We start from the raw sequence: 72,089 nt of genomic DNA, 5'->3' as shown, positions 1-72,089 counted from the left end.
TTAAATCTTTTAAAGGCAGAGGAGGTGGAGCATTCTTTTGTGATTAACTCATCGTGGTGCACAGACGTGGCAGTTCTGTATCAGTTCTGTTCACCCCAGCTGGAACATCGAGTGGTCAAATGTTGTCCTTATTATCTGCTGAGGGAGTTTTCTGCTATCATCCTGGTAGCTGTGTACATTCCACCTCAGGCCATGTCAGGTAGTCACTGGAGGAGCTGAGCACTGTGATCAGCTGTCACAAAGGTTCAAAGGTTCAAAGGTCAAATTTAATGGCAGAGTAATGTATACAATATACATCCTGAAATGCTTTTCCTACGCAACCATTCACAAAAACAGAGGAGTGCCCCAACGAAAGAACGACAGTTAAACATAAGAATCTCAAAGTCCTGCCCCCTAGCTCCCCTCTCCCGCGCGTAAGCGGCAGCGAGCAACAATCCCCCCTCCCCCCACCAGCAAAAAAAACACAAGCATTGGCACTGCCACTGAGCACTCAAGCGTGAGTAAAGCAATAGAAAAGACACAGACTTGCAGTTACCCCAAAGACTTTGAGTTTCACCTGGCATTCAACATACCACAGGCTCTCTCTCTCCCTAATAAGGGAGAAGGAGATGTCTCCGTTTCACAGCAAGAGGGGAGACATAACAAACAACTCGCTGGTTTACGATGTTAAAAGTCCGTTACGTCTCTTTTTCCTGAGCTCTGTTCCTGAAGATCTCAAAGATCCCAGGTCTTTGGACACCACCGCAGTAGATTTTCTGACTCCCCCAATGACACACAGGTCTCCTGCTGTGACACCGACCCTCGATCCGCCCGTCTCTAGAGGCTCCGAGATCTTAGGCTTCCAAATCCAAGCTGGGCTCTCAGGCTGAACCCTTGGCGTGCCGAACATCGACTGGTCCTGAAACCCCAAGAACGGGTCCCATTCTTGCAAAGAACCGAAGTCAGGGTGTAACTCCAGGTCAGAGACTTCAAAAGAACTCTGAAAGGAGAAAATAAAGATATCAAAGATGGAATAGAGCTGTTTCCAAAAATGCAAGCAAAGGAGTCTCCTTATAGCGCCATCTTAACTTCGCTCTGCCTCCTAGTAGCTGGGACAGCACACCCAGATGCCTTCCTTATCATTGAGGAGGATTTCAACGAGGCCAGCTTGAAAATGAATTCCTGAGGATTGTCCAGTCCATCAACTCAAAGCAATCCTATAAGCACTCCTCCACCCTCTTGGTCCTCACCACTGGTACTGGATTCTTTAGACTCTGACAATATGCTGCAAGTAGAAACACAGCCAGGTGATCGAACTTTCCAATGTGTGGGCATGAATGGCACGGTAAGTGTTCTTGATCAAGTGGTCAAGTGTGTTGGCTCCGCTGTTTCCACAGGTGATATGTTGGTGGTAGCTGTTCAGAGACATCTTCAAGATGGCCAGGTTGAAATCCCCCGCAATGATAGGGAAGTCATCTGGGTGCGCTGTTTTGTGACTGCTGATTACATTGCTCAGTTCCTCCGTGCCTGCCTAATGTTGGCCTGAGGTGGAATGTATGCCTCTACCAGGATGACGGCAGAAAAACTCCCTCAGCAGATTAAATGAACAACATTTCATCATTAGACATTCCAGGTTTGGTGAGCAGGATTGAGACAGAACCATCACATCTGTGCACTATAATGAATTAATCATTAAGCATACTCCACCTCCTCTACCTTTAATAGACTGAGTTGTATTGTGTTTGTGGAGAATGGTTAAGCCATTGGGCTGCAGTGCTGCATTCAAAATGGGAACAGTGAGCCATGTTTCCATGAAGCAAAGTATACTGCAGTCCCTAAAGAGCCTCTGATGCTGCAATCTTTCTCTGAAGTCTTCAATTTTATTTTCCAGAGAGCAGGATAGTCTAGAGTGGAGGTGTAAGGCCTCCTGTGTTTCAGACGTGCCTGTAGACTGGCTCATTTTCCCCACCTCCAGGCAACTGCACTTACGACTCAATTCTGCAGTCCAATTTTGAGTATCAAAGATGTTTTAAACAGCTTAAAACAATGCTGTTTACTGAGGTACCCAAGGCTGTTACTGTGAATTTCAGCCCTAGTAGTCCTAAAACCCTTTTGTAAATGGGGAGACCTGTGCTTCTGGTGGAACTGGCTGAGTCCATTGCTTTCCATTCCTGTGCTTGTAATTTCCATACCAGGCTGTGATACAACTAGTCAAAATGCTTTTCACTGTATCTCAAAGTTTGTCAGATTCTTAAATGACATACCAAATCTCCTTGAAATTCTAAGAAAGTAGAGACTTTGGAGCACCTTCTTCATGCTTGCATTTATATGCTAGGTCCACAACACTTCCTCTGAGATGCCAGTACACAGGAACTTGTGGTTGTTTACCCTTTCCACCACAGACCTTTCAATAAGAAATGGCATGACTTCACCTAACTTTCCATTCCTGAAGTCCACTGCCAGTTCATTGGTTTTGCAGACGCTAAGCATAAGGCTGTTGTTATGACACCATTCAGCCAGCTGACCTATCTCACTCCTGTACACCTCCTTATCACTTTCACGTGACCGGCAACAATGAATATAGAATTGAATTGAGTGAAGCTTTATCAAAAACAATCGAAGATTTATTAAACTCTGCTCAATATATAAAAAAAACAAATGAAAATCTTAACCGGAAGTAAACTGCTATGCAGCCATTAAACAAACCGCCACTCAGTACTAGTTCTTAAAGCGGTAAATGCAAAAACAGTTCTTAAAGTGGTAAGTTCAAACACAGTTCTTAGAATGGTAAATTCAGAAGTCCAAGATATTTATACAGTCAATTAGGAGAGACTTTCCTGAAGTAAAGAATTCCTTGAAGACACAACATCAAACCAATCCCAGCCGGATCCTGCCTTGTTCGCAGGATTCACGACGACGGAAATAGAACGCTTTAAGGGCACTGATCTTTCCCTCTGGATACTAGATACTGCACAGCCTTTTCTGCTGCTTTTAGCAGAGGCTATCTCATGCAGATCACTCTTTCTTGAACGAATTCAATAATGGTCGATCCTTTCAACTGTCAAAAGACTCCTTCAGGTTCCCGTCTTCACTCTCCAATACTACTGAAAAGATACATCAACAAACCTGGCAGAAATTAGTTAAACTGCCGGTCCAGCACTTTCGTACTTTACAATAGAATGTAAAACTCCATTTTAAATCGAAACTGTGTCATAAAGCAAATACGCAGTGGAGCGGAGTAACTGGCTAACGTTCTAACTGGAAAACTAACTGCGTCACCACAGAGGTCTCCTTTTATACCTGTGGTGAACATGTCATCATGTGACCTCACATCAGCGGGAAAATTACATCAGGTGACCTCCAAAAGACCATTATATCATCCTCACAAGACCGTCACAAGATATCCATGAGGTATGTAATAATTACCGTCAGTGATTCTACCAACAACAGAAATGTCATCAGTGAATATGCAGATAACAATTTAAGATTGTTACTTTACAGTGCTGTGAGAGTGCCATCAACAAACGACAGTAAGGCCACTCACTGCCATCTTCTCAAGAATAACCGAATATCGAATATTGAAAGGCAATGATAGAATGGCTGTGGAGAAGATGTTTCCTGCAGTGGGTGAGTCTAGGACTAGAGGGCACAACCTCAGAAAAGAAGGTCCTCCCTTTAGGACAGAGATGAGGAGGAATTTCTTCAGCCAGAGGGTGGTAAGTCTGTGGAATTCATTGCCACAGACTGTTGTGGAGGCCAAGTCATCAGATGTATTTAAAGCAGAGGCTGATAGTAGAACTAATGATAGGTTCTTCATTAGCAAGTGTATCAAAGGTTACAGGGAGAAGGCAAGAGAATGGGGTGGAGAAGGCAGGAGAATGAGGTAGAGAAGGACAATAAATCAGCCATGGTGGAATGGCAGATCAGACCTAATGAGCCAAATGGCCTAATTCTGTTCCTATGTCTTATGTTCCTATGGTCTTATAATGAAAGATGCACAACAGTCCCTCAACCAGCAAAATCCCACGTCCATCTCCATCCTTCAGAGGGCTTCTATTGATGATGAAATAGGTTTTTGGCTCTTGAAAGTCTTTTAATTTAAACCTTACTAATCACAGTATGCATTGTCATGAATTCATCTCATGGGGGTTCATTGAGAATGAGGTTCTTGGTTGCTCTTGGATCTGGAGATGTTCTTCAGAAGTCAAGAATGAGGCATAAACCTGGTAGTTACCATTGCTTTATTCAGTTCTATAAGACAAAGAATGAAGAAAAGCCAAGAGAAAAAAGTGCAGAAGGAAAAAAAAAGTTGTGGTTGTCTTCTAACAAAAAAACTAGCTCAGACTAGCCAGATAACAAACATACCAGTGACCAGAATAACATATGAAATAGCCAGATTCAGTGGTATGACACCTGCTGCAGAGAAACTTCTAGAAAAATCAGAATCAGCTACTCTATAATTACTAAAAATAAATCACTGAACAATTACACATATGTAAGTGATTATATAAAAAAACAAGCAACTGGAAGAAAAGTTAAACTACGAGAAAAATTTAAGAATACACTCGAATCCAACATCGTGAAAGAACATAGAAGTATTTTTGATGGACCTTACATTATTTATTTATTACTTTTTTACTTACATCCTTCACATACATGAGGAGTAAAAATTTTTACGTTACGTCTCCGTCTAAATGTGCAATTGCAATTTATAGTAATTTGTAAAAAAATAGTATATACAACAGCACAATCAATATAGCATAGACATACAATTGTGAATTAATCAGTCTGATGACCTGGTGGAAGAAGCTGTCCCAGAGCCTGTTGGTCCTGGCTTTTATGCTGTGGTACCATTTCCCGGATGGTAGCAGCTGGAACAGTTTATGGTTGGGGTGTCTTGAGTCCCCAATAATCCTCCAGGCCCCTTTTATACACCTGTCTATGTAAATGTCCTGAATAGTGGGAAGTTCACATCTACAGATGTGCTGGGCTGTCCGCACCACTCCCTGCAGAGTCCTGTGATTAAGGGAAGTACAGTTCCCATACCAGGCAGTGATGCAGCCAGTCAGGATGTTCTCAGTTGTGCCCCTGTAGAAAGTTCTCAAGAACTGGGGGCTTATACCAAACTTCTTCAACAGTCTGAGGTGAAAGAGGCACTGTTGTGCTTTTCTACCACACAGTTGGTATGTACAGACCACATGAGATCCTCAGTGATGTGTATGCCAAGGAACATAAAGCTGTTCACCCTCTCAACCTCAGATCCATTGATATCAATACGGGTTAGCCCATCTCCATTCCCGTTGTAGTTCACAACCAGCTCCTTTACTTTTGTGACATTGAGGGAAAGGTTGTTTTCTTGACACCACTGTGTCAGGGTGAAGACTTCTTCTCTTTAGGCTGCCTCGTTATTACTTGAGATAAGGCCAATCAATGTAGTATCGTCAACAAATTTAATTAGCAGGTTGGACCTGTGGGTGGCGACCCTGTCATGGGTATACAGAAAGTAAAGGTGGGGGGCTTAGGATGCAGCCCTGAGGGGCACCTGTGTTGAGGGTCAGAGGGGCAGAGGTGAGGGAGCCCACTCTTACCACCTGCCGGTGATCTGACAGGAAGTCCAGGATCCAGCTGCACAAGGCAGGGTGAAGACCGAGGTCTCTGAGCTTCTTGTCGAGCCTGGAGGGAATTATGGTGTTGAATGCTGAACTGTAGTCCAAGAACAGAATTCTCACATAAGCATCTCCCTTCTCCAGATGGGTAAGAATAGTGTGTAGAGCTGTGGCTATTGCGTCATCTGTTGATCGGTTGTGTCGGCAGGTGAATTGTAGGGGATCCAGTGTGGGTGGTAGCAAGCTGCAGATGTAGTCCTTGACCAGCCTCTCAAAGCATTTACTTATCATTGAGGTGGGTTCAACAGGACGCCAGTCATTCAGACATATTACCTTGGTCTTTTTAGGTACAAGGACAATAGTCAATGTTTTGATGCAGATTGGCACTCTACACTGGGAGAGGGAGAGATTAAAAATGAAGACATGGCTGCCATATTGCCGTAGACCATGAAAATTCAAAATCATTGTCCAGGGCTGTGGAATAAATAAAGAAACAATGATTCCTGGGGAAAAGTCCTGTCACATTATGTAATCCCAGCACTTTAGTTTTTTATCAAACATTAACAACAGAAGCTTAAACAGTGACATAACTTATTTCCTTTCAGTTTAATTTAAGTCAGGCCCAAGCATGAGATATTTAAGAAGGTTGTTCACATTTATTAGCTATGGCATAGAGTTGGAAGGGCAGGGAGGTCATGCTGGAACTGTATACGGCATTAGTTAATTAAGCTGCAGCATGAGTAATGCATCGAGTTCTGGACATCAAGCTACAACAAGGATGTGATAGCACCAGGAAGGGTGTGAAAGAGATTGATGAGAATATTGCTAGGAGTGGAGAATGGGATGAGACAAACTAGACTGGTGTTGTTTTCTTTGAACCAAAGGAAACTGAAACAGGGTGTCACTGGTATGCATAAAATTACCAAAAGCTTGGAGAAGCAAAACATTAAGAACATATTTCCTTTGCTAGAGAGGGTAATAACTGCAGCACAGTGAGTTAAGTTTGTTGGAAGACAATTCAGAAAGATGTTTAGAAATAGTTAACCCACTCAGCACTGGTCAGGTCAGACACTCATTGCCTGAAAAGGTGATAGAGGCAGAAACCTTCACAAGATTTCAAGTATTTGGATGAGTGTTGGAAGAACTAAAACCTGCAAGGCCAAGAGCCAAGAGCTGGGAAATGGATTTAACCTGAAGTCCAGTTCTTGGTGGCATGAGCTCAATGGGGGCAAAAGCTTTTCTTCTGGCAATAAATGTCAATAATTCTTAATTATTTACCTTTTATTTTTATTTAGAGATACAGCATAGTAGTGGCCCTTCCGGCCCAATGATCCTGTGCTAACCAATTACACCAACGTGAGCAATTCACCTACTAGCCCGTATGTCTTTGGAATGTGGGAGGAAACCGGAGCACCTGGAGGAAACCCAAGCAGCCACAGGGATAATGAACAAAACTCCTTGCAGACAATGCAGAATTGAGCCCATACCGTTGGCACCATAATAGAATTGTGCTAACCCCTATGCTATGGTGCTGCCCTCTGCACTCAAATTGTATGTATATGGAGGAACTGTAAAAGGAAAGGAATGTTACAAGTAACTGTCCAGGTCCTCAATATTCCATTCACCAGCCCCTCTATTAGCTGCCAAAGCCAAATAATTGATAGTGATTGACAAATTAAAGCAATAGGTTCGCAAGCATTATTTCTCCCAGGTCAGTTTTATCATCCTCGATGACATTCAGAAGTAAAATCAAACTTCCAAATCTACCTTCACCATATTGTTCATACTCTAGCTGTGGTACAAATCAGTTAGCCTTCAAAAATATCTCCCATGGAGCCTAAAGAAGGAATGCAGAAGTAGCCTATAATGAATCACTCATGTTCATTGAGCAATTGTTAATTTTCTGACTAATTATCAACCGAACAGATTCTCTTTATTGAGTCATCACCTCTAAATGGTGCCCCCAGTTCTTTACAGCAGCTGCAATGTCTCTGCCTCCACGTCTTAAAATTATACGCAGATGCAAAGAATGAGTAAGGCATTCCCAATGAAGTGGGGTGTTTGCGAGGCTTTCATCCCTCAGTTACTGTAAGACTTGCCTCCTTATTCAAACCTCACTACAGAAAATAGGTGGGCAGGCAATTGAAACAAGATGTTTTTATTTTAATTGTAATCTTGGCTTGATACCTTCTGAATTTCAATATCGAACATAGAACAATACAGTACATTACAGGCCCTTCAGCCCACAATGTTGTACTGACTTTTTAACTCTTCCAAGATCAATCTAACCCTTCCCTCATGCGTAGCCTTCCATTTTCCTTGAATCCATGTGCCTATCTAAAAGCCTCTTTAATGTGCCCGAATCTGTCTGCCTCTACCACCATCTCCGGCAGTGCATTCCATACACTTACCACTCTCTGTGTGAAAAACCTACCTCTGACATCTCCCCTAAACTTTCCTCCACTCACCTTAAAAGGTTGTCCTCTCATATTAGTTAGTACCACCCTGGGAGAAAGGCACTGACTATCTATGCCTCTTATTGTCTTATACACCTCTGTCAAGTCACCTCTCATCCTTCTTCACTCCAAAGAGAAAAGCCATAGCTCGGTCAACTGATGGCGAAGAAGATGGCGCCAGCAAACAACGCAACCAAGAGAGACATCCTCCAGATAGTTCATGAAACTACTTCTTTCACTTCTTTTATGTCTTCTTCTTTCAAATATGGTTCTGCTACTGTTGGAGCCCGTGATTTATAGTTTGGTGGTGTGTTTTCGGGCCGATTGAGCAATCTGGCGCTCTGGTGTCTCTGCGGGTGTTCCATGAGGTTTCAAGCAAAGGGTGCGGCCTTGAGGCTAAGAAACCTGGAGGCAGGGCACAAGCCCGTGATCAACTCAATTTCTCGCTGATCTCGCTGATTAAAGCACCGAGGAAGATTGAGATTATCGAGGCGAGAGTGGAGAGTGAGCTGGTGTTCAGCGCTGTGTACCAGTCTCTTGCCGGAGGAGGATCTCTGCATTCGAATGCTCTCTATTTCTCTTCCTCGATGCTGTCAGAGGATGGTGCAGGAGTTTGGGGCTTAGGCAAGGTTTAATCAATGCGGTTTGTGGATTGGACTCTATAGTTCCCGTTATGATGTGTTTCTGGTCGCTCCTTTTATTTTGGGCAGCTTCGAATTGGGGCAGCCTGCAGATAATGAACATTAGCTGTACCGAATATGCCTGTGCTCTTTCGATTTTGTGTTTTATATTCTGTGCTTTTTCACTTGTTTTTTTTGTTGCCATTTGCATGATTCTTTTTTGCGCATGGGGGTTGGGATTGATGTTTTTCTTTGAACAGGTTTTCTTTGTTTTGTGGCTGTCTGTGGGGAAAACAAATCTCAGGGTTGTATACTGCATACAGACTTTGATAATAAATGTACTTTGAATCTTTGAGCCTTTCCTGGTAAAACCTGCTCTCTCTAATCTAGACAGCGTCCTGGTAAATCTCCTCTCCACATTCTTTCTATAAGCATCAAGCTGGAAGGATTTTCCTCCACAAACGCAGGTCAAATCGATTCCTGTCGTTTTGCCTTGATTGATTTAACAAAGATAAATCCTCTATCCAGTACAAAAGCTCTCAAGCATCTGAGATTTAATAATTGTCTCAGCTGAATTAATTAACCACAGTTATTTTAGATTGCTAGGTTAATAATATATTAAAGGAAATAGAATTGCCTGCCAAAATAATAAATAGTCAAAAACTTGTTAGTTATTTTGAAATTTTATTTCCAACATTTTCCATTTTGAAACTGATAGCTCATTAATGACATACAGTTTCATCACCTTCCAACAGCTAGCGCAGTGACCATTTTATGAAAGAAATTTAGGAGAAATAGAACATTACAGTCTTTCCCTGTGTTGTTCTCATTCCGTTTCCATCTACATGTTCTTGCATTTAATATCTGCCTATAAATTAAATGTGCCACAAACATTAGAATCACAAATCCTGCAATATCTATGCAATTATGTATAGAAGCAGCACATTAGTTACTAACAAACTGGAGGACCTCAACAAGTTGGGCAGCATCCATGGAGGGATGGTCAATGTTTCGAGTCAAGACCTTTAATCAGAATCTCGATTTGAAATGCTGTTGACCCTTTGCCTCCCCGGATGCTGTCTGATCCATTAAGTTCTTCCAGCAGTTTGTTTTTGCTCCTGATGACAAAATTTGTTGTCTCTTGTGTCTCCATTAGTTCAATGGTTCAATTTAATATCAGAGAATATTTGCAGTATACAACCTGAAATTCTTACTCTTCGCAGACATCCACAAAACAGAAGAAAACCCCAAAGAATGAATGACTGAAAAACATTAGAACCTCAAAAAGCCCCCACCCCTCCCACAAACAAGCAGCAACAAAGCATCAGCCCTCCCTTATCCTCTTCCCCCCACTTGTTACAGCAGGAAGCACCAGCCCCCACCACCCATCAAGCAAGCAATAGCAAAGCCCCCAAGAAGCCCATGATCTGCAGTCCAACAAAAACTACAGTCCATGACCCAGCACATTGACATGCCACAGGCTCTCTCTCTCATTAATAAGGGGTGAGAGGTGTCACCCTTTCCACAGCGAGAGGAAGACCAACAGATCACTGTTTTGATGTTACAATCTGAAGTGATGCTTATTTGAGCTCACCTGACTCGAGAAACAGCAGACTCTTCCCCCACCACAATCGAATAGAGAGGCTTCTGACAGCCACACACAGTACCTCGATGCTCCGAGCCTCGCGGCATTCCAGTTGGCAACACTGGCAAGGAATCGAGTCATTCACGGGGGCTGCCCGAGGCTGCATGCTGAAGGCCCCAAAGACACATGCCTTCCAGGCCACTCCTGGAGATATCGAAAATGCTAGGCCGTTCGGCGAACTCCAGAAATGGGAATCCCACCGCTGTGTAGAACCACAGTTTGAGTGTAGCTGTAGATCACGGGGTCTGACAGGGCCCCAGCCACTTTGAAAAGGAAGAAAAAAGATGTAGGTGAAGTGAGAGCTCTCTCATGTTATCACCCATCATAGCACAGTTATCTTCCTTGAAGAAGACTCAGCACAGTGTTCAAATATGCAATAAAACTTTGCATCTTTAGATGTTAATACTATGGGCAAGAATCATCCAGGATTTCCCACAGTCAGAAATAAGAAGGGCTATTCTGGAAAACAGAAGATGTTGGGAGATTCTTGAAGATATCAGACCTTGCTTCCTTCCCAGACATTTTAACAACTGCAGAGTAAGAACAAGCCATTTAACTTATTCAAAAGCAGATTTTCTGGTTCTTCATTAAGAGCCTGGAGCATTTCCAAAGCATATTTACACCAAAATAATGAGGCATTGGATACTGACTGCAGTAATTATTGGAATCCCATATCCACCCAACGAGGATTGGTTTGGAAGATGTTGTCAGTGCATTTGTAGGTGGCATAAAATGCAGTTGCTTGCACTTATGCTATGCAAAATAAAGATTTAGAGTGCTCAATAAGCTACCAATCAAAAGCATTACTCTGTCCTGGATCATAATGATCTCCTTGAGGGTTGTTGGAGCTGCACTTATCCAGGCAACTGAAGAATATTCAGTCATCATATTTAAAGTGACCTGCACGATTATTTCCTAAAACATGCATGGAGTTGCAACAATTAGTTTTGTAATACAAAAGTCAAATAACATTTTAAATGTTGCTTATGCAAAACAATTTCTATCCCAAAGACAAATCCAAGTGGAGTTTACTGTCATATGTACAAGTACATGCATGCCCAGCTGCAATATTAATTTTTGTCTTGCAGCAACATCACAGGCACGCATCATCATCATTCGCAAGAAAAAACCTGAATATAAATTATACAGCACACATTTTTTTTTACAAAAAAAACAAAAATAAGTCTATTTTTAGTGCAAGGGGTCAAATGATCAAAGTGTTCCCAAATTGCAGTGATTAGGGTTTTGCTAGTTGTTTCAAGAAACAAATAGTTGAAGGGAAGGAGCTGTTCTTGAACCTGGTGGTGTGGGGCTCCAGACTTCTACACCTCCTGCTCTTCTTCCCCACAGTTCACCTTGAGGTCTGAACATCTTTGATTCAGTGTCGTCAGGAGAACCATGAATACTTTGCCACTTGAAGTTTCTTTCTAATTACTTCACAGGGAATTTCATTGGCCATGCTGGAGTTTTGATAGTGCTTACACTCTGTTGTCCATTTCGAAAATAACAGTAAGCAGCGACTGACCACAAGACAATAAAGGGTTTACAAGATTGTGCAATCATTTGCAGACAAAAGCTTCAGCTAGTCATAGTTAGACTCCAAGTAAAAACTTGTAAGGAATTATCAACGGAGCGGAATAAACACTGATGTTTTGGGCCAGGTGGGGGAGAGGAAGGAATACAACTAGAAGGAGAAACAGTAAGTGAAACCAGGTGAGGGGGAAGGTAGATGGTACTCATCTATCTTCCCCCTCAAATGAATAACCCCTCCCTCACCCACCTACGTTCCCCCTCGCCTGCTTTCACCTATCACCTTCTAGCTTGCACTCCTTCTCTTCCCCCACCTTCTTATTCTGGCTCCCTCCCCCTTCATTTTCATCCTGATGAAGGGTCTCGGCCCAAAACATTGACTCTTCGTTCCTCTCCATTGATGCTGCCTAACCTGTTGAAATCCTCCAGCATTTTGTGTGTGTTACTCTGCATTTCCAGCATCTGTGTTTATAATAAATTATCAAGTGAGTTTTATTTTCATAAACCATCAATTTTTATCTGCACAGCTTTAATTAATATTACTTTTGTTTGAATGAAATGGATACCGAACACTGAATGGAAAGCACCTATTAAAAGTAATCACTTAACAACAACTCATCTTATAATTCTTTTTATGGTTTAGAGCAGTTTGGAAATGCGGTTGGAGAAAATTGGTGTTTATTTCAGTGCTTGAGCTGACGATGATTCCCTGAATAAATACATCACTACCATTGAGTATTGACATTATCCATAATGGCTTTTGTCTACTCATCTTCAGCCTGCGGGAACTTGGAAGGTAATTATTGCAGGCAATCAATGAAAAGCTTCACTACTGAAGCTACTAATTTCCTCAACAGACTTTTCACAGAGCTTTTATCACAAGCAGCACATCCTCCAGTCGTTTTCGAATGGATGACGTTATCTGAATTCCTGAAATTCTCCACCCAGTCCATTATGGGAATACCTTCAACAGACGGACTGCAGCAGGTTATGAACTTGCCTCACCACACCACTTCTCAAGGGCAGTTAGAGGCAAGCAATAAATGCTGGCTTTGTCAATATAAACAGAATGCTAAGTGTATTACTAATTATAATCCCTTTCATAAATATAGCCCACAAAATGTTAATATCTCTACCAGGGATAATAACTTTGAATATTCACATTTCTACCATGCCTGTTATTTTTATAGAGTCTTAGATCACCACAGCATAGAAACAGGTCCTTTTGGCCCATCTAGTCCATGCCGACATGATCTTCTGCATAGTCCCATCTACCTGCACCCAGACCATATCCATCTAAACCCATCCCATTCATGTACTTATCCAAACATCTCTTAATTGAAGGTGGGAGACTCCATGATGGTAATGACTCAATGTTTAGCCTCTTTTATGTACAAAATCATCATTGGCTTACATTTCTCTGTTTCCTCTTAGGTCCCCAGTTCAACTCAACCCAGCCCTGTTCCCATACTCACTTTCTATTCACCTGGACCTTGGTTTCTGTCCTCCCTGTTTACTTACCTGGTTGCCTGGAAAATGTATTATCATACTTTATAGCAGCACAGAGAAAGTGAATTTTTAAAATGCTTAGGTAATAATAGAAATAACATACAATAATCCAAAAAAATTGCTAATCCAGCTCCAACAAAATCCTGTGTCAGATTTTTGAAGTTTCATTGCAGGTAATTTATAACTATGTAAAGATCACTAATTAGTCAGGGCAAGGAGAAAAGTATTTTTGTCATATGATCTTTCCTTCCCCTCTAATGCCATTTCCTGAAGACAGGGCCTGTGTGCCCTATCATGCAAGCACTTTTCCTTCAACTCAGCTAAAAGGAAATTTTTCACTTGTGAGACAAGACAGTGAGCACTGACCAGTTTATTAAACAGCAGATTCTTGATCACAGCTAAAGCCTGTACACGTGGGCTTTCAAGTGACTATTTATGAACAGCCATTAAGGGTAGAATCATTGAAGGCTCTTTATTCTATTCCCGGCCTGGATTCAATTGTCGATCGATTCAGCGCACAACCGGGATTAAACTTGACATTTTCCTGAAACATATGGCTTGGTAACAAAGCAAATATAACTATGATTCATCCACTTAGAGAACTGCAGATCTGATTTATCAGAAACAAAGTTCTTGGTTCTTGTTTTTTCAATATGATTTGAAACAGAGCTTGATTTCTTCTATGTGCAGTCAATATTTAATTTACAAATCTTTGCTTCTGACGCATGTAAGGCTTAAGATTTATGAAGGAAAAGGAAAACTTTTGGCCTGAAATACTTGTGTTCTTCAAATTAAAAACAAAATTATTGTCTGGAATGGTAAATAGATGAAACTCTGGGACTTGTTATGGACTCAGTGAGCATTCTTGGCACCTATTCCACCATGTTACATTTTCATCTGTTCATTCAGTGAATGGAATTGTGCAAAGGTCTATACCTTAAAGGCTAGTGCCATAAATTATGTACAAGAATTATTCCTCACATTAATCTTTGGCTTCTTAATAAGATATGTCAGGCCAAGTCTCTCATGGCATGCCATCTGGTATCGGTACAGCTTAGTCCATAGTAGATTTCTGATGAAGGGTCATTGATCTGAAATATTAACTGTTTCACTCCAGCTCTGTCACAGCACTTCATCCTCTAGCATTTCAACCCATAGGATGCAGGACAGATTGCAAATGTTTCAGGGTCATCTATTGTATTGGGCACTCCCAGTGTGGCCTCATTTACATCAGTCAGACTGCTTCATCAAGCACCTTTGTTCTGGTTGCCACAAAAGGCAAGATGTCCCGGCAGCTACTCATTTCAATCCAACTTCCCATTCCCATTCTGACATATCCATGGCTTCCTCTATTGCCACAATGAGGCCACACTAGGGCTGGGTGAGTGTCTGGGTAGTCTCCAACCTGACAGCACGAACATCAATTTATCTAACCACCAGTAGTTACATTCTCTTCCCCACTTCTCTCTTTTTCTGTTCCCGATTCGAGCTACTCTTTTATGCCTTCTCTTCTCCTTACGTGCCCATCATCTCCCTTTGGTTCCCCCTCCTCCTTCCCTTTATTCCATGGTTTACTGTCCTTTTCTACAAGATTCCTTCTTCTTTGCCCCCTTACCTCTTCCACCTTTCACTTTCTAGCTTCTTACTTCATCCCCTCACCCCCACCCACCCACGTTACCCCGCCCTCTTATTTACCACCTGCCAACTTGTATTTCTTACCCCTCCCGTCCTTCCTAAGGTGGCTTCTTCCCCCTTCTTTGCCAGTTCTGATGAAGGGTCTCAGACCAAAACGTCAACAGTTTATTCTCTATCATAGATCTAACTAATTTGCTGGGATCCTCAAGCATTTTGAGTGTGTTGCTCAGTATTGATTGCAATACAGCCTTCCTTGCTCATGTCAGAACAGGGCAGTGTTTACCCATCTGTAATATGGGTAATATTTCTTTCTCCACAGATGATGTCTAATCTACTGAGTATCATTTAGTTTTATTTCAGATTTTCAGCAAATGTTGTGTTCTGCATTTCACAATTCCACCACTTGTTTTCCCTTAGGCACCCAAACACTCTTAATACACAGCACAGCTACGATTAACAAACATTCACCTGCCTCCATCAATTGATACTAATATCATATTGTCATTTGGACAATGTTGGTCTCCACCCTAAAACAGGTATTCCTTTGTTCCCTCCTCCTTTCTGCAACTTAGAACAGAATTGATTTCTTACTTGACAACTAGCAGGACTGAAAACAAGACCTGTCAAAGGACAAACCAGCTCCCTGTGAGCCTAATGGCCATCCTTGCCTGGAAAGAAGCTGATTGTCATCAGGTTACTCTGTCAAAGGATCACCCATGATGCCAAGTAACTCAATTCACCTCTGTCACAACCACGGACTCAGCCGTGGGGTCTGCACGCCCTTACAGGCGGGCTGTGGAACAGGTTCTGCAATCATGCTCATGACTATGCACATTCCAGCCAATAAGTGTTCATTCTGGTGGTATTTAACTCCTTTCCTCTCATTTCAGTCTTGTTGAATCTTGACAATAAGCACAGCATCGTCAACACTCCCCACTTACCTTTGTCCTCGTTCTGGGGAAGGAAGACTACCATTTAGACTGAAGCTGTAAAGGGGAAGCATTAATTTAGTATTAAGTTACTGCTTCTGAACCAAAATGTCAGCATTAGCTTTCAGTTTGAGAGTTTTAGTCAACATCCTTGTTGACCTAGCATTTATTGCTTTTTCATTCTTTAATTCTGCACAGTTCTTATTAAAAGTCAGTGAACTGTTCATCTACTCCAATGTCCCTGCACTTGGACCATAACCGCACATTCCAGTCAGCAAGATTTGATCACAAAGAAAATTGACCCAGCAGAGAGCAAACAGCTGACCATGGCCCTGACACTCTTTAGTCAGAAAAGAGAGAAGTTACAGTCAGTGGAGGCTGCATTGGCAGAGGTGACTCACGCAGTGGGACAGCTACTTTCAGACTGGCAAACCCAGTCCAAGCAGGAAGAGCAGGTGCCAGCTCACAGTGTGACATTTCAGCTTCTCACCACAGACAGCTGGAATCAGTTGATGTCACTTACTGCTCACACGGCCACACTCCAGCAGCTTACTACCTACTGACAGTCAGAATCAGGTGACAGCCATTGCCGCTCTCCCTACTGCACTTCAGCAGCCTGCAGCCATGTCAGTCCCACTCCCAACATCTCCCCCATCCTCCTCTTTAACAGTCTCATCAGCCTCGGCCACTCATGCCAATGTCTGGATCAGAACCAAATATTCCTCCACCTGTCAGATACTCTGGTGACCCCAAGGGCTGCAGGAATTTTATTACCCAATGTGAGCTGACTTTCCAAGCCTAGCCAGATTGGCTCGGTGATGATGCGCATAAACTGGTGTACGTGTTGAATCTCTTAGACGGACCCTGCCACTTAGTCTTTTCAATGGTCTACGAGAACAAGATTCTCGTGCAGCCCAGTCCTTCCGACAATTCGTGGTTGAGTTCAAGAGAGTGTTTGATCTTCTAGTATGGGGTCACGAGGCAGCCCACCGACTCCTAGACCTGCACCAAAGGAAAGGGACAGTGAGGGACTATGCAGTAAAGTTCCGCATGCTTGCAGTTGAGATGGGGTGGAATGAGAGATCCCTCATCATTGCTTTCCACCGTGGGCTGAGTGGAGGGGTTCGACATGAAATCGCACTGCGTGAGAAGCAAGACAGCCTGGATGGCCTGATAAATATGGCCATTTGAATTGATAACCATGCAACTGAGTGGCATGGAGAACGAATGCCTCAAGTCTATTGCCTATTAGATCACCGTCAGTCTTCACCCCGTCCCTCGCCACCCACTACCCAGTCCATGGAGGAGCCTATGCAGGTGGTGCGCATGCACCTATCACAGGAGGAATGAGACTGATGCAGAACAGATTTCTACCTTTACTATGGCAATCCAGGACACTTCTGGGCATCATGTTCTATGCCCAGTGAAAGGAGGTAAAAAGAGATACCCATCAGCAGGAAGAGGAATTCTGATGGGTTGATTCTTCCTGCAACTATCTATCTTCGCCTAATCACGTAATGCTCCCAGCTTCCTCGCCATGGGGGAGGGGGGTCCCAGATCCATGAGCTTCAGGCATTTATTGACTCTGGGGCAACCGGGAATCACATGGATATATCCGGATCAAAGATGGAAAGTTCCGACTCAGCAATTGAGAATATTTCAGTGTTGAGGCTCTGGATGCTCAGCCTCTGGGCACAGGCGAAATTCACCTTTCTACAGAACTCCTCCAACTTGTGTTAGAAGGCAACAACAGGGAACAGCTCAATGCCTTCTGGCTTGTTAATTTGCCTGATCTGCCGCTGGTACTTGTCCTTCCTGGCTATCTCGATACAACCTGTGGATCGATTCATCGCAAGAGTGGGAACCAGCTTGTCTGTCCACCTATCTGTGTCAAGCTCAAGCCCTGTCAGCAAATCCCCTCCTGAGCAAGCTGCTAGCGCGGACCTGTCTCGTGTCCTGGCTGAATATGCTGACCTTCCTGAGATTTTCAGTAAGAAGGCCACATCCCTGTCTCCACACCTGCCATATGATTGTACCATTGACCTCTTACCCAGCACTAGCCCTCCCCGGGGCAGGCCCTCTTCCCTCTCTTGTCCTGAAATGGTGGCCGTGGAAGAATATATCAGAGGAATTGGCCTTAGGACTTATCTATCTGTCAACCTCAGCAGCAGGGGCAGGCTTCTTTTTTATGAGCAAGAAGGATGGTAATCTCCATCCCTGCATTGATTATCAGCCCCTCAACAACATCATGGTGAAGAACCGTTACCTTCTTCCCCTGCTTGCCTCTGCATTTGAACATCTCCAGGGTACAACCATATTTTCCAAGGTAGATCTGTGCAATGCTTACAACCTGGCTCAGGAGAAGGGGACAAGCGGAAGACAGCATTCAACACCTTCACTGGCCACTATGAGTATCTCGTGATGCATTTTAGTCTGGCCAACGCCCCTGCTGTTTTTCAGGCCCTGGTCAATTATGTGCTCCGGGACGTGCTGAATCAGATTGTTTTTGTGTACTTGGATGACATTCTTATCTATTCCCACTATCACCAGGAACACATCCAGTATGTCCAAAGGTTCTTAGGTGCCTCCTCAAGAACAACCTTTATGCGAAGCTGAATGAGTGTGAGCTCCACAAAGAGCAGGCGTTATTCTTTGGCTGTAGCCTCACCCCTTCCAGTGTTTGAAATGACCTATGTAAAGTTCAGGCAGTCACAGAGTGAGACAAACCATCTACGTCAAGCAGGTGAGGCACTTCAGGGGTTTGCAAACTTTTATCACCACTTCATCAGGAACTTCAGTTCCATTGCAGTCCCTATAAATGCACTCATCTCTGCAGGATTCCTATAGGCAAGTGAAGCAGACCAAGCATTCTTAGAACTTAATTGATACTTCACCACTACCCCAGTACTGCGACATCCAGAAACATCCCTTCCATTCGTTGCTGAGATTGATGCATCGGATGTTGTCACTGGAGCTGTACTCTCCTTGTGCTCTTCAGTAGATAATCAGCTTTCACCTTTGTGTTTTTCTTTCCCTGCCAAGTGTAATTACAATGTCAGGAACCAAGAACTTCTGGCTGTCAAGGGGGCCCTGAAAACATGGCGACACTGGCTGGAGGGGGCAGAGCACCCCTTTCTGGTATGGATAAATTACAAGAACCTCTTCTACGTTTGGGATATCAAGAGGCTCAACTCCCGTCAAGCCCATTGAACCCTCTTCTTCACCCGGTTTAATTTCACCTTCACCTACCATCTCAGCAGCAAGAATAGTAAGGCCGATGTTCTCACCCACCAGTTTGACATCTCTGAGGACATCGACAATCCAGAGACAATCCTTCCTCGCTCGTGCAATGCTGCTCCAGTGACTTGAGGAATAGAGGCAGAGGTGAGGGCTGCCCAACAGTTGGATCCAGGTCCAGATGGGGGACCTCTCAACCAACTGTTTGCACCCAGAGTTGGTCATCCAGAAATTCAATAGACCCTAGAATTTATAAAGAGATGATATTGATGGCCGTCTATGTCCCAGGATGTCCAGAACCTTTTCTCTGCCTGTCCCACTGTGGCCAGAACAAGACTTCATGTCAGCGTACTGCTGGTCTGCTCTGCTCACTGCCTGTGACTCACCATCCCCGGTCCCACCTCTCGTTGGATTTCATCACTGGTTTGCTCCAATCTGATGGAAACACTACCATTCTGGTAGTTGTGAACCTGTTCTCCAAGGCTGTCCACTTCATTGCTCTCCCCAAGCATCCGTCGGCTCGTGAGAATGCCACCCTCATGGTTCAAAATGTGTTCAGCCTACATCCCTCAGAACATGCTATCTGAAAAAGGACCACGTTCTATTTTTGGAAGGCTTTCTGTTCTCTTTAGGGAGCCACAGGCAGCCTCTCATCAGATTTTCTTCCCCCAATCCAACAGCCAGACTGAGAGGCTGAATCAGGAGCTGGAGACAACCCTGAGCTGCCTTGTCTCTTCCAACCCCATGACCTGGAGCTCCCAACTGGTTTGAGCAGAGACTGCCCACAGTAACCTCCAGTCGCCCTCCACTGGCATATCCCCCTTTGAATGCCAGTAGGGATACCAGCCATCACTCTTTCCTGACTGAGAGGTTAATGTGGTAGTTCCTGCTGCTGAACAACTAGTCCAATGCCACAAGTGCACGTGGAGACCAGCCAGGGCTTCTCTGCTGCATACTCAAAAACAATATGCCCGACAGGCTGATCAATTCCTCCTCTCAATCCAGGGGAGAAAGTCTGGTTCGTGTTTAGAAATCTTCCTTTGAAAGTTGAGAGCTGCAAGTTGGCCCAGCACTACATGGGACCATTTGTAGTGGAGAAGGCTATCAACAGATTCTCATATAGACTCTGCCTACCATCATCAATGAAGGTTCACCCAGTGCTCCATGTTTCCCAGCTTAAGCCAATGGCTACCTCCTGCCTTGCTCCAGTCACCCTGCTTCCCCTCCTCCCTGCTTGGTGGATGCGCCTCTGGTCTATGCTGTATGGCACCTCCTGCCATTTAACAGGGTGCAAGGCAGGGTCCAATATCTCATGGATTCAGTGGGGTATGGCCCTGAGGAACGTTCTTGGGTTCTGGCCCACGAAGCCCGGACAAATCTCTCATCTAGGACCACCAGTGGGCACAAACCTCTGGTGCCTTGGAGCTGCGCCAAGGGAGGGGTCCCTGTCACAGCCACAAACTCAGCCATCTGAGCACCCTCCCAGGTGGGCTGTGTAACGGGGTCAGCAATCATGCTCGTGAGTATGCATGCTCAAACCAACTGTTGTCTCATTGTGATTGTATTTAACTCCCTTCCTCTTGTCTCAGTCTTGTCAAATCTTGACCGTAAGCACAGCAACATCAATGCTCCCTGTTTACCTTTGTCCTTGTTCCAGGAAAGAAGACTGCCATTTAGATTGATGCTGTAAAGGAGCGGTATTTATCTAGTATAAAGTTATTGCATCCGAACCACAATGTCAGTGTTAGCTTTCAGTCTGAGAGTTTTAGGTCACTATCCTGTTGGCCAAATGTTTATTGTTTCATTTTCCCTTTAATTTGACACAGTTCTTATTAAAGTCAATAAACTGTTCATCCGGTTTAGTACCTCTCGCTGTACTTGGGCCATAATCATACATTCCTCAGACAGACTGGAGAAGGGCTGTAGGATCTAACATGCCCAACTGTGCAGCAGCTTCTGAACTGACTTGACATTTTAAAATTAATCATAATCCAACTAACTGTGCTCCCCATGGCCAAGTTTCATGAATTAGAATCTTTTCACCCTGTGTAAAAACTTGTGTATCCCTAAAAAGTTGAGCTGAAATCCCAAGAAGTCATGCTCAGCTTTGCTCTGACTGGACTGAGTCCTTTGTGTGTTGCATAACAGCACTGTTCAATGGATTCAAACACAACAATAGCATTTACTTTGAAGGTAGCTTTGCACAGCTGTGTAAAATACTGATCTTTTTTATAATTCTCCCACAACTTCTGTACAGGTTGCTGAGAACAATAGGAGTACAATGGTTACACACAAGGTTCCCATGACCTAAGGCTTTTTATTGTAGTTACCTGAAGTGCTATGGACACAAGCCAAAATCTAGCAAGTAATCTTGAAAGTTTGTAAAAGGTAGTTCCATATTTCCTTATAAACATTCTGCCCATTGGTTTTATGCCAGCTATGAGCAATCACATTACCTTACATGTAAAAAATTGTAGGACAATTGTAAAGGAAAGATGGCACGTAGTGTAGCATTTTGCATAGCACCATTTCAGTGCCAGCAACGCAGGTTCAGTCCACCACTGTCTATAAGGAGTTTGTACATTCTCCTCATGACAGCATTGGTTTCCTTTGGGTGCTCCGGTTTCCTCCCACATTCCAAAGACATACGGATTAGCGGGTTAATTGGTCACATGGGTGTAATTGGGCAGGGTAGACTCATTGAGTCAGGGTAGACTCAGGGTAGGATGTGCTTGTTACAGTGCTGTATCTCTAAATAGAGTCATAAAACACTACAGCACAGAAACATGCCCTTCAGCCCATCTACTCCATGCCGAACTATTATTCTGCCTAGTTCTACTTACCTGCACCTGGACCATAGCTCTCCAAACCTCTCCCATTTTTCTCTCCAAATTTCTCTTAAATGTTGAAATCAAACCCACATCCATCACTTCTGCTGGCAGCTCGTTCCACACTCTCACCACCCGCCGAGAGAAGAGGTTTCCCCTCAGGTTTCCCTTAAACATTTCACCTTTCACCCTTAACCCAATTAGTTCTAGTCTCACCCAAGCTCAGTTGAAAAAGCCTACTTGCATTGACCCTATCTATGACCCTCATAATTTTGTACACCTCTATCAAATCTCTTCTCATTTTTCTGCAGTTTACGGAGTACATTTCTAAGCTATTCAACCTTCTCTTATAACTCAGGTCCTCAAGTCTTGGGAACATCCTTCTAAATTTTCTCTGCACTCTTTCAATTTTATTGATCTCTTTCCTGCATGTAGGTGACCAGAACTGCATACAATACTCCAAATTAAGCCTCATCAATGTCTTATACAATTTCAACATATCACCCATCTCCTGTACTCAGTGCTTTGATTTATGAAGACTGATGTGTCAAAAGCTCACTTTACGACTATATCAAAGCAAATGGCTTGCCACCGTTTTTCTCAGGAATAACTAAGGATGGACAATTGTTAGTAATTATTAGCCATAGTAAAGATAAAGTTAATGAGAACCAAGAGGGGAGATTTTTTCCATACCCGGAGTCATATTTAGTAAAAAGGAAAATGTCAATGGTTTACAATAATCTTAAACCATTCATCACTGACCTAGAGCCATCACTGCAGGACATCCCCAAGTGAATCCTTCACCAATAATGTTCTCTACTCACTGTCAACCAGAAAGTTAACTGGATCAGTCACATAATACTCTGGCTAAAAGCATACCTCAGACACTTTCTGGCTCCCCAAAGTTATTCCACTATTTACAAGACAAGGGTCAGGAGTGTGATACAGCTACAAAACCATTAAAAATCCAGCACCATCCAGGACCACCAGTCTAGTTAATTTATACTAAATTAGTAAATTGGTATACTCTAGGCCTTTACTCTCTTCAACTAGCTAGCCATAGTTTCAGAGCAGAGCATGTACAAAGAGCACTGAGTTACTTTTCACTGCGGCCATTGGGAAGGAGGTACAATAGCCTTAGGTCTCACACCACCAGGTTCAGAAACGATTATTACCCTTCAACCATCAGGCTCCTGAACCAAAATGGATAACTTCACTCACTTCAAACCTGAAATGATCACTGAACACAAGCTATGGATTCTACAACTCGTGTTCTCAATATTATTTATCTACTAATTTATTAATTATTATTATTTGTTTTATTTTGCATTTGCACAATTTGTCTTCTTTTGCACATTGGTTGTTTGATGGTTGCTGTGTGTAGTTTTTTGTTAAGGAAGAAGAAGAAGAATGGCCCTTAACTCGGCAGTGGAGTTATTGGGGCACCGTCATGACAGTGTTTCCGTAGCAAGCTATTCTTTTTTTATGAGGCCGAGTTGTTAGCTCGACGCTCAACCCGACTTGGATTCGAACTCGGGAACCTTCACTCTGGAGTCCGGCGCTGATATTATTGTGCCACCAAGCAGGAGTTTTTCATTGGCTCTATTGTATTTCTTTGTTCTACTGTGAATGTCTGCAAGAAAATGAATCTCAGGGTAGTATTTGGTGACATATTTGTTCTTTGATAATAATTTACTTTTAATTTTGAAGTTACTTGCCAAGCCTTCTTCAATAATATTGCCACCTCTAGAAGAAGAAGCACCAGAAGTTTATAGTAGTATTACCCCCTCCAATATCCCCTACAAGTCACACATCATTCCAACCTGGAGACATATCACTCATCCTTCAAAATACCGCAACTCCATGAAAAACAACATCATTATGGCTCCATCACCAATGGAATGGGAAGGCAGCTCTTAGCTACTTTCTCAGGGATAATGAAATATGGCTACATCTCACAAGAAAATTTGTTTATGTTGCTGCATGTATGTTTTTCTCTCACAGACTGAATACATTTTAAAATTTTGATAGAACTGCAAAAATCATTCTCTGTGAAGCTTTGTGTCCTAATTTATACACATGCTGTATGTTTCAAGGTAAAAAGTAAACAATTGCTTTACTTTATGTTCAGAGTAAAGAATTATGGTATATTTAATTTTTGATATATGAAGTTATATCACATCGAATTGCTGCTTTAACACGAACACCGTTCACATCCAGCTATTGCAAAGCTGGAAACTGAGTAGGAAAATATGCTCTCAGAGTCATTAGTGGAATACATGATTGATTTGTGTGGTTAGTGACACTGAACCAATGTGATTCTCCGAGGCCATACTCCACAAACTGCTTCCAGGAAAGAAAATTGTGGGAATGATATACCTTGTCTCAGTACATAATAAAGTTGATTCAAAATTTTTGGAGAAGCCTGTCAACTTATGCTTGACTGATCATGTTCTATTAAGTAATTAAATTCTAGTACATAGTTGTTTATTCATATTGTTGCACCATCAATTTCCCTCAATAAAATATCTCTAAACCTAAATATAGGTTGCTGATTGCATAACTAGTTGGCAGTCTCTATAACCATAGCCACTGTTCTGCTGAAGAGGCAGCAAACTGCAATACTGTAACTGGCTCTCAAATTCCAAGCAATGCAGGGATTGAAGCCAGATGAGTTTACCAGCAAATACATCCCAAAATGAGTGAGACAAAGGCAGTTGGTTCAGAAACAATGCAAAGGCAGGGTGGGGTTTGTCAATTTACTCAGTCACTTTCAGCAATTGGCAAATGATTTGTTTTCGTTCTGTTCTGTGTCATAGGTATGTTTGTAAAGAGATATTAGCCATGTGGATTGTCTTTAGGTAGGTTATGACCCTATTTTGAGAATTCAGCTCAAATACTGCAGGATGTGCTGCAGAAATTAGTTTATATAAGCTTATATAATGCATAATTTCACATGTAATCAAGATCTGATATGAGACTACCAGCTCTATAATTATCTCCCAAACCTGTCAAGCCAGATATTTAATATCAGTGAAAATGAAAATACGTTAAAGACATTCTATTGAAAATGTTTTTTTCTGCAGAAAATCAACATATTTCCAATTTAAGAGTTCTATTTTCTGTTTAGAAATGATAATTAATTGACTAGTGTACCATGTATAAAAGTTTAATTTAATTCCCTTATAGAAATAATTGCAGAAACGTGGTAATAGAGCCATGTTATTGTTTCATTTGCCGAGTAATCATTAATAGGGTATTGTTGATCACATAATTTAGTATTTTCACATACTTAGTTATCAATGTAGCCTTGTTCTTCTTTTGCTTTGCAAAATTTATCAAATAAAATAATTCTATCCAAATAGTCAATACTTAAGTCGCAAAAAGATTTCCAATCTTCTCAATTCGAGTCAGAAGCTTAAAATCTAGCTTTAATAAAATTCATTATGCTGTATAAAGGCACATGCAATTAACTTTCTCTTTTCGTCAGATGAAAAAGGTTACTCATTTGATTGACAGCAAAACTCCCATCAATTTGTTCTCTGGCACTGGCGATCAGGCGAATACGTCATCGCTGCCAGGAACTCAGATGATTTCGCAGTTGAGGTGATTACAGAAACCTTTCGTTCCTCCCTCCGTTCGAGTTCCTTTTCAAAAGCGCGAGTGTATGCGTCTTCCTGCAACTTGTTGAGGGAGGGAGCAGGCACAAAGGAACAGCCGCGGGGGCGGGTCCAATGCTCGGCACCTCTCAACCAACCTTGGTCCCGCCTCTTCCCTTCGCCGATTGGTTATCATTCTACGTCATACTTCGTGGGAGGATGCAGATACTTGCTCTCAAGCGGTCGGTTCGACTGTCAATCAAGGCGAGCAGGCTAGGTTGTGAGTGAAGTTTGTAAAGGGGGGAGGGAAACTGCGTCAAAAATATTCATTGAAACCTGTGATTCAACGGTTTTCCAGGAATTTTTTGGAGACGAAAAGGATCAATTGTGTGACAAAATATTAGCTGGTCGGCGAGTGGACCGAGGCAAAGATGTTTCAGCCCTAGTGCGAGGTGTCAGAAAGTTGGGATTGACAGGCTGGAAACTTTTGTTGCTCTTGTCGGGAGCTACCGGTAGGTGCTGGTACAGGCCTGAGACCTGATGTTCCCTTATCACCACTAAAGGTGGTTCTGGAAGGGGTATGAGGTGATAATTGCATGAGAAATATAAATTATTTTCTGAGGATTTATTTATATTTTGATACTTGGAATTTGACATACAGAAAACTCTAACACCCCCTCCCCAATCGCAATTAATCATGTTCAAATCAGCTATTTTATGTACAAACGATAGACTACTGGTTTCTGAAAATCGCTGCACTTTGATTATGGATAACACTAACTGAAATGTTTTCATTCGGCCATCGGTTACAGGAAGAGTAATGGCTATTTTTATGTGAAAGGAAGTTCGTTTATGCGAGCTGCAGTTTATCATTTATAGCTTAGTTCTGTTGGACTAACTTTTTGGTGAATAATAGCTTTTTTAAAAAATACAAATGTATCATAATACAGAGGAGCGCAATTAAATGTAAATTCTGTTTGTCTCCAGGAAGTAGCTTCTGATGCTTGGAGCAGGTTGTGGAGGGCTAATCTGGAATTTGTTGGAGGCCTTATGCATTCTAAATCAACACAATTGTATTCCTGTTCAGTAGATTACTTGCCTTCACTATATTATGTAAAATATTTTTAGATTTGCAAATCCAATTTGGGCTATTTTTTGAATTATTTTAGATATGAAAAGAAACCCCAGAGGTAGTTTACTTCCGTGATGAAGGTCGGCTATCTTAACTGCATAGTAAATGCTGCAGAATTTCAGAGAATCCAGTGTGTTGTGAAAGTGCATGTTTGATCTTCAGTTTATTGGTCTGTTTTTAATCTATTACATATAAATATTTCAGTAATGTTTGTGTGTGTTAAAAGTTATACAGAAAGGATGGAACTGTTTTGGCATTTGTGCGCTTTCATGATAGAAACAGCTGCTTCAACAAGTGTTGGCATTTTAATGTAGAAATAACCTATTTTGATCGTGTGATCTGGAGATTTAACTGGAAGTAATCAAAGATGAATTAGTTTTGTAACTTCATGGTTAAACAAATCTACGATTTTACTAACCTTAACCCTTGGTTGTGTTTTCCATACTGTTTTTATTTATGTACGGTGCCATCTAACCAAAGAGTGTTATACACAGCTGACTGAAAATGGCTTCTCACAAAATAACTCAGTTATTAAAGTTAGGAAATGTTAATTATTTGAATATCAAGCAAAATTCTACTGTGTTTCATGTGCATCTGAGAAATTTATTAGCATTATAATCCCTCAATGATTTTGATCAAAAAAAAGCAGTACTTTGCCTGTGTCCATCTTGCAGAATAACTGATGAAACACTTGCTGCAGTTCGTTAAAGGGATTTTGTGCATAAATGAGCTGGTTTAAAAAAATCCTTACTACTTAATGCTTTGAAAATGACACTTTTTTGTCAGTTTTTTTTGCTTTTCAGTTGATTTAGATGTCTTTGGAATTTCCAAGATCTTTAGTGATTTCCCCTTAATCTAAGCCATTACATTTCCCACCTCCCTCTCTTCCCCCTGCCAATCAATTTTCATTCCTGTTATCTGATTCCCTGTTAATCATTTTGTTTTTCAGTATTAGAGTACCGAAAAGATATCCTGTCTCTCGAGAAAGCCGTGGAGAGAAGATCATTTTGATTAGTCATTTGAGGAGATCAAGTGAAGTAACATTTCTTTAAATCAGTGAGTAATTTTTCTCCATCTCCATTTCACATGGGGTTGGTTCTGTTCTTAAAAATGATTATTACATGTGGGCCCAAACTATTACAATGATGCACCCTCCACCACCACGTTTCTGTTGTTAACTTTTGTATTAAATCTATTGCTAATAGATGAACAGGTTTGTATGGTATTCTCATGCTAATTAATCTCAGAGCAGCAAACTCAGTTTGGAAGAAGTATCACATGTCAGTCAGAGGAAGTGCAATTCAGAATTTGACATTTCAAACAAGCTATCTGGGCAATGCAAGTTGAATATAATTTCATTTAGTCCACAGTTGAAGGTGAATATTGTAAAATGATTTTGAAACTAAAACAAAAAAACATGAAGTGTAGTATTTTGCTTCAGTTTACAAGAATGAGGAAGGATATTCTGATTTTAGCAGTCGTTTGCTGGTAGTGCCACAAGTTCACTTTCTCGTGAGCAGGAATACCACAGCATTCCCCGTTCATCAAATTGCAAAAAGTCCTGGGAATTTGAGTATATTACATGTTTCTTCATAACACTTTAGCTAAAGTGAGATGCATTGCCCAAAATGATTTTAAAAATCTGCAGCTAGTTCATTAAAGATAGTGTATCAAATGGTATTTGTTGATTTCATATTGAACTTGTAAAATAAGGTGGTTATGGCTCTAGAATAGACATTTTGCTGCTTCAATTTTACCATCAAAACTCAAGAAATCAGCAGATGTTGAAAATTTGAAATTAAAATGAAATGTTCTGGAAATACTCAGCAGATCATGCAGCATGTGTGAGGAGACAAACAGAGCTGGCAGAAATAGTGATGCTGGCTGAAGGAAGGTGTGAAGGCTGGTGAATTTCAGCTCCATTATTTAGATGAGACAACTAGAAAAGTAGTGGGGGTACAACACTAGAATGATGAAATATGAAACATTGCAGTTGCTGGAAATCTGAAATATGTGAATGCTAAGCAGATTGGTAGTATGGTGGAGAGGAGACAAAAATTGTGACATATACAGGCAGTAAGCCTTTCATCAGAACAAGCCATTCTGCTCCCAACTGTTATAGCTCACTGGACTTAATCTCAACAATTTTAACAGCCCTTCAGCATTTGTCACTTGTTCTGTTCTCTTCCCTATCACAGACTGCTCTATTTATGAAATGTTAAACTTACTCGATTTCTAACTATTTTCTTGGTTTTGATGAAAGATCTTTGACCATGGTTTTCAGTCGGGCGCCGGGCGCTCAGAGAGATTTGGCGGGGGGGCGGGCACTTGGCCAGGGAACTTGGTCGAGTGGACGGCAACTTGGGCCGGCTCCCCCACTGGACTTAGTCTGGTGAGGAGGGTGTGAGAACACCCAGCAGGACTTAAAAAAAACAACAACTAGACCTGACAAAGGGTGGATGAGCTCCTTGTGAGCCAACGGCCGTCTTCTGTGGAAGAGATTAAAGCCTCACCATGTACCTTCGAATCGTATGCTATGCCCCTAGTTAAAAGAGACATGATGAACTTGGGTGCTGCACCGTGTGCCTGGGCCTGCCCAAGGCCTAAGGAAGGGCCAAGCTCGAAGAAGCGGCCGTGGCTGGAGGCCGACACGGCCTCGGGCTGGAGTTCGGCGGGGGCGGCGGCGGGTGGTGCCAAGGTGGCCAGTGAGAACAAACTGGAGGAGAAGCTGTACTCGGTGCTGTCGCAAGATTGAAGAAGATGGAGGTGCATAGCCGCCAACCCCGGATTCGGGACGGCACCCGCTGACTGACTGACTTTGGCCAGAAGCATTATCTCCCGTTTCCATCCTTTCAGATGTTGCCTGGCCTGCTGAGTGTTTTTAATTTGCTTTCCTTGTGCTCTTATGTCATGTATCATTCATCATTTCCACACCCTGTAATTATACTTGATTTAAAGTCCTATTTTTAAGCCATAGAATTTGAATTGGTAAACACTTTAATCCTGCTGAAATTAAGGTCTTGTATTCACTTAAGTTGCTTCACTTGTATTCACTTGTATTTGCTTCAGTTTTAAATAATTTTTGGAAAGGTAGCGTTTGCTGCAGGTACCTTTTAAGGGGAGTGGTGTGGGGACGAGTTCATACGATCATATTCGGATCTTATAAACTAGTAAGTAACTAATCAGTTCCCTTGGATACGCTAGTGGCATGATCAAGTTTTGTGAATGTTAATGGCATCTTGTATTGGGGTGTGGTGTGGGTGCAGGTGAGTGAAGGAGGGAAACAAATGTGGTAACTAGAGTCATTCCGTGCTTTGAAATGTAAATGGACAATACAGTTTAACATTCCCTCAGTTCTAATCAACAAGCTCGAAAACCTAGGTTTCTGCAACTGGATCCTTAACTTCCTCATCGGGAGACCACAGTCACTACGGATTGGAAATAACATCTCGCTGACAATCAACACGTGCATAACCCACTCCTCTACTCTCTCTACACCCGTGGCTGTGTGGCTAGGTACTGCTTAAACACCATCTATAAATTTGCTGAAGCCACAACTGTATTGGGCAGAATTTCAGATGGTGATGAGGAGGTGTACAGGAGTGAGACAGATTAGCTGGTTGAGTGATGTTGCAGCAATAACCTTGCCTTCAACATCATTCAGACTAAGGAATTGATTGTAGACTTCAGGAAGGGGAAGTCAAAGGAAAACACACCAGTCCTTATCAAGGGATCAGCACTGGAAGGGGTGAGTAGTTTCAAGTTCCTGGGTGTCAACATCATATTGGGCCCAACATATTGATGGAATTAGAAAGAAGCACAACAGAGGCTATATTTTATTTGGAGTTTGAGGAGACTTGGTATGACTCCAAAGACTCTTGCAAATTTCTACAGATATACTGCAGAGATCATTCCTTATTGGTTGTATCACTGTCTGGTATGGAGAGGCCTCTGCAGAGGATTGGAAAAAGCTGTAGAAAGTTGTAAACTCAACCAGCTCTATCATGGACACTAGCCTCCACAGCATCAAGGACACCTTCAATAGGCGATTCCTCAAAAAGACGGCATCCATCATTAAGGACCCCTGCCACCCAGGACATGTCCTCTTTTCATTACTACAATTAACAAGGAGGTACAAGAGCTTGAAGAGACAAACTCACTGCTTCAGGAACAGCTTCTTTCCCTGTGCCATCAGATTTCTGAATGGACAATGAGCACTACCTCAATTTTTTTTGCTCTCTTTTTGCACTACTTATTTAATTTAATATATATATATATATATATATATATATAATATTTTAGTTATATTATGTCTTGCAATGTACCGTTGCTGCAAAACAACAAATTTCACGATGCTCACCAGTGATATTAAACTTGATTCTGAGTTTTGCATTGTCATTACTCTTGTGGAATGAAAAGATTTCATAATCATTTAAAAATAAACAGCACGTAATTTAACTTCATCCTTTTGAGGTTTTTAATCACACTACTTAACTAGAGTAATATTGAGCAAAAGGTTGATAGCAGCAGAGATTTGTTTTAAAGAATTGTGTTATTTTATGCTGTATTGGGCAGAATTTCAGATGGTGATGAGGAGGTGTACAGGAGTGAGACAGATTAGCTGGTTGAGTGATGTTGCAGCAGCAACCTTGTCTTGAACATCATTCAGACTAAGGAATTGATTGTAGACTTCAGGAAGGGGAAGTCAAAGGAAAACACACCAGTCCTTATCAAGGGATCAGATTAGATAGCTTCTCTGCAGAAAGACAAATAAGATTGATCCTAAATTTCTCTTTTTCTTTTCACTCAGCCACTGATCCAAAAATAATTAGAATATAGCACTTCTTGAAGTAGGTTATAAGGTTGGCACAACATCGTGTGTATTGGTCTATGTTCAAAAACAATTCTATGAGTTCTAAAAATGACTTGTTCAGCTATTAAACATCTTGCTCCATGAAGTGATTTTTGCGTCTAAATCCCCGACTCAGAATCAAGGATAATTTGTACTCTAGTTTTGTGGATTCTGAGGTGGCTAACTAGGCCAATGTGGAAATCACATTCTCTTCCACAAATGGGGCAGAAGATGCCGTCAAGTGAGTGGCTTGTGAGGTAATGTTCCTTCCACTGTTCAGGGGCTTTACCCAGATTATAGCACGAATTGCAGATATTAAGGAGATCCATTAGACATCAACACGAGGTTCTGCAGATTTTGAAAATCTTGAGTATCACAGAAATGCTAGAGGAACTCAACAAATCAGGCAGCATCTATGGAGGGGAATAAACAGTTGGAACTGGAAGGAAGGGGAAGGGGACAGAAACCAGAATAAGAAAGTGGCATAATTACAAAATCTGCAACTCCAAAAATCAGTGCACAAAAAATAGCCTTACCATCAACCAACTCACTGGCAATGTCATTAAAACTAGCACAGTAACAAACCCAGTTGCAATTAAAATTATTTGGAGATCGTGTTACTGATCCAATTATACATCATATTATAAACCTTACCTTCTATACCACTGGATTGTTCAGTTTTTGATCTTTCTATCTTGTGATTACTGACTGCTTAAACTTAATTCTACACCCTTTAGAGAATAAGAGAAAAGTAGGATTGATTTCAATGTATTTTGTAAATCTGGTGCTTTATTTTACCTAGTTATTCTGTAGTCTATTGATATATGGGGGGAAAGGTCTTGTGCTTTATGTATCTGGTCATGGAAATGGGGGGGGGTGAAGAGTGAACTGTTTAGATATTCACCATTGTATTGGGCATAGAATTAATTGCAAGAGATTAGAGTTGAACTTTCAAATTGAGTGGCCCACATGACCCTTTGGTAGAGAGTCAAGTATGAAAGAATATGGTTACACACAATACAAGTTTCGTTATGACAATCAAAAACTATAGGTGCTGGAAATATGAAAAAAGCAAAACACTTAAAGCATTCAGCATTTCAGGCAGCATCTGTGGTAAATGTTAATGTTTCAGGTTGAAGACTATTTGTGAAAACTGGAAAAGACAGAAAAAAGTGTGTTAAATTGCAGAGAGGGTGGTGATAAGATCTCATTAGATCAACCAGTAAACTTGGAGAACCTTTCTAAATGTATACCAGTAAAGCATTAATTATATTCTTAAAGATGTGATTACAGAGGAGAATTAAATTGCCGATTATTAACACAACGCTGCCTGTTTAGGTGTATAGCATTGATTGCAATTTGCAACTATATTTGCACATATTTGGCTGTTGATGCTAAATATGAACTTTGCCCTATTTGCAGTTTTTCTAAATGTGGAAATGATTCTATTGACACCTGTTTTTTTTTGTACTGTTTTATTAAAATTAAAATAAAATACAATAGCTAAGTCATTTGTTTTGCCTTCCATGGCACTGAAAGATTGAGTTTTTCCCCCCTTGAAATTCAAATGTCTTCCTGAAGTAATTTGGAGAAAGTTAAGTAGGAAAAGAGGGTGAGTTTTGAAAGTTTCACTTTATTCTCAGTGGATTTCCTTTAATACCCCATAAAATTTGTACTTGGATTAATGTAAGGTAGCAAATAGATGGTTCTTCATGGCCTCTTCAGGAGCACCATTATAAGCTCTTGGAGATTAAAACTACTGCCATTTGCATGGTGTCTGTCAAGGCATAGAGTTGTGCAGCTTGTAAGCAGGTCCTTTGATCTAATTTGTCTAAACTGATCAAGATGCCTTACTGAGCTAATCCCGTATGTCTTCATTTGGCTCTTGCCCCTCCAAACTTTCCTTGTCCATGTTCTCACAGACCAGAATATTGAGTTAACGAGTTTAATAATTTGAAGCTGGAGGGGTGAAGAGAATGTGTATTGAAACTGATTTCATGTTTCCTGATGTTGTTAAGAAGGTGGATGTGAATGCGAAATTGAAGGGGGCTGAAGAAAAGTTGTTGAGGAGCACCAGTAATAAAGAAGCAATTTCTGGTGATTTCCCACCGCCGGTAGATGACTTTATGGATGAGAATGGAACCAAAGTATTCCTGAACAGTTAGAGTAGGGGTCCCCAACCTGGGGTCCACAAACCTCTCAGTTAATGGTAAGCTTCCATGGCATAAAAAAGGTTGGGAACCCCTGAACTTAGAAGTTTTAGAGGATGGGGTGGTTATTGTGTCAAGCTGCAGATGACCCAAAAGGCAAGGAAAGTGAAAACAGTTTTGTCATTGTGATTTTGAGAAGGATGCTTTTGGTACTGTGATGGTGTTAACCAGAATGGTTTGAACAAAGTTGATTAACTTTTTAAATTTTTTTTAAGGATAAAATAATTATGGCCAAGTCAAATTTTCTTATGAAAGATAATTTTTCTAGACATAGCAGCAGGTTTGTTTTCACTGCTGTTGTGGAATAACTGTGTATACTGGTGCTCTGCTAAAGGGCATTGATCCATTTTAGCACTCTTACCCTGGGGGAAAATACTTCTTTTATATAGTTTATTTTTAACAAAACAAACATAATTAAAACCTATCAGCTTTATGCTGTTGTTTGCAAATGCAGTGCATAAACTTATTTTCATTACTTTTTTTTTCACCTTCACCTTTAAATGTGTGTGAAATGAATGACTATGGGTCAGAAGATAAAGAAAAGGGTTTGGATAGAATTTCTAGTTCTGGCAAGCCCAGAGATAGATAAAAAAGGAAACCAAGCAAAGAATGAGGCCCTATCAAGCCAAAGGCCATTGATTTCTTTTGGTATATAGAATGTCTTGGATTATCTGCACAGATTTCTAAATTTGTGTTTAAGGAAGTGCTCCCAGTTCCCAAATAATTATTACATGTGACTTGTTTTCTTGTGGGGGGGGCGCGTGTGTGTGTGTGTTCAAAGGTTTTACCATAGCCTAGGGCATCTCAGGTTGAAGCATCCAAAGCCCCTTTGACGATTGTCTGTATCTAGTACCTTTTTGGAATGCAAAGTATAATGTAGGCCGTGAAATTATGAAATATAAAGAACATTTTGGAAATAACTGAGTTGTGCATGTTCTGTGGAGAAGCATATCTTTTGAGTTGATGACCTTAATCACTCTTAAACACTTCATTCAACAAAATCTACAAATATGAAGCTGATTCTCTCCACTTACCTTCGTATATTTATATGCTTCCTTCATTGGTGTGGGTCTTGTTACATTTAATTTTCTATTTCATTATATCAAAATGCAATCTAGTCCTGACGAAGGGTCTCGGCCTGAAACGTCAACTGCACCTCTTCCTACAGATGCTGCTTGGCCTGCTGCGTTCACCAGCAACTTTGATGTGTGTTGCTGACATTTTTAGTACTCATTTCGTAAACACCATAGCAAATTCATACCTCCTACCTCTGTCTTCAGTTCAATTGCTTCCTTTTTTTTGTCCTAACCCTGTTTTCCTCTCCTCACCTGCACTCCTAAAGTTTAATGTCTAAACTTGCATTCCTCTCTGTAATTACAGAAGTAAAACAAAATATGTTGATCACTGTTGGCAATGTCTAGTCCCGCGGTAAATAAAGGAAAATCTTTGCATCTGTGTTTTTGCTAATGTTGAATTGTTAAATGGATGAAAGTTTTCAAATTTATACATTTTCACCCTATTATATTTGTCTTTTTTTCTGTGAAATTCTGTTCTCTCTCACATAGTTTGCATTTGTAAGTACTGATTTCTTGTAGAGTTACAGCTTAGTTTGTTTTTATTTCTCCATTTAGTTCAACTGATTGCATAGTGTCAGCAAAAGTAATGTATAGAAACGCTCCAAGAGTTGTTGCACAATGTTGCCTTTGGGTTGCTTGTGTGTCTCATCTTCTGAGATTAAAAATAGGGAAATAACTTAGAAATGTGTTGCCACAATGCCAGTTGGAGTAGGCCGACTGCTTTTTGTCTGCTTTCATGTGAACCATGGACATCTATTCTCTTTCAATTTGACAATCATGTTTGTAGATTGCCAGCTTGGTTATGGGTTTGTTTTTAAAGTAGTAAAATCAGCCCAAATTTTTTTTTTCTCTCTTTCCCCCACTCCCTTCCATTTCTCCATACATCAGATGCTGGCGTATTGATTAAGATCTGTGAAAATTCTCTGAATGTGCTTGCTTAAGGCTTAACTGTCATGGATCTGGGTTGGTAGTGTAACTAATTCTGATGCAGTTCATGGGAAGGTGGCTAGAAACTGCAAGCCTTAAGGCTTGTCTGTCCTTGCACACACAAAAAAACACTTGTTGATCAGCAGATAACAGGAGTGGCAAAGGAACCAGCACTTCAGTCTTATGTCTGTACCTTTGCTGGAGGCACCAATTTATGTTTTTCAATTTCAATCAATTTGTCTTTGATCAATTGTTCCAGCTGTGCTTGCGTTTAAAATTGTCACTGACAATTGGTCACTTTCTCTGTAGACTCTAAATCCAATCTTGTTCATGCATAATATGAAATAGTTTTGAGTAGAATTTTCAGATGTGAATTTTCATTTCTTAACTTGTGCTTCAGCACAAGTGAAAATAACAATGATAACATTGTAAGTTTGTCTGCATATGTTAATTTTGGTAAATGCTTTTATCTTGTAGAAATTAAAATTTAAGGTGTGAAATACTGTTTTAAAAAGATGTGTTGGTGATTTTGGGGAAAGGGAGTAAGAGTACATGAATAACTGGTTGTGATGTGTACAGTAGTCTGTTAACTCAGGATAAGTAACTTGGAAGTCCTAGCAAGGAATAAAATTGAATTAGTATTTCTGAATTGGAGGCAAACATTAAGAAAAGTAATAAAGATTGAGATTCCAGTGAACAAAATGGGTATTTGGATTGCCCCTCTATAAGAGGAAGAAATTTGTCTCATCAATTTCCACTCTGTAACTGTTTTGTGATGCTCTGGTTTGTGGTGGAACCAGAAACTAGTAATTGACAGCGTCATGACCTATCACCTGCCTCCTTGTGAAATTTAAAAGTTGCTAGTATTCCCAATATTGCCTTATTAAAATGCAGGACGAGTGCACATTCTTAATTCAGACAAAAAATAATTGCATTGTTTGTTTTTACTCTATCCCATGTTCAACAGCTTTCAAGAAACCTCCTATGAGGGATGATTATGAATAAAGCACAGAGGTTGTGTTGTTGGAAACTATCCATGCTGGAATATTGAACTGTTAATGTACTGAATTTGGGATTTGATCATTTGGGGTACAGTGCAGAAATGGTGTAGTTACTGGAAATGCATAAATCAGAAAATGCAAAGGGCACAAATGGGTTTAATCCATATCAAGTATTATTTGGAAATTTGAAACTTAATTATGTTGAACTTCTGTGTAGTTAAAAATTTCTTCCCCTGTTTTGGACTCTATAATACTTCGGTTGTATCACATATAGTTTCATTATGCATTAGAGCATTTTGTTTATGGCTTTTATTGCAAGATGCATTGTATTTTGATGTTTGGTGACCTTGCACTTGGTCTGCTTATATAGTATGTCTTATGTGAATGTTAAATAGTTCTTCAAAAGTTTGTATGGTTTTAGAATTTCCCTTTTATTAAAAAAAAAGTCCCACTTCAAATAGTGCAATGGTATTGCTGCTTTTAGACTGTAGGTATCTTTGTCATTGGTGAATCAGAGCTGAGTAATTTTAAGGTTTTCTTCCTTTAATTCACAGAAAGTGAAGTAGGTATTGCCCTCACTGAATTACTCTTGACTTAGTTTTGTATGTCAAAATTGAAACTGAAGGTCACATCAAATTGCTCATAACAAATGAGAAAGATTGGTATTTCAATTTTGGGATTTAAAGTTGAGTTAACTGATAGAAGCCTGGCAAATTACCTTTTTAAAATGTTGTGTAATTTAATTTGGGATCTAATATATACAAGGAATCAACAAATCTCTTAATGGCACATGATGCATGAATTTGTTTGAGTTCACAATTAAAAATAAAGTGATGCAATCAGTGTGGATTGGGGCAATGTCATTGATGTCTGTTTCATGGTTGCATGTTTTCTATTGCTTTGTTGCTTTGTGGAGCAGCAGTGCAGGACATAAAATTACTCAAGTACATAAATAATGCAAAAGAGGAGTAACAAGGGTGTTCAGAAATCTGATGGCAAAGGAGAGCGTAAAATGTTGAGTGTGGTCTTCAGACTCCAATACCCGTCAATGATAGTAATGCGAAGAGGGTATGTCCCAGATGGTGAAAGTCCTTAAAGATGAATGCTGCCACCTTGAGGCGCCACCTTTTTAAGATGTCCTTGATGGAGCTGGCTGAGTCTACAATTATCTGTAGCCTCCTTCAATCCTCCACATTGGGGACTTCATACTAGGCTTTGATACAACTGGTCAGAATGCTCTTCATCGTACATCTGTAGAAGTTTGCTAGAGTCTTTGGTAACATACCAAATCTCCTCATGAAGTAGACCTGCTGGATGCCTCCTTTGTGATTGCATTAGTGTGTTGGACCTAGGATAGATCTTGATGTTGCTCAGAACTTGAAGCTGCTCACCCTTACTGCCACTGACACCTCAATTAGGGCTTGTGGGTGTTCTCCCAACTTCCCCTTTCTGAAGTCTATAATTAATTCTTTGGTCTTGCTGATGTTGTTGTGACACTACTCAACCAGCTGATCTATCTCACTCCTGTATTCCTCCTCGTTGTCAACTGGGATTCTACTAACAACAGTGGTGTCATTGACAAATGTGTTGGGTGCAGTTTGAGCTGTGCCTAACCACACAATTGTGTGTCGAGAGAGTAAAGTAGTGGGCTAAGCACACATCCTTGAGGTGCACCTGTGTCGATTACCATTGGAGGAGATGATAACAATCTATACTTGAAGTCGAGGATCTAGATGCATAGGGAGGTAAAGAGACCTAGGTTTTGAAGTTTACTAATTAGTACTGAGAGGATAATGTTTTTTTTTACCTGTAATCGATGAGTAGTAGCCTGGCATATATATTGCTTTTGTCCATGATCCCTGTAAATGGGTCAATATTCTGACTTGGCCTGTATCCCTTCTGTAGATCAAATTCTGGACAGTTCATATTGGGTATCATTGACAGTAACATTACGGTTAGCTTACTGTATTAGCATCCAGAGGCCTGGGCTATTGATAAAGGATGTATTTGAATCTCTCAAAATCAGTAAAACAAATTAAATTCAAGTAATTTAAATTCAGAATAGTTTTTTAAAGAAAGAAGCTGGTATAATGGTGATCATGAACTTACTATATTGTTTTTAAAACAGCCAGATTCACTAATTTCTTTTGAAGGAAATACACCATTTAACTAGTCTGGCTATTTGATGGATCTGGGGACACAAATCAACTCCATATTGCCTTCCAAGGTGGTTTGGTAAGCAGCTAAATTCAAAGGGTCAGTTAAAGATGGGCAGTAAGATCTGGCTTTGCTAATAACATCTGCATTCCACAAATGAATTTCTAACATTGCAAATTTCCAGGAATACTTTAATTTGACCCTAGTACATACACATTATGTATCTTTTTGTTGCATGACTATGAATTATGTGATTTTTAATGTCACCCACTGGGAAAACACAACCTGCTGTTGGTTTCATTAGCATTCTTTCTGCATTAGTGGGGGTTTTCCCCAGAACCCTACATCTTGGGTAGTAAATTATTTTAAAATGTTCACATTGCTGATTTGGGAATTTCGATTGTCTTTGGGTGTAGGTATTTTTCAAAGGACTTTAAGAAACTTATTTGCCTACTCAGAATGATGTAAATATCATGGAAAATAGCTGTAAACATACGTTAGCTGGGGAATTTACCTTTCTAACAGGAAGTTGCAGTCAATTCTGACCTATTAAGCTGTTTTGTTTTCATATGAAATTTTATAAGCATTTGTACAGCATAATAAGAACATTTCGAAAAAGCTTGTGTTTCACTGGGCAGTGTTTTATTTTAGTTTTTCATGTCAAAGTTTTACTTTGTGCTGTTTTTAGTTGGCATTTGAAACGGACATTATTTAGTTACTTGATTATCAGTTTCATCTTAGTTTAGACATGAAGTCTGCTCTCCATCCCCAACAACCAGGGGCAGAAAAGAAACGCTTTGATATCGATTTCTCAGAAGCTATGCTAGTGCCCTGCATCTGAATCTTTGCAGTCTAAATGAATTTCTGACAATGAGAATTGTGTTAAGTTACCTTATACTTTCCTGTTTTAAGGTTGTAGTTCAACTCTTCATTGGAGTCTCCTGTCCTTTGGCTAATGCTGCACGAGTTCTTTTGCATGTGTTTCTTTAAATGTATTTATCTATTTAGAGATCAGCGTTAAGCAGTCCTTTCCGGCCCAAATGAGCCACGCCACCCATGTACCCACCAATTTTAACACTAGCCTAATCACAGGGCAATTTACACTGACCAATTAACTTACTAAGCAGTACGTATTTGTACTGTGGGACAAACATTTTGCTGTAAATTTGATTTCTTCTATAGAGTCATAGAGCATTACAGCATGGATACAGGTCCTTCAGCTCAGAGTCCATGCTGACCACGATGACCAACCAGCTAGTCCCAATTTTCTGCATTTTGCCTATATCCCTCTAAGCCCTGCCTTCCCTCTCCAAGTACCTATTCAAATTATACTATTATACCTGTCTCATTCCATATTCTCACCACCCTCTATATGGGAAGAAGCTTTCCCTTTAGGTCCCTTTAAATTCTTGCCCTTTTCACCCTAAATATCTGCCCCCTACCTGAGGGAATAGGAGATTACACAGTTTTAAAATAAGGATTCATACTTGTGCATCTTGATGTATAAAAAAAATTCTCTGTTATGGATCTGACGACTGCCCTTGGTTTTGGTTTTAATTAGTTGACACATCACTGTACTTTGTGATTCACGGGTTATTTTCCTGTGGCTTTGCAAGATCAAAAGTTTTCAGACTTATTTCCTATTTATAAATAGAATGAATCTGGGTCTAGTACTATTTAACTTTTGTCACGTCATTTTGGGTATACCTTTTTATTCAGGACCAATTTTCGAATGACTACTTTAAAACCTTCTGAAGAAACTATGGAATAGTGTAGCACCATTGTGAGGATTTTTTTGTGTGGTTATGCTAGACTTCTGTCTGTGGTTTAGTAATTGCATGGGTACATTTTGTTTAGTTGTTAGCAGTTTTTCTTTCATTGTCACTAGTGCTGGAAATGAGTGAAAACGTAGGAAGTTAAATATTTAAAACAAGATGGAGAGGGTGAACTTTTTGTAGGTAATTTTTTTTATGAAGAATTGCAATTCTATAAGGTCTTCTGCAGTCTCAGGATATGCAAAAGTGTTTACAGAAAATGCATTACTTTTCAAAGTGATACTGTTGTAGGGAACAGTTCAGTCATTTTGGATGCAGTAAGTTTGTACAAGTCAGAAGAATTTTACTGAATGGAAAAATATTGGCCAAGATTAAGTGCCACATAATCATTTGTATCCATTTGAGTATATGGAGGGAACTTGAATTTAGCAAGCCTTCTGAAAATTGCCACCTCTGACATCAGTGATCCCTTAGTGAAACCAAGATATTTTTGCTTAACTTTAGAATGGCACTAAAATCCAAAACATTCTACTTTCTCAATGGCCCTTAATAGTGAGAACACTTTTCTTAAAACAAAGGTGTAAAACTAGTCTAAATGAAAAGCACAACACCAGACAGAACAAAATGCAAACAAAAAATTTGTCCTTTGAATAACTTGGGTTTCATTTTGAAATTGTAAATGGTAGGGTTTACTCTCACTACAAGAATCTGACAGAACTTAGTATTCTTGACAAATCAAAAATGTATATATTTTTGCATGTTGAAGCATACAAGACTTGTCTATTTCTACTATTAGCAATTGAAACCATTTGTGTATCTTAGAATTTTGGAAAAACTAGTGAATTATCAAATATTCTGTAGGGAATACCACACGGTATTTGAAAATTGCTGGTTTCTTTCTCAGTTACAGCATTATATTTGTTCTTTGCCTTTGAAACAGACTAGGTTGTTATCATCTCCTGCATTTTGAAAAATAAATTGTAAAGAATTATTTGTTCACTTAAAAGCTTATTTCCTGTAACCATATTGCAGAATTATTTAGTAATTTTCTGTAATGACAAAAAGCAACAAGTCATTGAACTCCACAATTACACTATCGTATCAATTTCTGACATATTTAAATCTTGATATTGAAATAACTGGAAACTAATTGTGATTAAATTATCATAAGCTTACTGCCAAAGCTCTACAGTGGACACAGTCTGACTGGCTCTCCATTCTGCTTTGGAGCATCTGAACAATAGCGAAGCGTGTCATGATGCCATTTATTATAGCTCAGCATTCAATACCATCATCCCCTCAGTATTAATTATGAATCTTCTAAACCTGGGCCTCTGTACCACCTTCTTCAGCTGGGTTGTTGACTTGCTAATCAGGAGACCAGTCAGTATGGATCTAAATGATAACATTTCCTCGCTGACAATCAACAAAGGCACATCTCAAGGATGTGTACTTGACCTACTGTCACTCTGCATCCATGACTGTGGCTAAGCTCAAATGCCACCTCTAAATTTGTGAGTGACACAATTGTCATTACTTAAATCTCCAGATGGCAATGAGGAGGCGTACAAGAGTGAGATAGATCAGCTGGCTGAGTTGTGTTACAACAACTTTGCACTCAGTGTTAGCAAGACCAAGAGAGGTCAGGGACTTCAGGAAGGGGAAGTTGGGAGAACATGCACCAATCCTCATTGAGGGTCAGTGACAGAAAGGATGTGCAGCGTCAAGTTGTTTGAGGAGATTTGGTATGTCACCAAAGACTCTTGCAAGTTTTTTATAGATGGAGAGCAAAATACTTGGTTGCATCACATTCTAATATGGAGGCTTCATTGCATAGGATAGTAAGAGGCTGCAGAAGATTGTGGACTCAACCAGCTCCATTATGGGCACAACCCTCTCCACCATTGAGGACATTTTTGAGGTGGCGCCTTAAGGCAGCATCCGTTATTAAGTAACCTTGACACCCGGGACATGCCCTCCTCATTTTTGCCATCAGGATGGATGTTCAGGAGCCTGAAGACACACAATCAGTGATTTTAGGAACAGCTTCTTCCCTTTTGCCATCAAATTTCTAGAAGGTCCATGAATCCATGAAAACTACTAATTTTTTCCTTTTCACTATTTAGCTTTGTAATTTAGATTGTTTACAACTTTGTACTGCTGCTACAAAAGAACACATTTCACATCATATGTCAGTGATAGATTTAATTCTGCTAAAGTAGTAGGAATTTTATTTGGAATACACACAACCTTTTGTGTATGAAGATGGGAAACCATCAGTTAAGTTTAACATTTCCTTAAAATGACAGTTGTTTGGAAATATACACAATATACATAGTGCCTACAGTTCTGTTTGAAGGCTTGCATCATTTCCAGGATGTTCAGTGTTTCTGCAATTCCATGTCATGGATTTTGTAAATTAAAATATATCTATGGGTTTGCAAAACTGGCTGAAGGAGATGATTGCACTATTCTAGGAAAATTGAAAATACGGGCATTAAGACGCCTTAAGCCTTAAAAGAGGTATTTCTTTGAACTGCAACTTGCATTCTGAATGTTCTGAGAGAAATGTACTTTAGGGACAGGACTTGCTGAATTTATGGGAAAACTTGTTAACTTGCCACTTGTCACCTTTTCTAACTTCTTGCGTTTATTTCAGCTTTCTATAATACCTTCATACAATGGCACAGTGGAATCAATTACAACAGTTGGATACCAGGTATCTGGAGCAACTGCACCAACTTTATAGTGACAGCTTTCCTATGGAGCTGAGGCAGTTTCTGGCAGCCTGGATTGAAACTCAGGATTGGTATGTATGACAACTGTTGAGGACTGTTAAGGGTTGAGGTTATCAAACCAAATGCGTTAAAAATATTTTAAAGATAAACACAGATCAATTGACTCTGCTGCCAATTCTTTGGTCTAGGGCCTGCTGCCTTTTGCAAGTATGCTTTTTGCCGTGATTACACACTGAGTGATTGAATATCTATTGTTATTTAAAGATTAATGTTTTTAATACTCCACTGCGGCTTCCATTAGCAAGCTTGTGTCCTGGTGCAATCACAACAACTTGGAGCTGAATGCCCTCAAAACTGCGCAGATTGCAAATTGACCTCAGGAGAAATGTCTCTTCTCAATCCTCTCATCAACAACAACTATAAAGTTAGCATGTTTCAACATTCTGATTCCTGGGCATCGTTATTTTGCATGATCTCATTGGGAGAACCATATCTCTTTCATTTAAAAGAAGGCTTGGCAGAGGATGTACTTCTTGTGGCAGTTGGTAAAATTCCATCTTCCCCAGCACATACTGGTGCAATTCTACACTGCCATCATTCAGAGCATCCTCACATCAGCCATTACTGTCTGGTTTGGTGCAACATCCTCTCACAGTGTGTGAAAACGACAGTGACCTGACAGGACAGCAGGTCATTAGCTGCAGTCTTCCATCACTGCAGAACTTGTATGTGAGCAGGACAAATCATTACGGACACTACCCACCCAGTGAACTGCCTTTTCCAAAAGCTCCCTTCTGGAAAGGAGTATTAAAACAAAAACTTCACACCATCTAAAAGCTTCTCCACTCAAGCAGTTTTTCTGATCAACTATGCTAGTTAGCCCTCCTCCACCCCCCCCCCCACCCCAGCACCTCTACCTATTACCTCAGGCACTGCATTGTAAACACTTTAAACCTCTTTTTATAATGCTGTTTACATTGTGAATACATGCTAGTATTTATGTATTTATGCACATTTTATTCCATGTCTACACTAACTTCTAAATTGTTTATATATAATTCTTTAGCAAATTCCTAATAGATGTAAATGTGTATATAGCAAATAAAGTTGATCTTTGATTTATCATTTATGCTACTAAAATGCAATCTGGGATTTTTTTTTAAATCTCTTATTCTACGTGCTTAATCATTGTGGAACTTGTTTAGAAACTCAATTTGTGTGTGCATGGTTTGGGGGGGGGTGGGGTGTAGGCTGGAACAGGGGAAGACCAAAATACTGCACAAACCAGGAGCAGTTCTGTGGAAAATCACAGGCAACACCTTTGTATCATCAAAAGCATGTGAATGTTATAGAAAGTCAAATATCTGGAAAACTCCTTTTCATGCAGTTTTGAAATTTTGCAGTATACTTTGATTTTCTTTTGCACATCTCTCAATAAATTTGTCTTGATTTTAGTTTTAGATTTCTCTGAATTTGTTTTAATTTATTTTGGTTGCTGTTATCCAGAATATTAATTTTATAATGAAGATGCCAATGTGGTGATGACGAGTTAATTTTGCCATTGAAATAACTGTTTAACATTCTAGGGCATATGCTGCCAGTAAGGAATCACATGCTACACTGGTATTCCACAATCTGTTGGGTGAGATTGACCAACAGTACAGCAGATTTTTGCAAGAATCCAATGTTTTGTATCAGCATAATCTGCGGAAGATCAAGCAGTACCTCCAGGTATTTATCTACTGTTGGTGAATGAATATGTAATTAAAGATGAGTGTGGATAGTTTCAATATAATAATAGCTGATATTCTTTGCAGTGAATAACTGATGCTGATTAGGCCTGTACTTTATGGCCTGAATAACACAGCCCATATTTAATTCCCTTAAGCATATGTTGAGCTTCAACAATGAATCCCTGCAAAGACTTGGTTAAAACTTAACAAGCTTTTTTTCCTTTAAATGTAACATAGAATGATGCCATTTGCAAGCTTCGTTGATACTTGCCTTGAATGGCTTCTATTTATGATTAATGTTATACTTTTCCAGTGTAGTAGAAGTTTGTAGAGGAAATGAAGTGTATTTGAGACAGTGATGCTAACTTTTGGTAATTAAGATTTCCAAGGTTCCTGCTTAGCATATCCAGTTGCTTTAACACTTTCATGGGGTTACACTAGTAAATTGTCAAGGTTGAAGTGGAAAGAATCTAGTAAGAGGTTCCTGATGCTGCCGTAGTTAGTCATCTGGAAATTTGTCACTTAACTTGCTTTATCTGTCTTTAAGTTTTCATTGGATATTCATTGTGACCATCAGTTTTTAAAAATCACTTTAATAAACCACCAAAACGAAGTTTTTGATTGCTTCATTTTTTTCAATAGTTCCATTTAATACCAGAGAATGTATGCAATATGCAATCTGCAATTCTTGCTCTTTGCAAACATCCATGAAAACCGAAGGTTTCCCCAAAGAATGAGGGGCAATAAAAGTCAGAACCCTAAAGCCTCACAAGAACTGTCTTGCCTTGTGGAAAATAACACTGGACAGCAAATTTTTTCGCAAATGTTGCTTCCTCTGAAATATTTTTTGTTTATGATAGCCTGCTTGAAGCTGAACACAAATTTAATTTCAGACTACTTGTATCAATAGGAATTTGGAGAAATGAAGTTAAGTTTTATTGAATATAATGTGTTTAATTGCATAATGGTGCTGATGCTTTGCTAACTAAGCTAAATATGTTTTGTTAATGATTTTTGTTTGTACTCCGTGTCTGAGGCTTCTTGCTTCAGTGTCGAACAATAATCACCCAAGCAGGGTTTCCAGTTGCCCTGATACCTTTTCTCCATGACCGCAATGTCCTGGTGAAACCTTTCACCATGCTCATCACTGGCAATGCCAAGACTTGCAGGGAAGAAGTCTAAATGGGAACACAGAAAATGAAGCTTTACTGACATGTTGCACCTCATGGTTTTGTATGCTTGAAGCATGTTGTCAACCAGCTGCACGTAGCTTGGTACTCTGTAGTTGCCAAGAAAATCTTCAACAACGTCCTTGAATGTCCTTCTCTGGTCTTCGAATTGCCTATGATGACCTGTTTAACTTGTGGACCAACAAAATTGCCTTCCGAAATCTTGGCATCAGTTATTCTGGGAAACGTCTGTCTCAAATATCGAAAACCCACATGGAGGTTTTTGTGCCTGGTGACAGCAGATTCCATCCTTGCAGTCTTGAACCCAGTAATTCTGCTTTTGCTTTTGACAAACACAAGTCTCTGACCAGATCATTTAACTCAGTTTGAGTTATCAGATGAGGCTCCCTCAACAGAAATGGTTCAAAATCTGTATCAGTGTTGTTTTTCCATTCCTGGCTTGTACATGGTGGCATCTTCGTCTGCCTCCTCGAGGCTTCACGTCTCTCTTGGCTTCAGCACTGGAAGACTATCGTCATGCAGCAGAGGTCTCATGGCTGAAGGAAGATTGGAGTATTCAATGGATTTCTTGTTTTTAGCAGAGAAACCAGGCACGCTAGTCAGATAGAAGTAGCAGTCTGTCGCATGATCCTTTTGCACTTGCCATATCATCAGAACAGCAAACGACACTGCTTTCCAAGTACCTTTGAGCCAAGCTCTAAGATTGACAGCGCGTGTTGCACAACAAATGTGAGCAGCCCAGGTTTTGTCTTGGTCGCCAAATTTACATGCAAGTAGAGCTTTAAGGTTTTCTTAATAAGGGTCATGCTCCGTCTTTGAGATTTAAGCGTATACTCACCACAAATATACCAGAAAGCATCGCGGCTGTCGCAACATTGGCAAAACATCTTGCTGTGACAAATACTCCTGAAAATACAATACTTTATTATAATAGATATGCACAATATGCTATGCGCGTAGAGCATGCTCATCAACATGATCGCAAACTGATATACGTGTAAATGCAATGTATAGAATGGTGTGGTTGTGATGCTTTTATAGCCTCTCTGAAACTTATCCTGCCATGCAGAATCCACCCTGACTAAGTCTGCCCAGGCATGCCTGGACAAGTAGAAAACTTTTCAGCTTACATTGTGGGCAACATTTTAATTGACAGAATTATGAATTGAAATAACAAATATCGGCGATTTTAAAAAAACATCGGTGCATGATAGGGAAATTTCATGGTGATTTTCATGATCAGTAGCCCACATTCCATAAGACGCACCCAAAAGTATTCAGGATGCAAAATCTTTGTTGTCCAGTGTAATTTGCTAATAATTATTCCCTTTTTTTCCAGAATCGGTATTTGGAGAGGCCAATGGAAATTGCGCGAATCATAGCAAGATGTCTATGGGAAGAAGCTCGTCTCCTTCAAGTCGCTGCATCTGTCTCGCAGGTAAACTGTCTAAATAAAGTTGTTGAAATATTTTGCCCTCAAATAGTAATATAAATGTATTCTTTAGCAGCAGCATTCACATTTTATACAATGTACTTCCGTGTTCAACTGAAACTGGGAGAAAGAATGAAACAATATACTGGTGATAGAGAATTTTATAGTTAGCAGGATGTGCTCTGTTATTTGCAGCTCAGAAGTGGGATTCTTGAAGGCTGTTTGCATGTCTGGTGTCATATCCAGAGTCTCCTTTGGGGCTGAAGGGAATCTTGGAGTAGGAGGAAAAAGAGCAGTTTATTGTGGTCTGTGACAGAACCTCCAATGTAGATAGGATGAAAGCAAAGGAGAAATTTTTTTTTAAATGCACGAGTTAACTACATTAAAATTATTTCAAGAGTTTATACTGTTTATAGCAAATAAATAATCCTGTTTCTAAAGTACAAAACCCAAGAGGCTTATCCATAGCTACTGAAAAGCTAAAGAAAAGCACAAGTTAAGTTTTGTTTGTGAAAGCAAATCAGTAAGCCAAAGGATTGAGAAAATCTAGGATATGATCAAAGGAGGACCAAGGAATTCATAGGGAAAGTAAAGTAGAATATGAGACTATTCTAGCCAGAGCAAAGATGTAAAAACAGACAGTAAAAGCTTCTATAGATGGAAAGAGAAGCAAAAGTTAATGTGGGTCCCTTAAGAGAAGGAGAAAGTGCATTAAGAAAAAGGAGGAGAAATTAAACACATTTTCTATCTTCATTAAAGAAACTGCAGAAACCTTCCTGGAAATAGTTAAGAACAACAGGTCGCGATTGAGCAAAGAACAGAAGTTAATTAGCATTATTATGACAATAGTATTGGAAAAGAGAAAATAAATTCTTCAATATTATATATAATTCCTAGTGTCTGATTATCTTGATCCCAAGGCTTTGAAAGAGATAAAATTTGAGGAGACTGATTATCATCCTCCAAGCCTTCATAAATTTGCTGCAGTGCCACAGATTGGAAATTAGCAAATGTATCACTGTGACATTTTAAAAAGAAAAATATGTGGGCGAGGGAAAAAATGTGGAACCGTAGCCCAGTTTGCCTGATGTCAGAAGAAGAGATCACATAGTCTTTTATTGTGGAAGTCATTACAGGGCATTTGGAAGATAGTAATAGGATGTAGCAGTGATTAATGAATGGTAAATCTTTTTGGTAAATCGGTCGATTTTTGGGATTATAATGAACATTACATAGGGGAGCCAATGGGCCTGGTGAGTTGAACTTTCAATTTTTAATAAGGTGCAACTTTGGAAGTTATTCAATTAGAATACATGGGATTGGGGAAAATATAAATGACTTGGATGAGGAAGCAGAAGGATGAGTTAGTAAGTTTTCAGATGACACTAAGATTGGTGGTGTTGTGGATAGCGTGGAAGTTTTTCATAGGTTACATGGGATATAATCAGGATGCAGAGCTGGACAGAGAGTGGTAGATGGAATTTAATCTGGAAAAGGATGATGTGATGCACTTGGAAAAGTGCAGGATTCTTGTGGTGTGGAGGAACAGAGAGGGATCATGGAGTTGAAGTCTATAGATCCTTCAAAGTTGCCGTGTGACAGGATGGTTAAGAAGGTGTATGGTGTGAGGATCAACAGCCACAAGGTAATGTTGCAGCTCTCCAAAACTCTGGTTTGACCATACTTGGAGTGGTGCTGTAGTGAAAGATCAGCCATGTGGTCATTTTGAATGGCAGAATGAGCTTCTATTTGTTTTTTCCAGAAATGTGTCCTGAAGGGTGCAAGTAAAATATATTCACAGCTATTTAAGAGTGACTGGCTTTATCAGAACTTGACATAATTGTTATTGGAGGAAAAGCAGGATTCTGTCTATTCACCCCTATTGTTTTTCTCAATTGTCTTAAAGAACTAACAACCTTAATTACGCTTGGTCTTGTTATTTCGCATTTATTCCGGGATTCAATTGTGCATTCTACATATTCCACACATTTACCTTTTCATTGCTTTGAAAATGTATGCATTTTGTTTCTAAAGCAACCTGGACAGTCACCACATCACAGTTCTGTAGTAACTGAGAAGCAGCAAATCCTTGAACATAATCTGCAGGATGTAAGGAAAAGAGTGCAGGTGAGTCCATTTGAATTTTCAAAACAATACAAATTGTATCTTAGCATTTATTTGAACTGGCTACATGGAAGTAAATTAATTTCTTTCCTCTGAATATTATTGCTTATAAATATTCTAGTTAAAAAGGGTCTGACAAAGATGGTTGGTCATGTAGAAATGTATCAGATTATGGTATAATAGGTTGGAGTTTGGTGTAGAAATTCTTATTTAGACATTTGTACTTGGCATTTGGCAAAAATATTATAAATAAATTTCTTCATTGAAGATTTTTACTAAACTATTTATGTAGATTAAAATCAGTTTTGTAAACCTGAATAATTGCTGTGATCGCTTGGGACTGCCAAGCAGTACAGGGTGATTGGCAATGCAAAATTGTCGAGTGTATGGCTAGACAGGTGTACCTGAGAATCCTCAGCTAATGTCAAATTTAGAATTTGGGTTTACTGTTAAGCCACTCAAGTTGCTTTGTTGTTGCTCAGTATGTTTACATTCTGTTTAACATGCTGAAATTCATGTTCCCAAGCCTTATTTACTTCAACCACCTGATACTCAGTGGTTCTTAAGTGTATTTTATCTTGAAGCTTTATAGCATAAATTTAATTCGAATGGTTTCAAAAACATGTAGCTTGAAGTTATTTTTGCTTTAAGTGAAATTTGCAAATTCAAGATTGAATTGTTTAATGTAATTTCCTGTACACAAGTGCAAAGGAAAATGAAATAATTGTTACTATGGGTCCAATGCAGCACAAAAAAAAACAAGATAAAGAACACAATAATAATAATTATAAAAGAAAGCACAATAAGTATAAATAAGATAGCTTGTGTACATTGATTGTATATCCATAAAGTGATGCCAGGCTGTACATGAGGTGACTGACATGAAATAATAAAGTAGTGGTTGAGTTAGTGGGTAGACATGTTGAGCAGCTTGGAGAAAGTAACTGTTTTCGAGTCTGGTGGCCCTGGTATCGATGCTACGTAACCTTCTTGATGGGAGTCCATGAGCAGGGTGGGTGTGGGATCCTTCAAGATGTTACTGGTCCTCTTCTGGCACCTTTCTATATATATGTCCTTGATGGCGGGTAGGCTGGTACCTGTGGTGCGTTGGGCAGTTCTGGCTATCCATTGCAGTGCAGTTTCTGTACTAAGCAGTGGTGCAGCCTGTGGGGATGCTCTCTACTGTGCATCTGTACAATGACGTAAGTATGGATGTGCATAGTCCTGCTTTCTTCAGCCTCCTCAGAATGTAGAGTTGCTGATGAGCTTTCTTCACTGTGTAGGATGTGTTCTGAGACCATAAGAGGTTGTGTGATCTGCACTCTCAGGAGTTTGAAACTGCTTGCAGTTTCTACTACTGTGCCACTGATGTAAGGGTGGGGTGTGAGTGGTGCGAGTTCTCCTGAAGTCAATAACTGTCTTTGTTTTGTTGACATTGAGGAACAGGTTATTTGCCTGGTACCAGGCCCTGAGCTCTTTCATCTCTTCTGTGTAGACCATCACATTGTTGGGGGCAAGCCCCACCACTGTCATGTCATCGGTAAGCTTGACAATGTGATTACTCGGGTGTTTGGCCATGCAGTCGTGTGAGTGGAGTGTACAGCAGTGAGCTCAGCACACAGCCCTTGGGGGTGGGGGCGGGGGTTCACCCATTGTTGATGATAATGAGGAGGGAGGAGTAGTTGAGCATCCTGACTGTAAATGATCATATCACAGAAACAATAATTTTCAATTGTTCTTCAGGATCTTGAACACAAAATTAAAGTTTTGGAAAACCTACAGGATGATTTTGATTTCAACTACAAGACCTTAAAGAGCCAAGGAGGTGAGTTGTACTATATGCTATTTTGAAAAGATCTATGATAGCAAAGTAACTTTTCAAGGCATTATAAATTGAAAATAGTTAATTTAACCATCACATGTTTTTTTCAAGTAAAAGAAACTTATTCTAAATGTTAACAGATGTGCAAGATTTAAATGGGAATTCACAAGCGGCGACAAGACAGAAGATGGCACAGTTGGAACAGATGTTGACTGCTTTAGATCAAATGAGAAGGGTAAGGTTTTTTTAAAAAAAAATTGTTTGCCTGTTGTTCAAAATTTAAAATGATTATTCTTACCATAAACCTTTACTTTTAAACAGCAAATAGTCACTGACTTAGCTGCCCTGCTGTCTACTGTGGAGTTTGTGCAGAAGACATTAATGGATGAGGAACTGGCTGACTGGAAAAGGCGGCAACAAGTAGCATGTATAGGAGGTCCCCCCAACATCTGCCTTGACCGTCTTGAGAACTGGTATAAAATCATATAGTAACTGAAAGATTATTCTTTTCTTATACAATAGAATGAGAGTAGAGACAGCATGGATTTATGAAACTGGAATTGTTTAGCTAATCTGTTGCAATTCTTCAAGGATGCAGATGTGTATTTGGATTTCTGAAAAGCTTTCACTAAGTTATCACATTGGAAGCTGACAAGTAAATTTCAGGGCATGGAAAGGGTGCACATTCTACTGGACTTAATTAACAAATAGAACAATAGGAATAAACAAGTCTTTCTGGGGTTGGCAGGCTGTAACTCGTATTAGTTAAAAGACAGTTTAGTTAATGGTGCCGTATTTTCTGGAACAGTTGGTTGTATTAATATGCAATTAGCTTTCACTGATTTTTTGGGAGATTACCAGCCTGTATTAAACAAATTTTGAATGCAAAGTAGTATTTTCTCATTTACGTAGTTGTTGTCTTTATATCACTGCCTTGGTAAAAGTTTCAGATCAGCCTTCAGCCAAGCCCAATAAAATTCTAGGAAACTGCAATATAAATTCAGGAGCAGCTATCAAGCAAGGAGCTAAATTAATGTTTTGGGTCAATAACCTTTCAACACACATATTTTGTGACTTTCTGAATACTTACAGCCTTCTGTTATTTCGGACTTCTAGCATCTACAGGATTTTGCTCTGGCACAGTATAAATCTTATTTGAAATTTTTAAAAAAACCATGGCAGGAGAATCTAAGATGCAGATCAAATGTCTATTTGGCATAATGTTTTTTGTTTCTCAATGTATCAGGATTACATCTTTGGCCGAGTCTCAGCTTCAGACAAGACAACAGATTAAAAAACTGGAAGAACTGCAGCAAAAAGTTTCGTACAAAGGTGATCCTATTGTTCACCACAGACCTGTGCTGGAAGAGAGGATTGTTGAATTATTTAGGAGCTTAATTAAAAGGTACTTTGAGTTTTGTGCATGTTGATCCTTTGCATTTATACAAACCTTTGATCTGGTAACCGTTGCTCTACCATTATTCTGTGTTATTTTGTGCGTGCAATCTAGTTCATTTATTTGTACGTACAACTTACAAGGAATGACATTTTTTCACAGAAAATAATGAAGTAATTTTCCACAATGGAACTTGATAAAATAGAACTACACAAGCTCCATTTAATTTTTGTGTCTTTGTGCCTCTTGTGCAGCTTTGCAACATCCAAATGCAAATTGAGAGGACAATTTGGTGACAATAGTACATCTGCATTTTTTTTTATCAGGCCATTTGTTGTAGTTAGATGATCGTTATAACGCATACGATTGAGTTACTGCTCCCATTTCTTTACCTGCAGCCTTTACTGCCAAGTGTTTTGCCTTTTTTTGTATTTGGCGCAAAATTATCTATTTCAAAACATATGTGTTATCGGGTTACCTTGAAATAAATGTAAACTCAGGTTATGAAGTACGTGCCACATATCAATACAGCAAACTTGTATTTGCAGTTTTTAACATGTATTAGTCAATTGCAGTCACCCAATAGTGCACTTGTCCATTTTCAGATTAGCAGTGATTAACCAACATAAGCCAAGTTTTTAATTTAAGTAAGTCGTACTGTGGTAACAGATACTATCAGATATAGTTAATTCATAACATTTATAGAGCTTCTGATTTATCTAATGTGTCTGTTCGTTCTTAGTGCTTTTGTTGTGGAGAGACAGCCTTGCATGCCAATGCATCCAGATCGTCCCTTAGTGATCAAGACAGGTGTGCAATTCACGACTAAAGTGAGGTAAGTAGCAGAGCTGTCCTGGTAATGCACCACTACAATAAAATAGGATTATATTGGCAAAATACTCACCTGAATTATTGGTTACCTATTCTGCTATTGTGGCTGGTTGCTAATTGATTAGCTTACATAAATTTTTAGAGTTGATATTTAGAGTAATCATTAGTAGGATTTGTACTGTAAATATTTCTTTTTTAAAACTGCCAATGCCACTAAATATCATGGAATATTCAAAAGTTTTGCTTAATTTCCTCTGTGCAATTAAATGTATCTGTAGCAATCTCATGTTCTGGAATTTGAGATTTAAGCAAATTGCAGTGTATCTTTTTAAATGACAAGAGACTGAAAGGTGTTTTTGTGTTCAGAAGGACCTGGGTGTCCTTGTGCACTGGAAGTTAACGCCCAGGTTTAGTAAGTGATTAGGGGGACCAAATGTGTGTTGGTGTTTATTGCATGAGGTTTTAGTTCGACTGCAGGGGTAGAAATGTCTTGCTCTATTTGTATAAAGGTCTGGTGAGACTGCTTCAAAAATATTGTGTACACTGAGTGCTCAACCATGAGACATGAGTATAGGACTGAAGTTGTTGCACTTGACTGCTCAGCATACATAACAAGATAAATAAGTTTTAGTGCAGATCAAAATTGATTGGTACAGTGTCATGGGCATCATGGTGATATGGGTAAAAGAGAGCCAGAGCAGGGAGCATCTTATTGAAAAGACAAACAGGTGGGCAGAGGGGGAGTTGTGGCTCTGTTTATTAAAAAACTAAGTTGATAACAACTCATTATGGATCAGAACATGTATAATGAGCCAGCCAAGACTCTGGGGGTTGTATACAGGCCTCCAAGTTTAATGGCTCTGAGCCTGTACTTTGAGCTCAGAAGAATTGGGGGGGGGGGGAATCTCAATGACTCTATCCAGGCAATTAAGTATTCATTACGTTTCAATGTCAAGATGTTGTTTCCATTAGTAGGAGAATCTAGGACATGAGAGCTCAACCTCACAAAGGTACATCCCTTTAGAACTGAGATGAGGAATTTCTTCAGATGGAGTGATGTATTTGTTGCCATGGAGAGCTATTGAGGCCAAGTCACTGGGTGTATTTAAGGCAGTGATTGATAGATTCCTGGTAGGTATGGGGTTTTAGGGTTATGGGGTGAAGGTTTTAGAATGGAATTGAGGTTCAAGTGACGGGTTATCTGTTAGGGGTTTTGGCTGAGATTTGGGAATCAGAGGGAGAAGGGGCTAAAGGATGAAGGCAAGGATTTAAATTGATGTAGGTCTTCTAGTGTCCCGGAAATGCCATATGACTGGTGCCGAGGACAAAATATGTTCCCTGGCAGTGCTGCAAAGCAAGCTTTATTTTTAATGATGGCACAATTATTTGCTGCCCTAATAAAGACATCATGTAAGTGTGTGGTGGAATGAATGTGATATAGGAAAGCCAGAAATGGCTTAATTTATGGGAAAACTTCTCTCCCCCCCCCGCCCCCCGCCAAGTTGTTGGATGCTTGTGTGGGGGACACTTTTTTTAAGTAGAATTGCCAGGCACCATTGTGCTTGCTCAGTCTTCCTGCAGTTCTGGAGCACTGAATGCTGAATGATTGGGTTCAAAATGCAAAGCAGGAATCTGAATTTGCAATTCTGTTTTGGCCAGTAAAATGCAATTATCAATTCGTATTACACGCTGATTTGAGTTTCAGTCCCATCTAGCTGTATGCAAATATAGAGTACCACTTGCCCTAGCAGCAAACTGACCCACAATCAGCCAAGGTGCATTTGTGATTGTACTGAGAACTTCTGAGGCTGTCTGTTAGGAGCATGCAGCCTTGTGTAAGCAAGAAGAGAGTATCACCTCACAAACCATCCTGCCACCTGTTGCATCAGCCACCTCCTTCCCCATCTGTGGAAGAGTCTGTGGTTCTCATTGTGACCTTCGTTAATTATCTCAGAACCCACAAAACCGGAATGGAAGCATGTCACCCTCAATCCCGAAGGAGAAGTTTTCATCAATTGATGTAAACCCCTAGAAAGTGAAGTGCTCCCTTTAAATAGATTTCACATATGTGCCTTGTGTTCATGTCAGATTGTCACACTCAACTATGTGTCTGTAAACAGTTAAATCACTTTAATGAAATGACAATTACAGCATGAATATTGAATCATCTTGCAAGTAGACTGAGCAACCTTAATTTGGTACTAAACTGAGGTAATTTCCCTCAAGATCTTGTAGCATTGAGTAGCTTCCTGCTGCTAATTATTTGCAGCATTATTTGTCTTAAAGATTTCCTGCATTTAAAGCACAATGTATTTTTCATATGTGTAATATAGTAATGACATTTGCACTTCAGTCTGCCATTCCTTTTGCATTGTAACTAATATATGCTTTCCATTCGCAGGTTGCTGGTTAAATTTCCTGAATTAAATTATCAGCTAAAGATAAAGGTTGCCATTGACAAGTGAGTGCAAATTATTGACTAAACCGTTACATATGTTTTATTTTGCTGGGAATACTTGCTGTATTTTCTAACAAATGTGCCTTTCCATTATACAAATGTAATTCCTTTCACTCTGTTTCCAATTCGTGTACATAACTTTTTTAAACAAGTAAATGATAATATGCTTTGTCCATGTGTTTATAATGATGCATATGTTTTAAGTAACATCCTTTTTCCATTCTGTATGTTTGAGTGTCCCTTCTCCTCCACTCTGTTTCACTTTTATGTATGTTATTCTGTCATGTTTTTAGTCTTGTTTATCAAGAGACAATGAAATATTAGACCTTATTACCCAATAGTACCTAAAAATGACTGTTGATCCTGCCGGTAGTATAGGATTAGTGTATTGATGTAATTTGAAAATGTTCTCCCATACGATATAATGTATTTGCAATTGTATTGAGACTATAGATAGAACCTCCTGCAGTCAGTACATGAAGACACCATTGGCACCAATAAATCGGCAGAGTTTATTGTTTAAGATAGTAGAGGTGATCCAGATTTTTTTAACAGTTGAATGGCAGTAGAATTATCAGGGCTGGAAAGCAAAGGGGAGCGAATTGTAGTTCACTTTCACAGAGCCTTGGTGTATCTAGAATGCTGTTTTGTGTTCTGGAAAAAGCACTTGTGTGAAAATCAAGAAAATGCAAATTGTAAGGATATACGAGAAGTTACATAAGTGTGGCTGGTTTGCCCCATTCTTTTATGGGGTGGGGAGAGAAAAGAAAAAAAATACCTTCACCTAATTAAAATTGCAGAAGGAAAATCCTTTTAGCTTCAGTTAATTTCCTCTGAATTTCTAGCACTACAGACCTTAACAAGATTTGTACTAATGTTTTCTGTCACTCTTGTTTCAGGGATTCTGGAGATGGTTCTGCACTGAGGGGGTGAGTTTTTGTTTTACCTTTTTCAGCTCTTCTCTTTATACTGGAAGATATATTGACAATTTTTTGTTTGTACACCATTCTCTATATTCTCTATCAAACTGTAACTTTACTCCTTATAATTTAGAAACATAGAAAACTTGCAGCGCAATACAGGCCCTTCAGCCCACAAAACTGTGCCAAACATGTCCTTACCTTAGAAATTACTAGGGTTACCCATAGCTCTCTATTTTTCTAAGCTCCATGTACCTATCCAGGAGTCTCTTAAAAGACCCTATCATTTTCACCTCCACCAGCACCGCTGGCAGCCCACTGCACGTACTCACCACTCTCTGCATAAAAAAACTTACCCCTGACATCTCCTCAGTACCTACTTCCAAGCACCATTTTAATAGTATGTCATAGAACTAGAAACTTACAACAATACTTAACATTGTAAGTTAAATAGACAGCCTACCATGCACACCTGGCCATGGAAGGGGTGTGCAGGATAGGCCACCTATATTATTCAGGCTAAAAATATAAACCATTGTTTATGCACAGGAAAATTAGATTCAATCACTTCAATATTTTAGAAGACTCCTTTGTACAATGAATATTGTTCTTGCTTTGCCATTTGCTTATGATATAATTAAACTGAAGATGTATGCAAGGTAATTACTCTATAACTCTGAATCTTTAAAATATCGTCTGATAGCCAAATGTGAATCTGCTCAAGGTCAACGCTATTCCAGCCTCTGCATTACAAAAGTTGTACTAAAATTTATTCTTGGGATGTGGGTTATGGTCAGAGAGCTGCTCTCAATACCCATCTCTAATGTGCAAGAACTGTATAGCTTAGTGGGCTACTTTAGAATGAGAGATCTCAAATTGTTATCATGCAATGAGCTTTCTGTTTCATAATATGGTTAGTTAGGTTTTCAGTCGGTTGAATCCAAATGCACTTCTGAGGGTGCAGAAATCTTATTTTGAAGCCCTACTAAGTAAGTTCTGTTTAAAATTATTACTTCTATTACTTTAGCAAAAAGAAGTGAAAATAAGGTATAGAAATTGTAGACTACAATTTTAAGTTTTTAGAAAAACTTTAGGCAAATGTGTATTAAGCATTTATTTCCAGATCCAGTATGAATCATGTATTCATCTATGAATTTTGTTTGGTGTATAGATGAATTGCGGATTAATAGTACATGTTTATTTTCATTTCCAACATCTTAAATGCTTGGAAAAATCCTGAATTTTAATGCAGAATTTGTGTGTTTGTAATCTAGTAAAACCGAGCACCATTGGAAATTTGGTAGTGCAGGTTGGTGGATCTTCCAGTCAATTGGATGTTGCCTCTAAACCAAAATATTGATTTCATTTTCTCCCCTGCCCCCCCCCCCATTGTTACAAAGTAGCACAACACATTTTCTGGAGAAACTGGGGCGTTTAAAAGGAATGGAATATATGCAGGCATTCTGGACCCCAGTGCCAACTGCAAAGTTACCCACATTCTTGACCGTCAGAGTTGTGGACCCCCAGCTCTAGCCCTCTTCACTCTGGGCTCCCAGCTCACATTCTGAACTAATTGGACCAGCAGGATTTCTGAACAATCAGCTGTTGGTTTAGTAAAACTTGTGTTTGGAAGTTTTAGTAAACTTTCAAGTCATAAAGATGCTGCATAAATTGATTTTAATTCCCTGTCTGGTCTACAACTACAAATTCAAGTACAATATGGATTACCATCTCAGCTGTATCACAACCATAACTAATTGATAATTGTTTGTTAAATTCTGGATTAACTGAAGAAGCCTGAACAAGTAATTTGTTAGAGAATTGAAATTAGTTGTAAGGAATGTCCTAGTAGATTACCAGCTTGAACGGCAGTTATGGTTTCATTGTTTCTTATAATTAGATCACGGAAATTCAACATACTGGGAACCAATACAAAAGTTATGAATATGGAAGAATCAAACAATGGAAGTCTTTCAGCAGAATTTAAGCATTTGGTTAGTATTATGGAGAGATGTTGAATACTCTAATATTGATTTACGATGCTTGCTCATTATTCTCTGTGATATCGGTATGTACTTAAAGGCTGCCTATGTATACTTAAGTATTAGATTTGCATTTTTAGCTAAGTATCTAAAATTGAGATAATTTTGCTAGTGAGTATAAACCTGGATCTCTATATATATGAACTTAGTAACATTTTCTCAACATAAAATACAGCTGTTGGTATTGCCCTTCAAATGCAATTTATAGAGTATCCAACAACATAAGTTAAAAGGAAATAAATTATAAATGTTAGATTGGTTGTTTTAATCATAAAGAGCAAGGTCTTAAGTTACAGACAATGTTAATCAGATGGGAAATTGGGTGGGGCAATGGTAGATGGAATTAAATCTTGATAACTGAGGTAATGGATTCCGAGTAGCACATGTTTTATAAATGGTAGGACCTGAGGGAGCTTAGAAGGACAGGGGATCCAAGTACACATCCATAGATTCTTAAAGGTTGTGCATGGATAAAGGGTTAAAGAACCTATACAAAATGTTTGCCTTCATTAGTTGGGTCATTAAAGAAATAAAGATATTTCGTGAAGGTGTGACTTTACAGAACTTTGGTTCAGCCACAGCTGAGGTATTGTGTGCAGTTCTGGTTGTCACAATATAGAAAGAATGTGAATGTATGTGAGGGAATGCAGAGGAGACTTACTAGAATGCTGCTTCGGATGCGACACTTCCAATTATGAAGAGAGTTCAGAATCGGATTTATTGTCACCGGCATGTGTCGTGAAATTTGTTGACTGTAATTTGTTAAAAAGCTGCTCCGCTTTCCTTGGAACAGAGAAGCCTGAGGGAGGCCTACAAAATTTGAGGAGCATGCTGTAAGAAATGTTTTCCCATAAGGGAAACAACTGAAATCAGAGGATATAGATTTTAAAAAGAGGGGAAAGTGGGGATCTGAGATTTTAGTTTCATCCAGAGAACGGTTGCAGTCTGGAAAGTTATGACTGAGAAGTAGTGGAGGCAGGTACTCACAATGATTAATTATCTTGATGAGCACTTGAATTGCCAAAGAGTAAAATGTTTTGGACCAGGTGCTGGCAAAGGGTATTAATTTAGATGGATACCAGATGGCTGGAATGGGTATGGTTGCCCAGATAAACTCATCACTCGTAAATTAATTTCCATTTACTTGCATTCTTATTTCGTGATAAATCATAACAATTAAAAAATCTTGATTAGTGTTTGGCATTGTGGAATATATTCAGTTATTTTATGTATACTACTTCTTATTGAGCTCTTAAACTGAAACTGCAGTACAATGTTTTTTTCTAAGTGATGACTGTGCTAATCAGTTTTGTTTTCATTTTAGACACTGAGAGAGCAGAGGTGTGGAAATGGAGGGAGAGCAAGTAGTGATGTAGGTACAAATTTAAAATCCGCTTTTTTTAAAGAAACTACATTTTCAATATCACTTTCCAAGTGCATCCAAGTGAAGTTTGTGCATCAGATTTTATGAAGTTACTAGTATCTCAAATTTGTTTATAGGTGGTCTTAGACCTGCTTCATGTACTTCAAAGTGTAGTGGATTATTTTCGGCATTCTCTGTCAGAAGCTTTTCCGAATCATGGATAAAAGCTGTCATAGTTACTACACCCCTTAGTAACAAGCATTTCATATTGATGTAGTACAATTTGTAGAATTGGTATAGAGGAAGATGTAGGGGATGTTTTATTTATCTTTCTGTGCTTTGGTGAAGATGCATGTTTATGTAGTTTATCCACCTGTAATGACCTTCATTTGAGATAATACTGTTCAATATTGTTTTAGGCTTCCCTCATCGTTACTGAAGAGCTACATCTGATAACTTTTGAGACAGAAGTTTACCATCAAGGACTTAAAATTGATTTGGAGGTGTGTTGTGCCATCTACCTTCCTTCCATGGCATTTCTTTTTACCTTTTACTTGCAGCCATTTAAGTGTATTTGACAAACCTAAATCATAATGTACTTTCATGGCAAAACAGTGTACATGCAGTCCCCGGGTTACAAACGAGTGCCGTTTCTAAGTCTGTCTTTAAGTCGGATTTATACGTAGGTCGGAACAGGTACATCCAGTCTTATTTAGCGTCCGTTCGTCAAACATTTGTCTTAATATATAGTATATATTTTACCTTTCTATGCATATAAAACACTTAAGAAACGTATGTATTTCAATAATTAAACCACTGCATTGCTTAGTAATAATTGTAGCTTTCATCGGGGCAGGGCCTTTCACATGCTCCATTATTCTCATTTATCCTTTAAAATTGTTCCGATCGTTGACCAACTGTAGCCTAACGCTGATGGCGTTTCACCTCTTTCCGATCACTTTATTATTTTCACTTTATTTTCAATCGTGATCGTTTTCTGTCAACGGAACAGAAACACTGCGGATTCAGCAGCAGCCGCGGGTGGCAGGTCCTGAGCTCCCCCGGGTCCTAAAGTCCACCCACACTGAGACAGGTTAAATAAGGGACAAGTGGGGGCGGTGCTGACTGGAAAAGGGGGGTCAGGATGAATCTTGCTAAGAAAAACTTAAAGCCAAATACAAAGTTACACAGTGTTAATGGCAACGTGATCCAACTTAAAATGGCGGACAGCGTTCTCCTTCCTCGAGCCGACGAATTTTTAATATAGGCTTTATGGCAGGCCTTTCGTAAGTACAAGTTGTTCGTAATTAGGATGTTCGTAACTCGGGGAGTAACTGTACCAATATTTGTGATGGTGCAAGCAACTACGTAACTGATGCCATCATTTTGTGAAAAATGCTTTGCATTCTCTTTGTGTGTTGATGGATTAAGCAGTCTTCACACTCAGATTACTTTCATCTTTACTTGTAGATTACTTGTTTTAGATGCCATGCATTGATGTAGCAACATTATTTCCTGCATTGTCAATGGTACAGAGCAATGCAGAAGAAAACTATTGCATGCGTTTTTGAAAATTTTTTTTAGATGTTTGTATCATGTTGAATGAACAAATGAGAATACCATTTTTCCTATAGTGTGCAATGTTTTGTAACTTTTAAATTTTTTTTCCAACAGACCTCTTCACTGCCAGTTGTTGTAATCTCTAACATCTGCCAGATGCCTAATGCTTGGGCCTCAATCCTTTGGTACAATATGTTAACCAATAATCCAAAGGTATGAAATTGCCTTGTTCTTAAATTTAATGTTATCCAATCTTCTCTGGAAAGGAACATTTGGAGCAATGTTTAATTGAGTAATAAAGTAGAAATTTCTAATATGGCCCATTTAGGACAATGTCTAATGTTGTTCATGCATTTTCTAATACGATAAGATAAAGTTAGAGCTATTTGGATATGTTCAGTTACCAAGGTTAATCTGCAAAAAAAGATGAGTTTGTGACATTCTAAAGACTTGAATGCTAAATGTAGAATTAAGTTAATGAGAAAAAAATTCAGAAAGATGCAATTTGGCATGTAAAATCTGATTATCCTTGTGATGTTATCTCTCAGCAAGCTTTCTGAAGGAGAAGGATGGAAGATTTTATGTTGATTTTTCTCTTTTGTAATTTTTTTGTGGTAGAATAAATTATGGACTAAACACAATGATGGTAATGTAATTTTCCAAATTCAAAGGATAATGTTTGAATTAAATTTTGCATTACTCTGTATATTTTCATATTCTTGAATTAAATAAGGATTATTACTCAGTCCAGCCTTAGGTAATGCAGTTGCATGTGATAAATTTTAGTGTTAAAGAAATAGCAATTTACATTTAAGCCAATATTATTGCTAATTAATGACAGTCAATTTGCTGTTTTGCATTGTGGAGTTATTTATTATTTATTGTTTTGAAGCAGAATGTGAACTTTTTCACAAAACCTCCAGTTGCCACATGGGACCAAGTAGCAGAGATTCTGAGCTGGCAATTCTCTTCCACCACAAAAAGAGGACTCAATATGGAACAGCTGGCAACATTGGCTGAGAAGCTACTTGGTGAGTCATAGAAAACTTGTCATGGGAGTTATTCCATGAGTACTAAGTACTATACCAAGCACTATAATTTATAACTTACTGGAGTTCTGTTCTTGTTGGAAATATCGTTTCTGATGAAATGTGAAATCAAATTCTATCTGTGCTGTAATAAAGTCCCTCAGACACAACTTAAATGCCTAAAGATTTTCTGTTGTTCAGATAACATACCTCTCCATCTTTATTGTGATGTTGGATCATAATGTTGTAAGCTGTCTTTTTGGCTACAAAATGAAACTCCATAATATAAAGTATAATTCAGTTGGAAATATTCAGGGACAGTTTCTGTTTAGCAATAAATTTATTATATTTATTTTTATTTAAAGAAAATTTTATTTTCAAAACTAGAACTTTCAATGAGACTTGAAGTTCATTATTAATATTTACTCTCTCTGGCAATTGGTTACTGTCAAATATGTCATTTACAGCCATTTCCAGTTATCCTAAAACACTGTTCTGACCAATATGGGAAATATAAATATTACAATGGTGAATACATGGTGTACTGGAAAATCTGAAGTCTTTTATTTCTACTTGTATATACTTGATCTCTTATTGTAATATATGTTTTGTTTTTAAGGTCCTGGTGTCACCTATTCTGGGTGCCAAATCACCTGGGCAAAATTCTGTAAAGTGAGTAAACCTTTCTTTTCCCAGTTTTTTTTAAATCCAAATACTTGCAGTAATCTTTAAACCTCCACCTCATTTGTTCAGTGAAAATGACTTGGGTTTGTTTTGAATTAAGCAACATCTTGCCGCCTTGTAAAATAACTGAGCAGAATCCTTGCTGCAACTTGCTGTCTGAAGTCTCCAACAATTTTTGTGTTATTGGTGACATGTTGTTCGGCGTAATGTTTTGTCGGGCAGATGAATATGGTACTTCAACAGTGTAAATGATTGAGCATTTTCAGGTTAAAATTTTTTTATAATACAAACCAATAAAAAGGTTTTGATGAGGAAACTGTGAATGTTTTCAATGACTTGCATAACCTTTTTTTCCCCCTCAATTCTAATTAATCAAGGAAAATATGCCTGGCAAAGCATTTTCATTCTGGGTGTGGCTGGACAACATTATAGACTTGGTGAAGAAATTCATTCTTTCTCTCTGGAATGATGGGTAAGTGTTTGTTCTGACATGCATCTATAGTATATTTAACTCTTTACATGCTTTTTGTGCAACACAAAGTCCATAATTTAATAGGCACCTGTTTTTGTTTAAATTCAAGATTGTTTAATGTCATTTCTTGTACACACGTGTAAAGGAGAATGAAATAATTGTTAATCCTGATCCAATGCAGCACAGAAAAGACATAAAATATAAAGAACACAATAATAAAAGAAAACATAATAAATATAAATAAAAAAGCTTGTGTACATTGCATGTCCATAAAGTGACACTAGGCTGCGTATAAGGTGACTGACAGGAAATAATAAAGTAGTGGGAGTTAGTGGGTAAACATGTTGATCAGCCTTGCTGCTTGGGGAAAGAAATTGTTTTTAAGTCTAGTGGTTCTGGCATGGATGCTATGTAACCTAGTCCCTGATGGAAGTGGGACAAACAATCCATGAGCAGGGTAGGTGGGACCCTTCATGATGTTACTGGTCCTTTTCTGTCACCTTTCTGTATATATGTCTTGGTTGGTAGGTGGGTGCTGGTGATGCATTGGGCAGTTTTGATTACCTGTTGTAGAACTTTTCTGTCCACTGCATTGCATTTTCTGTACCAAGCAGTGATGATGAGCCCCACCACTGTCACGTCATCAAAATTGACAATGTGATTACTCAGGTGTTTGGCTGAGCACTGGTGTGTGAGCAGAGTGTACAGCAGTGGGCTCAGCACACAGCTCTGTGAGGTGGAGGGCACCCATGTTGAGAATGATTCATGCAGATAATGAAAATTTACTAGTACTTTTATATTGATCTTGGAAATGTTCTGAATGTAACATTGTGCCCAAATTTTAACCAACTTTTAATAAATTTGTATGATGTGTATTTTTATCCATTCAGATATATCATGGGTTTCATAAGTAAAGAACGAGAGAGAGCCTTGCTGAACGTGAAACCCCCGGGCACATTCCTCCTTCGTTTTAGTGAGAGCAACAAAGAAGGGGGTATCACATTTACTTGGGTGGAAAAGGATATCAATGGTATGTAGCTGCTTTTGACTACAAAATAATTTCAGTAGCTGGAGAAATTCATCTTGTCAGTATGAAGAAAATTATATAAGCTTTCGATACTAGCTTGCTACTTGAAAATTAAAAACCACATTTGTGGGAAATATAAAGTTTAAAACAAAAAATTATGGAACACTCAGCTGGTCAGGCAGCAATTATCAAGAGAGAAATAGTTAATATTTCAGATCCAGAATCCTTTGTTAGAACTGCTCTGATAAAGGGCTGATATCAGACATTACTGTGAAACAGTTAGTGTTGAACTCAACTGAGTATCGTCCTAGAACAGAGGAAGCTTGCTTTGCCCAGTAGGGTCCATGTATGACTCTAGCTTCGCATTAACCTGACTAAGCTGAGTTCCATTTGAAGTTATGCCTATTGTAATCGGTCTGCAATCCATGCTGTTATTCAAGAAAGCAGCCCATCTTCTAATTACTGTTTCATGATCAGGAAGGGATTGGTAGTAAATACTGGACTTGCCCTTGTCTCTGCACACTCAGTGTTTTTTAAAAAATTATTCAATTAAGATGTACCGTGACGTTTCCCAGTCATGGAATAATGCAATCTTATTTAGTTGTGTACTTTTCTTAAACTAAGTACAGAGAAAAAATATTTGGAAAGATCTTAAAATCCATGTCAGTTAGCTTTTACTCATTTTAATTGGGAAAGTGTTGCAAAGTTCTGATGTTCTGAGTAAAATTGAAGTGAAGACTCTATTAGAGAAATTAGAGTAGGAGCCATAAGTGATTTACACAGCTGGTGTTGCTAGCCTTTTTAAATTGAATCCCAATCTGTTTAATTTTAGAGCAGAGTCACACTAAAGTTAATTTGGATTTAATTATGCCAAGCTATTCGCCACATGGTGTTTGGATGCTAGATTAAACATAGTTCTTGTAGTTGCAAGTCTGATCAAAAGTGCTGTGGTTTACTCAACTTTTTAAGCAGCATTGTTTCAGTACTTTTGGCAGATTGTGTCCAATTTAAGATGCTGGCCTTGAGATAAAATGAAAGCTGTTTTCTGTGTTGGAAATGGATCACAACTTACAAGATAGCAAATTGTCGCTATGTAAAAGCATTTTGCTCAGTTTCAACAAGTAAGCATTGTGGGTCCCCCCCCCCCCCACACTGTACTTTGCCCTACGACTCCCACTACATCCGAAGGCATGGTTATAATTGGCGTAAAGACTGAATATTCAAACTGGTTCCACCAGAAATGCTGTTCTGAACTTGGCAATGGTGCACATTATGGCACACAAGGTGGAATCATTCTTGAAGCTTTAATAATTGATTGGCACTTGCACCTGGTGTATAAAGCACAACTATTTTATTTCCAAGATGTGATGTGGAGCATGTGGGTTGGGCCAAAATGTTGCCAAACCACAAGATTTGAGAACTCCATGATGTAAATGTTGTTAAAGAAAATATTCCAGCACAATAAGCCCTTTCATATCTTATCTGTGGCTTTTTGCTTCTTTGACCTCTCTGTCAGGAAAAACCCAAATCCAGTCTGTGGAGCCATACACCAAGCAACAGCTGACCAACATGTCCTTTGCTGACATTATTATAAGCTACAAGATCATGGATGCCACCAACATTCTTGTGTCACCACTGGTGTATTTATATCCTGACATTCCAAAAGAAGAGGCATTTGGAAAATATTGCTGCAGTGAACCTTCAGAAGCTATTGATCCCAATGATCCAGGTGAATTTTTAATCACTCATTTTGAAATGCTATGTTTGGAATTTTGAGAAGGCGCTGTTATTGTGAGCTTGCTCAATAGTCCAAACTCAGGACATAATTATTCAAACTCTAAAGAGACAAGCCAGAGAAATTATAACCATACGTTTTTTAAGCTGAAACATCAGAAACTTGAAATTGCATATGTATCATTTATTTCGGCACAGCCAAATTCTCCAACCAGATGTTCTGGATCAGACAATTGCAGAGAATTCTCCATCAGTTAATTTAGCAGCACTTTTGTTTCCCATGCTGGAGTTCACTGTCAGGCAGAGCCACAGGTCTTCCTTTGTTCTAAGAAATGGCTGGACTGCCATTTGTGAATTTCTTGATCAACAGAACAACTGAGAAACCAAAGAATTTCTCAACTTAGCAAGATTGCTGATCTTTCTAAGCTGAATATCACAGTAGAAGACTATGCATTCTTTTAGTTCTGAGTATTCTATTTTAATTTCCCTTTTAGCTTGTCTGCTAGATCTATATAATTTTATTATTAATTGACCAAATCTGCCTCATTTAATGTTACTTAATATTCAACTTATTTTGTGTTGTAGAAACATTTGCATACCTGAAGAGAAAATTCATTTGTGTGACACCGTAAGTAATGCTAGATGCATTATTTTGTCCTAGTAATTTGCTGTGTATATTTTGCTGCCAAATTTGTAATTAAATTGTGTTGCTTGAATAACTTTATACCAACAGTGTTAGAATATATTGAAATGTCTTCTAAGTTGCATCAAGAATTCAATTGGTAATTATTATGTAAATTTCATTTGCATTGAAAATTGGATAATTAGAAAATCTGTTTTTCATGCATGTAATCTGCACAGAACAAATTCTGGTAACACCAGTGACTTGTTTCCAATGTCTCCTCGCACGCTGGACTCATTAATGCATTGTGGGAGCAACAATGAGGGAAATGAACAAGGAGCAGCAGGTGGCCTTGGTAAGTGTATATTAAAATAAAAATACCAAGAGTGATACTCTGATCTGAAAAAATGCTGTCAAATTTACTTGTCTTTTCCTCTTTGGTTTTGTAGAATCCATCACTCTGGACATGGAATTTGGCACAGAGTGTGCTGCCTCTCCGATGTAAATTCTGTGCGCATTAGCCAATGTGGGGTCCTGTCTCAATTATTATTCCAATATGATGAACAACTAATTACAGTGGTTTACAAGTAATTGTTTATGTTTGTCTTTTGAGAACTAGTACCTTAAGTTACTTTTGCATATAATGCTTTTACTGCATTGTCACCTCATTTTCTGACTGCTTGATTTAAATTTAACCCAACAAAAGGCTTTGTATCATACCAGTCTCATGTTTCAACTTGGGTCCTATCATTCCTTTGCAGATGGTTCAAAAGAAAACCTGGTACACTGTGGGGAAAATGTGCTCTTTTCTTGGTCCTTTATCATGTGGATTTAGTAGATTATTAACAGCTTCAAGCACAATCTGGGGTTAAAAGTAAATTCTTGGTTTAAATTCATAGATGATGCACTTTGAGATGTTTTGGCTGCAGTGCACCTGCTTTAGAAAATGAATCTTGGTTGTGCAGAAACAAGCTGTTGATATATGACCAGTGTTTGAATTGTGTTTTATTCATACAGGGCATGTGATGATGTGGGAAGTAGTTGTTACTGCCAAGGTGGTGGTAGAGAATTTTCTCTTAAGCTGTTGCCGAACTTTGAGCTGAGTAGCCTGTTAGTCACTTTTATGTCTTTGCACTGTGCTGCTGCCACAAAACAACAAATTTCGCGTCATACAGGTCAGAAAATGATCAGTCTGCGGATGGTCCTTTTCAAAGGATATCAGTATATAATTGGGTTTGTATAACAGACCAAAGATGGATTTTAAATGAAAATGGTTTATTATTTCAAGATTTTTCTTTTTTAGTTTCTCAAGCTGGCATAATGGGAATTGAATTTGCATGCTTTGGATCATCAATCCAGGCCTCTTAATTACTTATACTGAATGGAGCTCTGACTGTTCCTAAAGATAGACCAAAGGAAAATAATATTGGTCTCTCTGCTGATCAGCTCGGCTTTCTCCTAAAGGAGAAACAGATTGGTGGCCACGACATGTTCAGTGTATAATTACAATAGTCTGCTATGATTGAATGGATATTGTGCAATGCTGAATTTAGCAGTACAGTGAAATGTTAATGAGGCTGATTGTCAAGTACATGTAAAGCCCTTAAAATTGTTTTTATATTAAAAGCACTTTTTTTAAAACACCTTTTGGGATTCAGAAGTTAAAACTATCCATGTGGTATGCTACCACTGAGGAGAGAACAATCCAAGTTTACTAAAATTTGGAAATATTTGAAAACAAGTTGCATTTTGCTGCAGGGAGTTGTCAGTGATTTTTGAACTTTGAGGCATATTGTTTGTGTGGTAGAGATGAATAATGGAAACTGCTTGTATCAGCCGTGGTCAGAGCCAGATTCAAATTTTGCAATTGCATTTAACTAAGAATTTAAGGTCTGAAACCATCCTATTTCAGTAAAGCTCTTTATTATTGACAAAAGTATATACAGGAAAAAGTGGCAATGCATTTTTAAGATTTTTTTTTTGATGCTGCCCAAATGCTTGAGGCTGCTTGAAATAAACGGAATATGCAAGTAAAATGTCGAGCCAACATCTTGCAAATTTAGCAAAGGTCTACTGAGCCATTTTTAGTTCTGTTGTTCAAGTCAGTGGGGAGAGAACTAGAAATCCAATTTGAAAAGGTAGTCTATTAGCATGTTTTATTTCTCATCCCTATGCAAACCCTTAGAAGGTCATACTAATGAAGTTTTACTATCAGTGATATGTAATATAATGTTTTACTATCAGTGAGCCTACATTATGCTACACATGGGGAAAGTTGACTTAGACTGCATTATCACAATATTTCACCAGCTCGGTTCAGAAGTCCACAATTGGGCCTCACAAGCAGTATTATGTGACATTTTTAGAAGTTTTCCAAAAGCCTTGTGGGAGAGATGGGGAGAATATACTACATTTAAAACTGGTTTTGGGTAGAAAGATTTCAGTTTATCACAGGGCATGGGAAAAGAGTAACCTATATCAGGGAGCTTCAAAGATGTCCAAATGGAGTTATGACTCATTTTGTGATAGAGTAAACCATTTCCAATTTAAATGGTTCAGTACTAAGGCAGTTCTGTGTAGCTCAAATATTAACTTCTAAAGTGTATTTCAAAAGCAGAGGCATGTTTTTAATCCCTTCCATTGTATATTGGATAAAGAGAAATAGCGGAACACAATTAATTCTAAAACTGGTTAATAATCACCATTAAACTATAAAGCAATCTACTACAGTGCATCAAATTGAAATGCTCAATGGATTAATTTCATTTGTGAAATGTATGGTTTGACTGTGTATATGAAAAGTGTATAAACAGGCAGCATTCATTTGCTGTAAATTTTATTGCTGTACTACTGAAAAATGTTTCCTTCCCCTTTTACTGATTAAAAGCTGAGCTTTAATTGTCCTATGGTGTCAGTTTTGTTGTTTAAAATTTGTTTTTGTATTGTGTGCAATGGTTCAGCTAACTCAAAATGCATCTTTCCAGTTACATCGTTATAAAACTGTGTTTAAATAGAACAGTACAGCCCACACTTGTGCTGAACCACCTAATCTAGTAATCAAACTTCTAATTAAGCTAGTTCCTTCTGCCTACACAATGTTCATAGCCCTCCATTCTCTGCATTCATGTGCCCGCTTGCAACACAAAATGCTGGAGGAACTTGGTGGGTCAGGTACCGTTTATGGAAATGAATAAACAATCAAAGTTTTGGGCTGAGACCTTCATCAGGGCTGGAAAGGAAAGAAGAAGCCAGAATAAAGTGGGAGGAGGGGATTGAAGGTGATGGGTGTGTAGCCAGGGGGTGGGGGGAGGGAGATGAAGTAAGAAGCTGGGAGGTGATAGGTGGTAAAGGACTGGTGAAGGAGGAATCTGATAGAGGAGAGTGAACCGTGGGAGAAAAGGAAGGAGGGGGGCACCAGGGAGAGGTGATAGGCAGATAAGAAGTGAAGAGGTTGGAGGGAGGATTTGAAGAGGGTAATGGAAGGGGGAAAAATTACTGAAAGTTGCACATCTCCTTTGAAAATCCCCTCTCACCTAAAATGCAAGTTCTCTAATATTAGACTTTTCAACTCTGCGAATAGGATACTGGCTGTGTATCTATGCTTTGCATGATCTTAAACTTAAATTAGTTCTCCTCTCAGCTCCCACTGCTCTTGATAAAACAACCTGTTGTCAAACCACTCATTATAGCACATGCCCTCCAATCCAGGCAGCATCCTGATGAGCCTAATCTGCATCCTCTCCAAAGTCTCCAAATCTTTCAGTAACCAGCGTTTTATAAAGCTGCAACATAACCACCTGACTTCTAAATTCAGTGCCTCACTAATAAAGACAAACAAGCCATGCACCATCTTTACCAGTCTGTCAACTTCTACAGTCGCATTCAGGGAGCTATGGACTGGGATTCCAAGATTTCCTCTGTACGTCAACACAGTTGAGGAACTTTCATATTTGATCTTTGAATAATGAGACATGCCAGAGCAAGGTCACGTTGTGAATTAATATTACTAGGTTTCCAGTCAATAACAATTGTAAAAGGCTTATTTGACAAAATGTGAGCATTGGAACTACCATTCTAAAACTATTTCTAAATTCTATTACTTTATTTTCATAAACTGAAGGTTGAGGCACAAGGGGCTGGAGGCCCATATGAGTCTGGAAGTCAAACCCATAAACATAGTGTTCTGGGGTGAGGTTTGGGGCCCAATGTC

At 39.2% G+C, this 72,089-nt stretch overlaps 1 protein-coding gene across 2 annotated transcripts; it reads left to right on the top strand.

Moving 5' to 3' along the window:
- Window positions 1-25,827: 25,827 nt before the first annotated feature.
- On the top strand, window positions 25,828-70,782 carry stat3 (signal transducer and activator of transcription 3 (acute-phase response factor)). 2 transcript variants are annotated; one of them, XM_063037778.1, is made up of 25 exons: window positions 25,828-26,085; window positions 27,655-27,761; window positions 43,363-43,512; window positions 45,028-45,172; window positions 47,704-47,802; window positions 49,831-49,923; window positions 51,664-51,745; window positions 51,883-51,977; window positions 52,064-52,215; window positions 52,989-53,147; window positions 53,881-53,973; window positions 56,371-56,430; window positions 57,327-57,356; window positions 59,248-59,341; window positions 60,714-60,761; window positions 61,172-61,255; window positions 62,427-62,525; window positions 63,208-63,343; window positions 63,960-64,012; window positions 64,402-64,496; window positions 65,387-65,526; window positions 67,040-67,252; window positions 67,843-67,885; window positions 68,119-68,234; window positions 68,329-70,782. In XM_063037778.1, the coding sequence occupies exons 3-25, from the start codon at window positions 43,385-43,387 to the stop codon at window positions 68,382-68,384; spliced, it is 2,313 nt and encodes a 770-aa protein (XP_062893848.1). In that variant the 5' UTR covers window positions 25,828-26,085; window positions 27,655-27,761; window positions 43,363-43,384; the 3' UTR covers window positions 68,385-70,782. The 2 variants fall into 2 exon arrangements, with proteins under 2 accessions (XP_062893848.1, XP_062893849.1); XM_063037779.1 differs by lacking the exon at window positions 45,028-45,172.
- The last annotated feature ends 1,307 nt before the right edge of the window (window positions 70,783-72,089 follow it).

Source organism: Mobula hypostoma, chromosome X1, assembly GCF_963921235.1.
Source record: "Mobula hypostoma chromosome X1, sMobHyp1.1, whole genome shotgun sequence".
NCBI lineage: Eukaryota > Metazoa > Chordata > Chondrichthyes > Myliobatiformes > Myliobatidae > Mobula > Mobula hypostoma.
This window is presented reverse-complemented; position numbering and strand designations above follow the sequence as displayed.

Bases quoted from the DNA above. Each gene is read 5' to 3' on its own strand.
- stat3 (XM_063037778.1), top strand. From the start codon at position 43,385: ATGGCACAGTGGAATCAATTACAACAGTTGGATACCAGGTATCTGGAG. The intron at 47,803-49,830 runs GTAAACTGTCTA...TTGTTTCTAAAG, and splicing joins TCGCTGCATCTGTCTCGCAG to CAACCTGGACAGTCACCACA. The intron at 59,342-60,713 runs GTTAGTATTATG...TTTTCATTTTAG, and splicing joins CAGCAGAATTTAAGCATTTG to ACACTGAGAGAGCAGAGGTG.